This window comes from Chroicocephalus ridibundus, chromosome 3 (assembly GCF_963924245.1).
Source record: "Chroicocephalus ridibundus chromosome 3, bChrRid1.1, whole genome shotgun sequence".
In the NCBI taxonomy this organism is placed as follows: Eukaryota; Metazoa; Chordata; class Aves; order Charadriiformes; family Laridae; genus Chroicocephalus; species Chroicocephalus ridibundus.
Genome location: NC_086286.1, coordinates 103,159,801 through 103,228,337, shown reverse-complemented (window position 1 = coordinate 103,228,337; position 68,537 = coordinate 103,159,801). Strand labels below are relative to the sequence as shown.

General features: G+C 45.9%; 1 protein-coding gene across 2 annotated transcripts; it reads right to left on the bottom strand.

Moving 5' to 3' along the window:
* Nucleotides 1-24,436: 24,436 nt before the first annotated feature.
* On the bottom strand, nt 24,437-65,430 carry ELOVL5 (ELOVL fatty acid elongase 5). Of its 2 annotated transcripts, none has more exons than XM_063330310.1 (8): nt 65,301-65,430; nt 42,511-42,579; nt 39,766-39,953; nt 32,413-32,490; nt 31,600-31,771; nt 29,951-30,075; nt 27,849-27,983; nt 24,437-26,377 (listed from the first exon to the last, which is right to left on the bottom strand). In XM_063330310.1, the coding sequence occupies exons 2-8, from the start codon at nt 42,566-42,568 to the stop codon at nt 26,246-26,248; spliced, it is 888 nt and encodes a 295-aa protein (XP_063186380.1). In that variant the 5' UTR covers nt 42,569-42,579; nt 65,301-65,430; the 3' UTR covers nt 24,437-26,245. The 2 variants fall into 2 exon arrangements, with proteins under 2 accessions (XP_063186380.1, XP_063186381.1); XM_063330311.1 differs by having other exon boundaries at nt 42,511-42,576; nt 65,301-65,380.
* Between the last annotated feature and the right edge of the window lie 3,107 nt (nt 65,431-68,537).

Below are 68,537 nucleotides of genomic sequence, written 5' to 3'. Positions count from 1 at the left end.
TGTCAGACCAGCCTCACTGTAAAAGTCCACCCACACGAGTGGCATGGTATTGCAGGTTGTTCTGAGTCTGCGCCGAACAAACCACTGCCCTCTCAGAAGATGGACCCTGCATTTGAAACAGAATACAGTACAGTTTGCAGCGTATCTAATAACATGGTGCGGCGATTTTCTGGTAATCTGATGACATGCTCCAGTGACTGCCTACGTATCTGCTGCCAGGCTGCAGCACAAAGTGCAGTGGGAGTTTAATAGGTGTCACTGGGTTTCCTTACACCTCGTGCTCCTACCAGCACAGAACGACAAGGCTGTCTTTCGTTTTCTCTGCATTTCACTTGTCCATTTGTCCTGCACAAAGATGAACCCCAACATCTTTTTCTGCATGGGCTGTTACTGAGCTAAAGCCTCTGGACTTGTAGCCCTGACAGCAGCGAGGGAGGGCACTGTGTAGCACGGTCCTGGCCCCGCTGGTTTAGGGACCTTGCTGTCGGCATTGATATGGAAAAGCAGAGACGGAGGACAGAAGGTATGGTCCAGCGTGCGTTGAAAAAAGATGAGTTGTCATTGCCTGTCCTGAAACGTGGGACCTTGACACCAGTTCCCCTCTTGGGGCCACAAGGAGCAGGAAGAAAATGAATGAAGAGTGGCAGCAGACAGGGAACCTGCAAGGGACACCCACAGCCTGTGTTCGGCAGGAACCCCTGCTGACTATGTGGTGCTATTTACACGTCTTAACCTCATGTAAACAATGTACCTGTGGTGCTGTATGGCACTGAGACCAAAATATCTTTACTGCTGCTTTCCTAATTACCTTTCTTCTAACTGCATTTTAGCTAGTTGCTTCTTTGGGGATAGTCTAATTTTGTGGCAAAAAATGCCTTTTTTATTGTTGCTGATACACGAGTGAAAATTGCTTTTAACACACCCCCACGCCCCCACATACCCTTACTGAATAACTTCAAGGCTGCTAAGCAAAAGTCCTTGCAAAACGATAAAGACAGAAAAAGTCAGGATGTTCTTGCCTGTTCCTTACACAGTATGTTCGTGACTCCAATTCACCTTGACAAAGGCAGCAAATTGGACTGGAAAGCGCCGTACGAGGAATTACATCTTCATGCGTGCTGCTGAGATAGCGGTGTCCTAGTGCCTCTAACTGGCAGCAGTTTTCACACCTTCTTCGAAAGCATGCTGCCTGCACCCTGGTCCCCCACAAATTCCCACTACCCCACTCACCCTACTATCACCAGGTGAGTCCTTTCCACATGGATTGGCTACAGTTTAGTCCCCTGGCTTTGCAAGTGATGATTTTCATTCTTAGGGGCTGTTCACTCACTTAATTTTGCTGATCCTCCTCATTTAAAATGTAAAATACTTTAAATATCTAAGTTTTCAACAGGTACAAGCAAGAGATGCTCTTATAAATTCCCTTGCTCATGAAGATGACGTCTTCTAATCTTGCCGCTACTGTGCATATTTGGGGCACACAACATTTCTAATACATATTGTCCCTTAAGGCAGCCAAATCACTGAGATGAATCCCTAGAAGTTTTTGTGCGAGAAAAAGGGAAAAGCAACATCAAGAAAAGGGGCAATACTGCCTACTGGCATTAAGACCTGGTCCTGTAGCTTTTCTGAGGGATATGTGGAAAGTGGTGATTGGGGCTGGGTATCAGGCCTTTAGCGAGTCACCATCCCAGAGGTGGAAACTGCTGCTGTCAACCTACAGCTGGGCTGGATGAGGCTTCTTTTTAAGCCACAAAGCTCATTTATTTGTATATAAAGGACTTGTGCAAAGGGACTTTTCAGCCATGACTATAGCAACTACTACAACATCTATTAGTCACATAACAGTGAAAAAAAAAAAAAAGCAGAAACACTAAACTACTTGGAATGCAAAGTTTAAGTGGTTACTCATTCAGGGAAAGCTGCCTCTTTCACTCCCATTCAGCAAACTCTTCAAAAGGAAAAAAAAAGTTGAACCAGTCATCTTGTTCGGAACAAACACCTTCTTAGGGAAAACAATCAAATAAATGGCTGGACTGGGCATAAACATCTACTGTTAAAATCATACCCACCATGTTATCCAACACGGAGGGAAAACAGAGGACAAGATGGGAAAGGGCTTCCTGCAGGTGCAGGATGCACAATGTGCCCTTGCACATTGCTCTAGTTCATTTTCTGTCCCTGCCTTTGACAACTTACGGAGAAAGTTCACAAGGTAAAATGATTTCCAACCACCTTTGAACCCTTCCTTGGCTAAACAGGCCCAGTAAGTATCTCCAGTTAAAATGCTGTGGGGCAGTCAGATGCTGGTTTCAGTTTTCCTGCTTCCCTTTCTTCCTTGATACCACATCTTTTTTTTAATATGCAAACCAGAGCTTTGGCATAGTCTACAGGCAGCAGAAGAGCTGCCCTGGCTTTCAAGATCTTGAGAAATGATGAGATCTTGACAGACGGCGCAGAGGGCCCCACAGTGCTGCAGATGTTCCAGCATAATTTCAGGAATTGCCATGTCCCTTGAGTGTGCAAAGGGCAAATTCCCATTTGGATCGGGTGGGAACTGGAAGCAGCAATTCCTAAGCACAAGTTTGAAAGGGACATTTATAAGGTGCTCAAGTTGTTCTGGGGGCAAATATTGCCTGCTTGTTCTCGGTATTACTAGCTCCTGTTTCATGTCATGTGCCTTCGTATTTAGCACAGCTACACGAAATTTTAAAAATGTTCCAGAATTGCAAAAGTTGGGAGTAACAAACTTTGACAGTCACCTAAACCCGTCGCTTGGCTGAATTGCTTCTTTCTGCCCTAAGCTGTATGCAGCTTGTGCCCGAATGCCCCATGTTTTTCCAGTTTTGCCTTAGGGTTTATTTTTTTTTGGTTTAGGGGAAAGTGCTGTGTGGTGACCTTAATAAATAAGAAATGGACACCTATGTTATGAAAGATCTCAAAAATTACGTTGGAAAGTAAACCCTACACAGCAAAAATATGCTTCAGACTTTTCAGTAGTAACTGAGTACCCACCTTAAAATGATTTGGAAGTCTCAAGAACAACTCGACGACTATTTTCAGAGCGCTGAAATGAGCTGTGCGTGCTGAGATCATTAACAAGACCAAGAAAAGATGTATTCAGTGCAGTTTCCCATCTATTAGATTACTCTGCCTCTCCGGCAGTCTCCAGGGAGAGCCTCTGGCTTCTTCTTAAGGTCACTGAATCATTTCACTACAATAAATGATCTCGCTAGCTGGAAATGTTGGAGAGGCTCCCCGCACCTCGGCGTTGATGTATCAGTGAGTCACTTTAATCCCTGCGCTCGTGGGTGAGAATGCACCACACCCAACCTGCCTGCTGCCCCATCCATCTTGTTTTCTTTGTCATCCTTCACGTTTTTTTACTTTCCTAACAGCATTAAACCGATAGAGACCTCTGTATTTTACAGTCTGTGGACAGAATGAGAAGAGAGACCAAAAAAAGCAAAACCCCACCAAGCATGATTCAGCCTCCCTGCTCTTGGGAGTCTTTGGCTTTGCCACTTGTAGGCAATTAGAGGAAGGAGTCAGCAATGTTCTCATGGGGCCCTGACACAGCGGGAGGGCAAAGTGTCCTGTGGCAAGAACAAAGCTGTCTTCCGCACCACTTGAAGCTTGGAGACAGCAAGTATTAACAGTCAGGACGTTGAAAAGCATGCCAGTTTAAGAGTAGGTGACACGCATGGTTCGGCACATCCCCTGTAATCAGTAACAGAAGGAATAGTAGGTCCCATCAGCCACGACTCTGTCACGGAGAGCAGCGGCATCTCCAAGCTGCAATCCAGCAGAGCATGGACAAAGAAGGCCAAAGTATTTTTGAGAAATGCCCTTAATTCCCTTGATAGGAGATAGCAGGCTGTTCCCTTGGTGAAACAAATTCCAAAAATATAACCTGCAAGCCCTCGGTAACATTTTCCCTCCTTACCCCCAAGCATGCAAGACATTTCTCTCCCAGCTTTGTTTTCTATTTCATCTTTATAACTTGCCTTTCTTTAAAGCTCATTTCCCTATTTGACTGCATCCTTGTAGAAGACAGGTACAAGTAGGCAGTCGCTAATAGGGTGACGGAGTAGCACTAGTTACAAACCAACCTATTGTCAGTTTTTTGTTCTATGCATTACAGCACACGCGAGCTTTGATGCGGTCCTTGGGAGGCAAAGTGGCTTTGAATGTGTGAGTGTTTCCTCGTAGGAAGCAGAGTACAGAACAAAGAATCAAAGCAGCAAACGGACTAAGTACAACCTGCATCTTTGGTAAAATGTTAAGGCAGCCACACAGAGACAGGAGAGGAGTAAAGGACTTAGGAAGTGAGGGTGAATTTTTCTAACAACAGGTATTAACAAAAACGGAACATATAACATCTCAAAACGAATATGGGGCTGCTTGTCCAAGAAGTTGAGTTTTATTTATTTGTTTACGTACTGTTTAATAAGACAGAAGAAAGCCCTGTTAGTTTAGCTATGACTGTGCAAGAAATGTGGAAGTCTGAGTGATGGAGCCTGACATGAACAAAAGACATAAACAAAACACTTGAAACAGATGGGTACAAAGCATGAGCTATGACCATCACATTTTCTTGATAGCATCTTTCCTGAGCTCCAGAGAAAAGGTTAAGGCTATGCAGTGTCCGGTGGGGAAGATCCAGGGTAGAAACCCCCAAAACCATGGAACACCCATTTAGGCTAGTAAAAATCAAGCTGAGTTTCAGGTATTTTGAAAATGGTAATTTAGCCCTCCTGGACTGTACTCAGATGAAACATTCAGGAAGAGAAGGCCTAGCTCTGGAGGAGAGTTGGTGGTCCTGGATCAGGACAGCCCATGAAGCATTAACTCCAGAGGAAAGAGAAGCAGGAGCCCTTTGGTGACAGCCTGCTGCTCAGCTGGGGTAGTGGAGGGAAGGCAAGGACAAGGTTGTGCTATTTGTCCTATTATTGCAAAACTCTTTTTTTAAAAGTTCAGATTTCAAACTGTTTGCTTTAGGGTGACATTTACTTCCTTCTCTTAATCACTCTTAGAGTTCATCTGTGCAAAGAAGTTCATACGCTACAAACTTGTCACCGTCTTTCCACTGCAGCAACCCCTGTGCAGGCATGCTTGGCTTGGCCTGAGTCCAAGGTGCTTCACTCCACTTTTTCGGAGAAGCAAAGATACCACAGTTGCTTTCCCCCTGTACACAAGATCTCAGATGTCTGTCTCCTCTGGCTCTCCGCACTGCCACAATCACAGAATAATTTGGGTTAGAGGGGCCCTCTGGAGATCACCCAGCTCAAAGCAAGGCTAACGTCGAAGTTACAGCAGGCTGCTCAGGGCCTGACCAGCTGAAATCTGAACATCCCCAAGGATGGAGATCCCACAGCCTCTCTGGGAAGCCTGTACCAGTCTTTCACCGCTCCCACTGTGAAGGATTCTTTCCTTATATTTAATCTGAATTTCCCTTGCTGCAACTTATGCCTTTGTCCTTTCATTGTACCTCTTGATCTTCTGCTGTGCCCCTCCAAGAAGAACCTGCTCTTCTTCCTCTGTATCACCCTCCATGCAGCTGAGGACAGCGATGAGGTGTCCCCTCCTTTGCTCTGAAGCTCCCTGAATCTCAGGGCTCTCTGGTAGACAGAGGACCTGGAAAGACAGATGCTTTGCCAATAGGCATCCTCGAAAAATGAGGACAATTGAAAGATTTCAGCCATCTTAACTACGGACAAACCACTTCAAAATATCTCAAGCTGCCTAAAAGCCCGGTGGAGTCAGTGAAAAAGGTCACCTCCACCAGACATTAGTGGGCTGGGTATCCAGCCGCACTCAATTAGAAGTTAAACATGGGATGCTGCCTTCACTCGTTCAGTTCTTATGCTGCGAAACGCACAGGTAGGATTTGATCCGGCATCTTCAGTTTCAAAGGACAAAACAGTCAAGCCAGAGCGTCCTCTAAGTTTGCATCTTGCAGACCTCTTCATTTGCCCACCAGATTACATTATTTTTAGAATGTGTTCAGTCTCCTTATGACCTGGTTTCTTCACATTATACCATGAATGATTAACGTATAACCTTTCCCTCAACAGCTGGCAAAGTTATTACAGTTCTGCAGCTCAAGCACACTTCTGGTCCAACCATCAAATATATTTGTTATCATTATTTTGAGAGAAAGGTGCTGCACTGAAGCAATTTTTTCTTTCAGCAGCTGACAGGACAAGGCTTGCTTTATAGGTAGATGCTTTAGTACGGCAAACACCAAGCAGGCTCCCGGACTGTGTATCCTCTTTCAATTTATGTTTTAGTACTGCTTGTAGGAGAGTATGTTTGTGTTGTGTTTCTCCGTAGATCACTTTGACAGAAATGGAGACATGCCTTTTTTTCCATAGGGGAAAAAAAACCCCCATGATATTTTCAACAAAATAACTGAAAATATATCAGCTAAAATAAATAGCAAGGAAATGTTGTCTTAGGACCTCAGTGGCACCTGGTGTTCAGGCAATGGGGGTGGTATTCCCTGGGGGAGGGCTCCCAGGCACTTGCCAGACCACTGCAGTGTGTGCATCTGAAGGGACAAAAATGATAGAAAGAAGGGACAGTATTTTGATGCAGGAGCAACACAGAGGGGAGAGAATGAAAACTTGCTCGCAACCACTGGCCATCCTCGCTGGCCTGAGGATGCTCCGGCAGAGCACAGTGCTGAGGATGGGCCCGGGGAGGTCAGCGGAACTGAGGAGAGGAGGAAGACCAGCAACGATCTTCCTTCCTCCCACATTGCCCTCACACTCCACTGTATTTCAGTTTTCCCCTGGGATGGGTCTCAGCTCGTGCTGAGCTCCCGTTGCCCAGGACAGAGGACAGGTGCCAGGAGAGAGATGTTCCCCCACAACCCACCCAAACTGCTCCATCTGAAAGGTGCCAAGGGTTAACATGACCACCAAGAGTTGCAGCACTTGTTTTAACATCAGTATTGGGATGCCATTCATGATACTCTCAACATCAACCTGTTACGTCCTCTATAGATATTTTAAATGATCCTGCTCAGCAAGAGCCATCAAGACTGGAGACAAGAGTTACAAGATGCAGAAGAGCTGTCAGTAAGCAAAACATTACCAGGTAGCCTACTCCAGGAGGTGCTACTAGCAAACAGCAACATCAGTATATGCAGCCGAAGTCCACCCCCAGGCTTCTGTACAGACAAGGGGAGGAGAGGCAGCATGGTTGCCAGCTGACCTGCTAATCCTTTGACCCAGACTAACACCCCAAGAAGCAAAACCGTGCCCAGATGGTGAATGTGGCCATTTGACATAAGGCCAAAGGAAGGAAGGATTAAAGACAGAGAACATGTGTGAGTGCTGCTCAAAGGAAAGCTACCCTTGCATCAAGCCTGAGCTGCAGCTGCTCTGCAGAGAGCAGCATTGGGTTTTGGGTGTTCATTAAGCACCTACTGCTGAGACAGACAGTAAATGCAGGCCATCAGAATACTGATCTGGTGTCGTGTTCGCATCCATACAGAATCTCCTTCACCTTGCTGAATATAAGAGCAATTCAGTTCATATTCTCCAGTTTCTCTTCCCATCCCTCTCTTCTCAAAACTGCCACCAGGGCGTCCTTCTTTCTTGGCCACTAGAGTCTCTCTCCTCACTAGCTTTTTATTCCGGCAGTTTATGTGTCTTCTGCTTCCTCCGAACGTTTCCCACTGTACCGTGTTCCCTCTTTTTTTTTCCTAAATAACCTCCTGCTTTGCTCAACAGAAAGGGCCAACGGTGGTCTTTCCCCAGTGCACCAGCTGTGATCTCTGGACAAACTGCAGGACTTCGATTACCATCAATGCTAATTAACATAACCAAATCCCTCCATCCCTCACCATGCTGAAGCTCACCCTTTCTATACTCTGATAATTCTGTACATTTTCACATTTACTCACAGGGGAGCCAGTCTGATCCACGCAACTCCGGGGCATCAGAGCAGGGAGGATGCTTTGCTCTGTAATACAGAGGAGCTGCTGTCCTACCGCCACCCTGCCTGCTCCTCCTCCAAGGCCAGGATTTTGGGGTTTTGCTCACCCAAAGCACAATAAATACCGTGTACTACTAAATAATTACCAGCCATTTGTATGTGCTGGCCAGCTGGTGATTTGTTACGTTAATAACCATTACAGGTTAAGCTTTAATGTAAAAATACATTCGATTTGAGATTTAGGCTGAGTTTGATGAGCTTGTTCTTTTTTTTCTTCCCTGCCTAAAGCACATTCATTTGCCTCTACATATAAAATGCTCTGAAATAGTACTCGGTATCGGCATACACAGACCCACGTTCTGATAATTTCAATCTAAACAGCTCCTGTTTTTCCCTGAAAGCCAGCGCTCCCAAGGTTATTTGTGTAATCAAGGTCAGATGCATTGTAAAAGCCACTACGTAGGATACGCTTGCTTTTCATCTCTTCTTCCTTTATAACCCCTGTTTCCACACTGGGAAAAGCTCTTGATTACAAAGCCTTTGCAGCGATGAAATAAAGGGCAACTTGCTGGTTTATTCTTGTCTCTGTTATGCAAAATTAATTATACTCTGATCACCCGTACTACTAGGAACTACTGTGCAGATGTTTCTGGTATAAGACAGAAGCTCTGCTTACCTAATACTTGCCTTTCTGCCCAGTCCTCCTCTTTTAAAAAGGGGGTAAATGTGGTCTTTGAAGAACATCAGACAGTGCAATGGCAAGGAAAAAGTCTCTGGCTGTGAAATCTGTGTCTCAATGTAAATATTTACACTCCATCCTTGCTTGCGCTAAACGCTGACACATATTTGTCACCAGCTTTTCATGAAATCTTTCTGGTCGCACCCTGCAGGCAGGCACCAGCCTGTCCCCAGCTGTCACCTCACAGGTGCCACCAGGAGAGGGCATCAGTTTCTAGCGCATCCCCTCGGGTGCACGGCCCCGAGGTACCACACACACACACACACACCCACACCCACACCCACACACACACAGACCCCCCCGCCACCTTCCCCGACCCCGCTTTTGGGTGCCCGGGCTGCCCGATGCTCGCCCTGTTTACCGGCTCTCACAGCCACCCCCTCCGCTGCCCCTCCTCAGCCAGCTGCGGCGGTGTGCTCCCCCCTTCCCCCCCGGCTCCTGCTCAAGCCATGGCCATCAGTGGGAGTTGTGGTGAGTTGCACTGGAACATTGGGGGATGGCTGGCAACATAACCAAAACACTGTCTGCAGTGGGGACCTAGGTATCTTGTTCCCACGCGAATATGACTATAGGTCCATTATCTTGCTCTGTAAATAGTGGACAGCCCGAGAGCCCTTTGAGCTCTCCTGCACGGCAGCGGGCTGCACGACAGGATCTCCTCTTGAGTGGGGACGCTCGCGTAAGGTTCTGCTCCTCGAGGCTGAGAGATTCCTTGCCGCAACAGCTTCTCGGTAAGTGACTAATAGCACGCTAAACTTTGAAATCTTGGCTAAGTGATATAAAGGGCTGATTGCGCATATATAATCCTTTAGACATAAACCGTTGACCAGGTCTGGGACTAGGATTGGATCCAGCCGCACGTAGACTCCTCTCTGAGAAGGAGTTTAGAAAGCCGGTGGGTCCTTTCTGAACCTTGTGACCCAACAGGAGGGTCTCCCTGAGAGCTCGTCTGACCCTGGCCTCTGTGCAGTCAATAATCACGTGTACCTTGCCATTGAATCTCGTAAAACACTGTCACATTCACTACCAACTTTGTTAAATCGCCGTTTTATATTAATAAATATTTCACTACTTCTCTCTTACAAGTGAAGGCAATCACTACACGCGTGACATCGTGGCGTAGTAGTCAGGATGGCAGGCGCTATCACTGATTATTTACGGAGGCATGGAGTGAACCCGAGCCCCAGAGTCTCAGAGGAATGGGCTTGTGATAACTGGCACAATTGGGAAGTCGTTGAAGAGCACCTAAAAGCAATTAGGGGCCACACAAAGCATGGAAAGGACAAGGGAGTTATCTGCAAGATGTTAGGCGCCTGTTTAGAAGCCGCGTACAAAGAGGGGGAGAATAGAAATAGGAGAGAGCAGGACCTAGAGAAGGAAATAGAGAGCAGGAAGGCAACCGAGTCACTGCTGTCTTTAAAAATAGAACAGCTGCAAAAACAATTGCAGGAAGAGAAGGAGAAAAGGCAGAAATTGGGAGAAAAGGTCAAAATGGTGCTTATACAGGCTCCCTGCCCCCCTGACATTGTACGGATTAGGAAACTGATAGTATCCCCTGAAGACTGGGATGGAGACATTTCGGGTGATCCCGATGATAGCAAGTCAGAAGAAGACGTTCCTTCGTTCCGCTACAAATCCTCCTGAAAATGAAGCCAGACACGTTGTTAAAGCAGAAATAATGGCGCGACCTCGGGGTGGTAATCCACGGCACAATACACCAACCAGCCCCTGGGATCCGTTGCAATTGACAAATTTGCAAGAGAGATACAGCAGAAACCCCGGTGAAACTGAAACGGAATACTTGTAGCGAGTATGCTTAAGTGGCGGCGACCAAATCATGTTAAGTCAGGACAAAGCCAGAGGCTACTGGGGTCCGGGAGTTTTCTTAAATTTAGGGCCTGACCCTACAGGTACACCCCATTCCATCACCAGCCGAGTAGCTTATTGGGCGGGAGGAATCAATGCCATGGAGCGGGGTGAGCCCTCCATAATCCCCATTAAATCCCTAAGTGAGTTATCCACAGCCCTCACAAAAGCCGCTTGCATACAAGCCAGGCACGAACGAGGACGCCACGATGTCCCGCTATCTGCTGCAGTAGATTTTGCAGTGTTGAAACCACTGATCAGAGGAGCCCCAGAAATTCTTAAACCCCACCTAGCTGCAAAACGGGACGAGATTAGACGAGATACAGAATTTAATACACAGGGCAATCGTCCTCCCAGGCGAATCCCTACATGGGTAGAATTGATGCGCAGCATTGTGGACTACTGCCGTGAAACGGGCTGGGACGGTGCAACAGTTGGAAAACAAAGCCGGAGATGCCGGGGAGGAGATCACAAAGTAAGACCTGAGAAACAGGGAATAGGAATTAAACCAAAAGGAAATAAAAACTTGCAAACAGCGTCTCGAGAACAGAGGAATAGATTGTGGAGGAAAGCATTAGCACTAGGCATTCCCAGAGCCGCGATTCAAGGTTGGCCTACTGGCATTATCTTGAGTCTGATTGAAGCATTCCAGAAACGAGATAACAGTGGAAACAGAGACCGTATTTCAACTTCTATGAAGAGGGATAATACCTCTCTCCCTCTTAAGGAGGAATGGCAGGACACGAAGTCAAAAAACGAGTGATGTCCGGAAGGCAATTGGGCCTGCCTGCCTGTCCGGAAAGTGGAGGCTTATCAGTGGATAAGTGATGGTGGCCCGTACATATTAATTCCAGTTGGTCCTCGAAGACAATTAGTAAAGTTTTTCATGGATACGGGAGCACAAATTTCGATATTAAGACAACAAGATGCCGAGAAGCTGGGCATGTGATCCGGACGGCAAAGAGTTAGAATTACAGGTGTGAAGGGGGGAAGTGATGTATGTCAAACTGCCAAGGTTAGTTTACGGCTCCTGGGCGAGAAGCGTGTGTCGTCTACTCGCTTTGCAATTAGAGTTCATCATGAAAATATTTTAGGTTTCAATATTTTAAACGGCCGAACCTGGTGCCTGCCGGATGGCAGTGTGTGGTCTTTCGGCTCAAACACTGACCTTCACCCGTGCAGAAACCGGGAAGCCGCGGTGCAGGTGCTCCGCTCAGCCCCCGCACTCCCCGAGTCAAAGATCACTAATGTCCCACAGTATCCGATCTCTGCTGAGGCACGAAAGGGCATTTCTGAAGTCATAGCTGATTTAGAGAAAAGATAAATTATCTCCAGAACCTACTGCCCACATAACTCACCCATCCGGCCGGTTCAGAAACCAGATGGGAGGTGGTGTTTAACAGCCGATTACCACCGTCTAAATGCTAATACAGCCCCGCTAACGGCCGCTGTACCAAACATTGCAACCTTAACAGCTACTTCACAAGACAGCCTGCGATGGTCAATTTACCAGCCATAGGGACTGTGCCTATGACCCTAACTAAACCTCGTGGCCCACGTGCCTGGGAAGCTACCGGTAGCAGCGGTGCAAAACACAGATGGGTTTTTCCTTCTTTTTAACGGGGTAACCTGTTCGGACTCTCCCCAGCGAAACAAGTCTTTGTTTTCTCTTACAGCAGCCTGCAGGATGGCAAATGGAAGCGCTGTGTTCGTGCTAATATTCCAAACCTCAGCAATGCTGCTTCTAAACTGCAGTCGAAGAACCCTAGAGTGACCATGGTCTCAAGCTCGTGTTAAGTATACCGGGAGTATGGGAATACACTCTAGGGAGGGAGATTTAAATCTTTCCACTGTGGTGATGCATGGAAGTGAAGTATACTTAGAAAATGAATGGAGCTGGGATACAGATGGAGCTGATAGAATTCTCCGATTTCAGGGAATGGCAGGGAAAAGAATTCAAATAGGGTGCCGCATGATAAACGGGTCTACCCATGAGAAAGCATCTCAGATTTCAGTGTACACAGTGTATCAAACCCAATAATCAACGGTACGAAATGTCGCGCCTCTGAAAAATTGGACTGTTGGTACAATTTTACCTTAGCACAGCCTGTTTTTGTAGTCTGTCTCTGGGCTTGCCATGGTGCGGGACTATCATTTAAATTCAAAATTGACATTACTGAGCCTCATACGACAACCTCCACACCAATTGTAAAGGATGAGAAAACTCCGTCCCCACAAATTTCTGAAATTGGACCACACGTGATCAAAAATACAGTCCAACAACGAGTGTTATTTAATCCATCATGGTCTCTTAAACGAGTAGAATTACTGATGCAAATTAACATCTCTACTGTCAGACCGGCCTGTTCATCATTCCTGACTACATCCTATGCAGGATGGTTAGCACGGTTACATGGGCAAACACCCAGCTCTCCAAAATGAACAAGGAGAGATGTGACTGGTATCATAGGGACAAGATTAGGAGTCTTAAATAGTATAGACACTGAAGTACTTGCAAATAAACTGAGCACAACAACCAGTGATTTAAACAAATTGGAACACCCATTGCGATCTTCCCTATTAGCACTGGGAACTAATCAATGGCTCTTATCTGATGTATTGCCTCAGTGGGAAAGAATTAATAAGAGGGATCACCAATTGACTGTGGATGCACTTGGTGTAGCCCAAACCAATGTTTCTCTAGCTCTTAGTTGTATCCAAGCTCAGCTGTGGATGCAATCTATGGTAGCAGCAATTGTACGAGAAGGTGAAGAAGGTACCTGACCCACTGAAATTCGAAAAATAATCTGGGATAATGCAACTGAATTTGAAAGGGAATTCCAATCCTGGTGGTATTTAGTCAATTTTACTTATGACTCCATCAACAATAAGGCTACAGCTTTTGTCCTAACAACACGCAATGCTTCAGTGTACACCATATACCCAATCATTGCATTAGGATTAAATCACAATGGAACTATATCCATTAGAACATGGAGTGTGGGCCCAATGGAATGGGAAGAGATGACAGACCGTTGATGTTAATGCATGCGTTGTACGAGAATAACAAGAATTTAACTGTGAGAGTAACACCGTCAAAGCCCAAGATGTTTGTCTTGACACTGAACAGAGTGTTTGCCATTTTGAAATACACCTCGATGAAAATCCTGAAACCGTACTTTTATATATATATATATAGGAAAAGGATGTGTTTGTATGAGAACCCTTTGTAATACTATATTCATAGATAACATTACTGTAGATACAAGTAATCACTCAAATGTTTGTGTTTGTAACTTTACTAAAGTTATAGGATGTGACTTCAACTATTCAGCTCCTGTTATGTCTTATCAATTGCTACAGTCTAATTATACATTGATTCGAGATTTGTTGCCTACCCCTATTGGAATGAATCTTACATTGGTGAAGAAACTACAACATGATGACCTGCGTCAGCTGCTAGAACGAATCTGAAACAATGGACACAAAACTCTAATCACTGTTCAGCATGGTACAGAAGAGATACACTGCGTCTTTGAAAGAATGAAGAAAGATGGAGAACACCATTGGTGGGAAATTCTTGGATGGTCATCACCAGCAACAGGAGTGTTTAATCGTATGCTTCACCCAGTTGTGATCTTGCCGGTTCTAATTTTAATGTGTTTGTTGCTTATAGTTATGTTGTATATAAAGGTTTGGTACTTGACCAAACAAATAACCCAACTTCAACCACCCAAAACATACAAATTAACAAATAGCAGTGCTTTACTGTCTACTTACCGTGGATCTCTAAGCGCACAAACTATCAGTATACTATTTATGGCACAGAGGCAAGAGGTGACCGCACCACCACTCTGTGAAGGTAAGATGAATTGACTATAGTCACGGGGTGGAGTGCGGCGGTGTGCTCTCCCCCTTTCCCCCCCCGGCTCCTGCTCAAGCCATGGCCATCAGTGGGAGTTGTGGTGAGTTGCACTGGAACACTGGGGGATGGCTGGCAACATAACCAAAACACTGTCTGGAGTGGGGACCTAGGTATCTTGTTCCCACGCGAATATGACTATAGGTCCATTATCTTGCTCTGTAAATAGTGGACAGCCCGAGAGCCCTTTGAGCTCTCCTGCACGGCAGCGGGCTGCATGCCAGCATCTCCCCTTGAGTGGGAACGCTCGCTTAAGGTTCTGCTCCTCGAGGTTGAGAGATTCCTTGCCGCAACAGCTTCTCGGTAAGTGACTAATAGCACGCTAAACTTTGAAATCTTGGCTAAGTGATATAAAGGGCTGATTGTGCATATATAATCCTTTAGACATAAACCGTTGACCAGGTCTGGGACTAGGATTGGATCCAGCCGCACGTAGACTCCTCTCTGAGAAGGAGTTTAGAAAGCCGGGGGGTCCTTTCTGAACCTCGTGACCCAACAGGAGGGTCTCCCTGAGAGCTTGTCTGACCCTGGCCTCTGTGCAGTCAATAATCACGTGTACCTTGCCATTGAATCTCGTAAAACACTGTCGCATTCACTACTAACTTTGTTATATCACTGTTTTATATTAATAAATATTTCACCACTACTCTCTTATGAGTGAAGGTAATCACTACATGCACGTGACACCAGCAAAGCTGACATTGGTCCTGGGTTTAACCAGACCTGACTTTTGGAGGAACTTGGTTTGAAATCCCAGTGCTCAGCCACGTCATTCTTCAACCTCCTTAAAATCATCTGTGTAAGAGACAAAACACCTCTACAGATGCTGCTTAGAGCTGCTCTCTACACTTTTGAAGCCAGAAGGCAAAATTTAACATAGTTATGTTTTGGTTTGGGGTTTTTTTGGTTTTGATTGTTTGGGGTTTTTTGGCATTGTTTTGGCAAGGAAGGATGGATGGCTTTCGCTTGGGAGAGGTTTGAGGGAAGGGTTGTTTGGTTGGGTTTGGATTTTTTACTTCTACTTTATAAGGTAAAATCTCACATTGACTATCATTTTTATTAAGTGCCATGGCCAGCTGGAGCCACAGGTAGTTGGCCCCACACTTTTGAGGATTTCAGAAAACCTTGTGTCTCGCTCCTTTTTGACCAAACAAGAGTTAGCTATTAATTAGTCTGATCTTCCTGTGTTGCAAAGGACCTTTAGGTAAACACTGCATATTAAAAACGCGTTGACAAGCCATGCAGAGCATTTACCATCCAATGGCCTGGTCCGGTTTCAGGAGCTCCCACTCATTTCAAAATCGACTTGTACAGCTTTATAACAGCGGGGACGGGCAGGAATTCTTCCCATTTACTGAGCGTGGAAACCAGTCAGAGGTAAAGACGACTTCTTAGCTCTTTATTTAAACTCCTGAGGACAGAAGGGTCTTTTTCATGATGATTTGCAAAAATCTGTACAAACAATTTAAAAAGGAAACAAAGCTGATAATAGTTAGCCAATAATAGTTATGCCATCTGTATGCATGGGAGGTATTTCCTGGTCTTTTCGGCAAACTCATCACTATTCTACTGAGCAAAAGTGCATTTGCAGCAAAGATGTCTCGAGTCGCCAGTAGCTCAGCACACCAAGAGCTGCTCTCACTCTCTCTCCCAACCCTAAGCAAAGCAAATTGATAAATGAACAGAAGACCATTCAGAGAGACAATCCTTTCTAAAGGTACAGAAACGTGTCAGGAACTTAGACCTAGAAAGGCCCTGAAGCACCAAAATCCTATTGATTTTAAAGGAAGCAAGGTACTTAGGTAACCGCATGGGCTACAGATTTTTTTTTTTTTCTTTTGGAAAAGCTCCTATTTCTGCTATGTGAGCTGAGATTCTGATTTCCTACAACAGCTGGTAAAATTGAATTAGTAGCAGTTAGTAAACATTTGGCTTCTAGTGGCAGACAGAACATGCCGCCCGCTGGCTAAATGGGATGAGACACCATATGTCTAATCAACCACACAAATACCACGATACCTTGCTTTGGAATCTGTGGAAGAAATTTCACTTGGTTTCACTTGAAGTACTTTTACCAGGTAATTTATCATCACATAGCATTACCTCTGGTGCTGCTAATCCTAGAGGGAACGCTATGAATATCCACTTAGAGAAGCCTAAGTGCAGTTGTGCCCCAGGGGTTGTGCATTACCCATTACGCCAGCTCAGGAGCAGCAAATGCACAGGTGGAGACAACTCATATAGGATTGCATTTTTATGTCAACAGATTCAGTTCCCTTGAAGATTTTTACCTGTTCCCAAATGAAATGCAACCAGAATGATTTTCCATTTCTGGTGATCGCACAGCTGGACCATTCCTGTTTGAAAAGCCAGGGCTCCAGCTGCCTCTGAAAAGTTTGAGGCAATTCCTCTCATGAGGAAATTTAGGATCTTTCTGCAGACCACAGGCTTCATCCACACGTGGTGCCGCTGTGGTATTACCCTCCTTCAACAAACAGGAGGTTCCTCCACTGCCTTAAAAAACTTTCTAAGAATTATGGGCCAGATTCCTGGGAAAGGTGTTGCTGTAACATGAATTAGACTTGGAAGAAACAAGGTTAAAATAAAAGCAATTGCTTCACTCCAGGAAGCATGTTCTCCCAGACTCCAGGAGCTCCAGCTGTACCACTATGGCCAGTTCCCTTTAGGCTATGCTTTCTGCTGCCATGGTATCTCGTGACCTTTGATAGATCTTCCTTACAATTGAGGAGAAGCTGCTTTCTGCGCAAAATGTTGGATTTGTGAGAAGAAAAAGTGCCCAGGTGGGGTGGGATGACCTTGGCCAGCTGCTAGACGCCCACCTAGCCACTCTCTCCCCCTCCTCAACAGGACTGGGGGGGCGAAATAAGACGAAAATCTTGTGGGTTGAGATAAAGACAGGGAGCTCAGTCACCAATAATCATCACGGACAAAACAGATTTTGGGAAAAAAAATTTTCTACCAATTAAAATAGAGTTGAATGATGAGAAACAAACACAAAAACTAAACCACCTTCCCCTTAACCCTCTTCTTCCAAGACTCAATTAACTCCTTCATTCCTGACCCCTCTACCTCCTCCCTGCTCCAAGTGGTGTGGGGAGGGTTGTGGTCAGTCCATAAGAGCTCCTCTCTGCCGTTCCTTCCTCTGCATGCTCCAGCGTGGATCCCTCCCGTGGGCTGCAGTCCCTCAGGATAAATTTGCTCCAGCGTGGGGTCTCCACAAGCTGCAGTTCCTTCAGGGCATGTCCACATGCTCCACCATGTGGTCCTCCATAGGCTGCAGTGCGGACATCTGCTCTGGTGTGGTCCTCTCCACAGGCTGCAGGGGAATCTGCTCCGGTGCCTGGAGCACCATCTCCCCTCCTTCTTCGCTCACCTTGGTGTCTGCAGGGTTGTTTCTCACACTTTTGTTCTCACTCCTCTCTCTGCTGGTCAGTGTTTTGCCCTTTCTTAAATATACCTTCACAGAGGAACCAACAGCTGCGTTTTTCCAGAACACAGAGCGGGACACCAAGGAGCCCGATCCCCATGTCCTACAAGCTTTAGTAGTGGCCAGTGCCCCGTCTTCAAGCAATCCCCCAGACCGCCACGCTGCTCTTGTGGGAAAACTGCTCCAGAGCTGTATTCCACTAACAAAGGCACTCTTCCAATTTGTAGCCTGTTTACTCTTGGCTAGCTTATACCCATCTGTTTTGTGTCAACACAATTAAAATAGCTCATTTTCCTTCATGCTGTCTACTGTCATGATGTCTGTGTAGGCTGCGATTACATTCCTTCTCAACCTTGGTCGTGCTGCACTCCGATTTTGCAAGACTTCTCCATTTCTCTGACCATCCCAGTAACTCTTCTGCACGGCTGATCTTTTATAATCAGTTTTCTTGAGAGCAGGTGACCACAGTGGGGGGAAACAAACATGTATTCATCAAAAGGGAGTCCCACCAGAGCCTCAGCCTCACCCTCCCGCTCTAGCAGGTTCCTCTTTCTACTAAAAACAGACCGATTAGCAAATAAGATTTTTTTTTCCCCTCTTTTTATATTGTAGCAGCTCTAAGTTGTTGAACAGATGATTCTCAGATATCTCTCCTTCTCTCCTCTTCAGTCATTTCCAACTAAAACTTCCATGGAAACAGCTGAAATTCTGTTACTGGTCCCCAAGGGCGATTTACACTAATCCTGTCTCTCTTACTCCAACCATCAAGGTCGTCTGGCTGTTGCTGTAGGATATGTAATCTTCCTTGGCACAGACAGTGCTTCCTAATATTGTCATCTGCAAACATCACTGCACATATTCCTACTTTTTATACCAAGGTCATTACTAAAACATTATTAATGGGCTCTGTTCAAGCTGAAAGCACTGAGACAAGCCATCTTCCCATCAGTTTGACCCTTGCTTCTCCATAGATCCTGTTGCTGGTCACCACACCCTCCAGTTCAGATAAACCTTTCTGAGATTAAAAGAAGTACCTATTCCAGATGGACGGAAGATGTATTTCGTTTGTCTACACAGTATTTTTTTATGAAACAACAATATGGGTAAGTGAGGTGGGATCACTTCCAGAAAAGCTGTTACATTTTCTCCCGTTTTCTGTTTACTGCCTTGTACTTAACGATTCTTCCCATTTATTCTGAAACCTTTCATCATACTGAAATCAGACTATCAGGTTACCAGATACCACTTTTTACATTCTTCCTATAGCAAATACAGTATCTACATTATATATCCTTGAAACACAACTTTCCTCCTTCTCCACATTCCAGATTGACTGACTTAAAACAAAACACACTTACTTTCCTTTTTTTTTTTTAATGGACGTTTGTTTTTCATTTCCCCCTTCTGTTTGAGATGATTTTAGCACCCTTGACTTCAAATATAATGCCTCTGCTACCTCTGCTACTGCCATGTCAGGGGAGCCCCTGGGAACTCTAGCTTCCCCTGCTCATCCAGATTTGCTCTACTGAAATGGAGAAACATCTGGATCTTATTTTGTATATGCCTCTATTTGGACCAAATGGATCAAAAGTTGAAAATTTAATTCAAGTTTGCTTTTTAAACCAGTTCTTGCAACATCCTGATGATTACAACTAATCACCTTTGTTGGTTCGGTAATTCTTGGCAAGAGGATGGCAGTGGCAACGCAAGTTAACCTTCTGGACCAACGCGACTCTCAGCAGCGTTGCTCTAACGTGAGATCTCTAGCCATATTTTAGTCACTCCCCGCACTGCTTCCAGGGGATTCCCAGCAGAACCCACACTGTCAATTTGGCCTCTGATTGTATTTATACTTTTCTTCAGCATCTAGCTTACTTTTACATCTCTTTTTTGAATAAGGCATGCCTTTTTAGAACAAATATTCCAGTCTCATACATCACACGCCCAAATATTCCAGTCTCATACATCACACACGCATGTTTCTATCAACTTATGCCTCAAGGGAGCTACCAAATATCAAAGGTAGAAGCAACCCCCAGAACAGCTCTCCATCAGGTTTGGGGCTTTGGGGGTTTCTTTGGTGGCAGAAGTCCTATCAGAAGCTCCAGCACTTACTAAATATCTGTCTTGCATTAAGTAAAATACACAATCCACCACAAAGAATTCCAGGGTTTCCAGAATTGTTCTGTGCTTTTCCACTACCTTCTGCCACCTCAGGAATCCCAGTGCCTGAGTGACCCCAGCCCCAGGGGTGGCTTGTGCATCCATGACACAGCACTCAGGCTCTTCACACCAGGATGACCGCAGGAAAGGCCACGTTCTGGGTATTAGAGCTCACCTATCCCATTCACAGTTTAATGAAAGTATTCACTTCCCTCTCCATCAATCCATGGGAAGGGATTTGATCAGCTCATGAGCTGAGTGACATCTTAACCCAACAGTCCGGAGCTCGGCCACCCGCTCTTTGCAAACAGGTACTGAAATGTTCCATTCTCCTCAGCCAACTTTACATGAAACCTCTCCATCCCGTTGGCAGAGGACTCCCCTTTCAGAGGACTCTTTCATAATCCCAAGCACCAGCCACAGTTATATCTATTAGGAAAACTGCAGGTGATCGGGGAATTGAGGCAACCCAAAGGTTGCTACTTGCCCCAGGTCGGTAACGCGTTGGAAGCTGAGCAGGTAGGCAGAACCAAGGCTCCTGTCTCAGTCCATCGGTCTGGTTGTCACTTGTGGTAGAATGATGTCTGATCTAACCCCAACAGCTCTCAGATACTTCTCAGTTGCTGCCGAGACTGTAGGAGAGCATCCAGGAGCCACAATCTCCTACCTGCAGGTGTGAACACTACTGATAGAATCATAGAATCATAGAATTGCTGAGGTTGGAAGGGACCTTTAAGATCATCGAGTCCAACCTTTAACCTACCCTGACAAAAGCCACTTCTAAACCATGTCCCTAAGGGCCCCATCTACCCTTTTTTTAAACACCTCCAGGGATGGTGAATCCACCACCTCCCTGGGCAGCCTATTCCAATGTTTAATAACCCTTTCAGTGAAAAAATGTTTCCTAATATCCAATCTAAACCTCCCCTGACGTAACTTGAACCCGTTTCCTCTTGTCCTATCACTTGTCACCAGGGAGAAGAGGTCAGCCCCCATCTCTCTACAACCTCCTTTCAGGTAGTCGTAGAGGGTGATAAGGTCTCCCCTCAGCCTCCTCTTCTCCAGGCTAAACAACCCCAGCTCCCTCAGTCGTTCCTCATAAGGTTTGTCCTCCAGGCCCCTCACCAGCTTTGTAGCCCTTCTCTGGACACGCTCCAACACCTCAATGTCCCTCTTGTAGCGAGGGGCCCAAAACTGAACGCAGTACTCGAGGTGGGGCCTCACCAGTGCCGAGTACAGGGGATGATCACTTCCCTAGTCCGGCTCACCACACTATTCCTGATACAGGCTAGGATGCTGTTGGCCTTCTTGGCCACCTGGGCACACTGCTGGCTCATGTTAAGCTGGCCGTCCACCAACACCCCCAGGTCCTTTTCTGCTGGGCTGCTTTTGAGCCACTCCGCCCCAATCCTGTAGCGCTGCATGGGGTTGTTGTGACCCAAGTGCAGGACCCGGCACTTGGCCTTGTTGAACCTCATACCATTGGTCTCAGCCCATCGGTCCAGCCTGTCCAGATCCCTCTGCAGAGCCAACCTACCCTCAAGCAGATCAACACACCCACCCAGTTTAGTGTCATCTGTGAACTTACTGAGGGTGCATTCGATCCCTTCATCCAGATCATTGATAAAGATATTAAAGAGAACCGGCCCCAGCACCGAGCCCTGGGGGACACCACTTGTGACCGGACACCAACTGGATTTAACTCCATTTACCACCACTCTCTGGGCACGGACATCCAGCCAGTTTTTCACCCAGCGAAGAGTACACCTGTCCAGGCCATGAGCAGCCAGTTTCTCCAGGAGAATGCTGTGGGAAACAGTGTCAAAAGCTTTGCAAAAATCCAAGTAGATAACATCCACAGCTTTTCCCTCATCCACTAAGTGGGTCACCTTATCATAGAAGGATATTAGGTTTGATAGGCATGACCTGCCCTTCGCAAACCCATGCTGACTGGGCCTGATCACCCTGTTCTCCTGCATGTGCCGTGTAATGGCACTGAGGAGGATCTGTTCCATGACCTTCCCAGGCACCGAGGTCAGACTGACTGGCCTGTAGTTCCCCGGATCCGCCTTCCGGCCCTTCTTGTGGATGGGTGTCACATTTGCTAACCTCCAGTCAGCTGGGACCTCCCCGGTTGTCCAGGACTGCTCATAAATGATACCAAGTGGCCTGGTGAGTGCTTCTGCCAGCTCTTTCAACACCCTTGGGTGAATCCCATCCGGCCCCATAGATTTGTGCACCTCCAGGTGCTGAAGCAGGTCCCTCACCGTTTCCCTTTGGATTAGAGGGGCTTCATTCTGCTCCCCATCCCTGTCTTCTAGCTCAGGGGTCTGGGTGCTCAGGGAACAACTGGTCCTACTGCTGAAGACTGAGGCAAAGACTGCATTAAGTACCTCAGCCTTTTCCTCATCCTTGGTCACTATGTTACCGGCCCCATCTACTAGAGGACAGAGATTATCCTTAGTCCTCTTTTTATTGCTAATATATTTATAGAAACTTTTTTTGTTGTCCTTGACAACAGAAGCCAGGTTTAGCTCTAGCTGGGCTTTGGCCCTCCTGATTTTTTCCCTACATAGCTTCACTACCTCTTTGTAGTCCTCTTGAGTGGCCTGCCCTTCCTTCCAAAGGCCATAAATCCTCTTTTTTTCCCTAAGTTGCAACACTAGCTCCCTGTTTAGCCAGGCCGGTCTTTTTCCCCGACGGCTTGTCTTCCGGCACATGGGGACAGCCTGCTCCTGCGCCTTTAAGACTTCCTTCTTGAAAGACATCCAGGCTTCCTGGGCTCCTTTGCCCTGGAGGAGTGCCTCCCAGGGGACTTTGTCAACCAGGCTCCTGAAAAGCCCAAAGTCTGCCCTCCGGAAGTCCAAGGTAGCAGTTGTGCTGACCCCTCTCCTTGCTTCTTGTAGAATCGAAAACTCTATCATTTCATGGTCACTGTTCCCGAGACAGCCTCCAACCTTCACATCCCCCACAAGAACTTCCCTGTTCACAAACAACAGATCCAGCAGGGCACCTTCCCTAGTTGGCTCTCTCACCAGCTGTGTCAGGAAGTTATCCCCAGTACATTCCAGGAACCTTCTAGACTGTTCCCTCCCTGCTGTATTGTATTCCCAGCAGATGTCCGGCAAATTGAAGTCCCCCACGAGGACAAGAGCTCACGATCTTGAGACTTCTCCCAGCCGTTTATAGAATATTTCATCTGCGTCCTCATCCTGGTTGGGCAGTCTATAACAGACTCCTACTACGATATCCGCCATGTTAGCCCTGCCCCTGATTCTTACCCATAAACACTCAACCCCATTATCACCATCATTTAGTTCAAAGCATTCATAACACTCCTTAACATACAGGGCCACACCCCTGCCTCTCCTTGCTTGCCTATCCTACATGCTACACATCTTCCCAAAATGACATCTCCTGCCAGTTTTAGACAGCCACTGCGTCTACATGGTGGCAAACGATGATAAAGCCATCACATTTTGGCACCATGTGCCCCTGACCTTGAAGGCTAGGTGTGGAGCACAGCAGACCAGTCTCCACTGGCTCACTAGGGAAGGCCAGGTTGGTGCTGTGGCTTCTGCCTTCCAGGTAGTCCCTGTAGATTTGTCTTATTGTCTGAAGAACTGCACCTTACTGGGCACCGCTTAGAAAAACACTTAATTTCAAAGCTGAATTTGCAAGTGCAGGAGACGAAACTGTCTCAGCCACCATCCCAGGCATTTGGAGCTCCCTCCCAGAGACCAGCATAGCACGAAACCTCTGAGCCTTTCACAAAAAGTGCAAAACCCGTTTCCCTGGACTACGTTTCTCGCTTTAAGAGCCTGCAAGTGTGAAGACAGACAGCTATGCAAGTGGTTCTGTTTTAACTAAGTCCATCACCAGGTGATCTGGGCTTGTTGCAACACGCTGATTAAACACACAAATCACAGAGGGCTCAGAAATGATCACTGAAGGGCAAGGGGAGCTATAAGGAAATTGCAAAAATGCTTCCATTCTGGAGAGAGGTATTACTCCCATTTTATAGACAGGATATCTGAGGCAGAAAGTCCCTCTCGGCCACGTGAAGTTTTGCTCCTGGCACTCATCGTCTCGGAGCCATTGGGGCTGCTCTGCCTTCAGTGAGTCAGTAATCCCAGCGCGAGGCTTAATCCATCACACAAACAAGCATTTCTACAGCCAGGCAAGGGAACAGCCAAAGGTTTCTGTAAGGAATTTGTTACCAAATCCCTGGTAGGCGAAACCTCTCTGACTACCTGCAGCTGCCCTTCCACCACGACGGCTCCTCCTTGGCCCGACGCAGGATGGGACAACGCATTAAACCTGTACAAACCCACCAGAATTCAGGCAGAGATCATCAAAAGTGTTTTAATGATTAAACTATGTCAAACATTAACAATGTAGGTATATTCAGATGAGCCAAGGGTTTATTTCTAGCACATTTCGACAGCCTATTTTGAACTTTATAGCTGCTGTACTGAGCTATGTAAAGACTCTGCAAACCAGTACCTAGAAATGAAGACACACGCACAGGCTTTGATAATGTAAACATAACAGACACCGTCTCCTTCAAAACACGGAATGAAAACCCACAAGGCTAGTAGGAGAACTTATTAATTCCCTAAGAGATGTGCAAAAATTTTTAAAAAGATTTAATTAAAAAAAAAAGAAAACAAACATGTTTAAACTGGCATTTATATAAATATCAAAAACCCAAATAGTTCAACTTGAGCAATGACCAGCAGAATGTCTTGCACAATTCGATTTTTCAGAGCTTAATGAATAAAATATTCATAAGCCAAACTCCACCACGGCAGATACCAGAATACCAGCAACAGATACTGGCTTGGCAACTGACTCCTCGTATGTGCAAGGCAAGGTTTTACAAGAAGGAGTAACTTTAACAAGCACTCAAACCAAATCCTCAGGTAACAAGCCAAAACATTACCAGTGATACACACAACTCGCGTTACAGAAACAGACATTTCCAGCACATATCATTAACATTTAAAAAACATTAGGTATGACTTAGACTGTTTAATTTTGCTTGTTTGGGAAAAAAAACCCCCAGGTTTGTGTTAGGCACATTTTAAAAATGAACATATGGTACGTGAAGAACAGTACAGATACCAACTTAAATACAGACAATTCCATCAGAAAAGCATCTTTCTGTCTTCATTTTTAAATACATTTTCGGACATGTCACAGACTTGAACAGTAGGTCCTAAAATGTGGATATGGCTATGGTAATAACACTTGAAATTCTGCCAGTTTCCATATTAAAAACCACTCTTCACTTAGCATTTAAGAATTCTCAGAAATAAGAAAAAAAAAAAAGAAAAAAAAAAGAGAAAAGAAAAGATGGGTCCACCCTGTATATACTCTAAACCTTAAAGACAATACTTAAGTCTTACTGGACTGTGTAAGCGCCAATTAATTTTACATTAGTGACATACTTCAAATAAAAAAATAAGATCTATTAAAAAGGTAAAATAACTTTTCCATCTGGTTCGTGACCGTTTAGTCAGTTAAAGCCAAATATACAAAACTAAATGTGCCATTTCCAATTTCACTGCATCGCGTAAGAGATACCTAACATCGTGTATCACATACAGAACAGTAAAATAATCAATGGATTCTTTTAAATGACTTTTTAATAAAAAGTCAGCCAACTGAAAAGTTGAATCATACCCTAATTTTTAAACCAGTAATAAGCTTTGGGCCCTGCTTTTTAATTTAAGGCATGTGTGTTTATCTACTGAAACCAGCATCGTACAAATTTCCTCTACAATCACATGCATGAACTACAGTAAAAAAAATGGAGGTTTAGATTACAGTGTTTTCAAATTGTGAATCATAATTCAGCACCTATCATATATCGGCTAGTAAGGCAACAGCAGTGTCGGATACTACGATAATACTCCCTTCCACAGTCTATAGCGGGGTCAGTGACAGCCCAGAATTATTTTTAAACTTTAACCTACTTTTATGTTCTGTATACAGTTTCTAGGGTGTTTGCACTGGTTAAGTCCTACATAAGTCACACTATTCTAGGCAGGAATAGTTACAGTAGCTGTTAGAGTATTAGTGCACAACTCTTATTGTGCTTACAATCAGATGATTTTGTTGTTGGGGTTATCAAAACGGTTTTTCAGTTTGGTCTTCAATCCTTCCTTTGTTTCCTTTGTTTCACATTGTTCTCAAGGGAAGAAAAGCTGTTTGTGTACCCGTTCGCAGTGGCCGTGGAGCCGTTCTGATACTCTTTCCTCCTCGAGGATGCCTTCTTGTTGTAAGTCTAGAATATAAGGGAAGACACACGGTTTTGCTTAACTAGATATAAATAACCGCTTCCTCACAGTAACTCGAGAAACTCAAAAGTAAATTTGCATCCATCACTTTTACAGACCTCGTGCTGGTGGCAGAGTCTAACAAGCTCCACCGTTTTTTTGCGTATGAGGATATAATATGCCTTTCATTCACCACAGCAAGAGAATTAGTTCACGGGCAAAGACAAAGACTTGGTAGTGTGCCGGTAGCATCGGTAGTGTTACGTTAACAGTTAATTAGAAACACGGGAAGTGATTTTTTGAGCAGACTACGGCAGAAGAATATACTCAAAATGACAAGTGAGGAAGCAGGTTTGATGCACTGCAGGTGACCGTCTCGAACAAAACCAAAAGAAGAAGTGGGTAACCAAGAACAGTGAGGGAAGGTCAGAGACAAATGTGAGATGAATTTGCACTGGCCAACGAGGGAAATGAAAACTAAGAGGATCAGGGAGGCTCGCGACACCAAAAAAAATCAGACAGTGAAAAAATATACACATTAGTCTTTGTCAAAAGGGCTCGGTTGCCTGACAAGGGTACGTTTCCCAAAATATGCGTGTGTGAAAGAAAGTTAAACATTTAAAAGCTAAAATATGAGTCAAATTGATGAAGAAAGTGAAGTAATCTTTGGAATATACTATCACGTTTAATTAGCATGTTCATATCCAGCAAGCGACACGAACCACGGGACTGATTTTAAGAAGTACCGGAAGATCAGACAGGGAAGCCTGCTATGTTGCCCTCCATGAACCACTCTTACCAGACCCAAAATGATCAAGTTTTTCAAGAAACATTTAAAATATATAATGGAGTTTGCATGTTTGGGGGCAGTAGGCTGTGTTGGTTTGATTTTCTGGAGATGGGTCCATCTTCGCATACATCCTGATTATGAACTACTCAGAACAACACATACCAAGCCTGGATCTGTTCAGGCATGACATCAATTTTGTAGAAACACAACTCAAAACGCTGATTTTTCCATTCGGAAATACAAACAAATGCCTGCAAAGGTGAGCCAACACCAGATTTCTGTATGGGAAGTTTCCCTGGATATAGAACAAGCATTTCCCCTTAAAAAGCAATAACAAACAATTCCTTCGGGTGCTTCACAGCTTCACAGGCCGATGGTTTATTTCAGGCTGGAAAGCTGTTTCTTACATAAAGCTCTTCCTCTCCCTTATCTGCAGTTAAAACTGCATTAGTGATACGCCTTCTTGTGCCACCCTGCTTACTGAAATTACTAATCGTTCTGAATTACGGACACAAAGCATCAGAAGATTCGAAATTGGAGGGCAGACCAGCAAGTATAGTACTTTAAGAACGTACGCACGTTACTGGAAGACAGCAAAAGGATATTTCAAGCATATCTTTCTGTAAACAGCTTTCCAATGAGGTACAGCCAGCAGAAGGCTACAAAGAGTCGATGAATATTACTTTTACCTGAATATAGAAATTTGTGAAGAGGATAATCAAAGAAATCATATAAGAAATCTGGAAATACAGCCACCCCTGAGGAAATGCACATGGCCAAACAACACCACAGCTGGTCTGGAAGATTGTCAGGACAAACTGAGTCTGGGGAGAGAAAGAAAGAGACAAATGGAGCACATTAATGCAAGGAGGGAAAAAAGCCATTATTGACCAAAATCTCAGTAGTTATTTCCAAAACAAGTCAAAAATACCCTATGCATTTGACAAGTTTATCTTCTCTGTCTTACTAACAGCATAAACCGGAGTTAGCATGCATTCATTCGGGTTGTGGCATTCTGTTGTTTAGGTGTTGTTATTTGATTAGTATTGTTCCATTTTAGCGTGCTAGAGTAACTTATGTAGGCTTGATTCGTAAATACAGTAAGGAACAAAGACCACCTTCTCCCCAGTGAGAGCTCATTGGGGTTTGGCTCTACCATCCCAACAGAGTAGATCTGTATCTCACTGCAAAAGATTTGGGGCCACTGGGTCTACACGCAGATCCTGTGATCCTCTCCCAGATGGGGACTGCCTGACATTTGGCTCCAGTGTAAGGTTTTTTTGGGGTAAAGGCTGCAGGGAAGCCGGGGAGACAGGGAGGAGGACCGGGGCTTAATTATCTTCAATTACTTCTTCTGGAAAAAACAGAGTTTGGGCTTAAGTGCTGCAGAGGGCCTTAGGCAAAATTCATCCTTACATGAAGGCTACCAGATTAGGGAATGTTTATTTAAAAAGGGAAAGACTGTTGTGTTCTGCTCTGCTATTTTGCTGCCCTAACAGCTATGCGTGCAGAGCAGGCAGGGATGGGAAAAGCAGCTGTGACAATAGCCAGGGGAGCAGCCGAAACACCGAGACACTTGCACCCCGTAGTACTCAAACAACCAGGACGAAGAACAGAGCCTAAATCTGGAAGGAAAAAAAACCACCCAAACCACAAAGTAACCTCCCCCCCAAAAAACCCCAATGATTCCCACTGCTACGATACTTAGCCTTCCTTCAGGAAGGAAGAGTGCTAAAAAAATAAGAGATTTTGAGAATCAACAGTCTGAATTGCTGGCAGCAAATGTTATTAATCATCACCAGCAAATGTTATTAAATATATCCACAGCTCTGAAGGAGTGCTAAGGGGGGTGGGGGGAAGATAACAAAAAAGTCTATCTCTAGGCTTCAGTTTCCCCACCTACAAACTGGGGAAGGCAGAAAATCCGTGCACATTTCCTTGTGGCACCCTGACATGTTATACACATTAAATCATAGAATCATAGAATGTGCTGGGTTGGAAGGGACCTTTAAAGGTCACCTAGTCCAACCCCCCTGCAGTAAGCAGGGACATCTTTCACTAGGTCAGATTAAAACCTGGTTCTCGTGCAGTATCACTACAGCATGTGCCACATTGCTTAATTTTGTTGCTCTTTTCACCTCCAGTACACAGCGTTCTGGCTTCATCGCTGTACACACAGGAAACAATACAAATGGGATGCAAGGAGTCCAACACAGAATTACAAGAGAAAAAAAATATGCCCATTTAAAGTGCAGAAGGAGACCAGAAATATTGAACAGTTTTTAATAAACCATTTGCAACTGCATGCAAAAGTGAGACAGAAAAGCCATTGTCCTGCAGGACTAGAATGAAGGGCCTTGTTAGCTGTGGACTGGGTTGCACTTGGTTTCTGGTCTGTCATCTGAACATCGGCCTGAGCAACCGAGTACAGAGAAGAATGCGTTAGCTCAAGCAGGCTTGGGAGACAAGCTTCTCCCTCCTCCCTGACTAGTGAGTCCAAGAAGACCCAGTGCTGCGACTCCCAAATACATCTGGCCACAAAACACGGGGAGGTAGAGAGAGATCCCACTGATCTCAGCACCGATCGGTGTACACCATCAGCCCCCAGCTCCCCATCGCCCCGAAAACAGAGCAAACGGAGGCGCGGGAGCTGGATTTCTAAGGTGATTTAGGCACTAGCCTTCACTCTCCCTTCTTTTACCCCCACCAAAATTTTCTAACTCAGTAAAGACAAGAGGACCCCATCGCCAACAGAAGAGCCTGCTGAAGCGCTGAAGAGCTGATCACTCACCAGCTGCCCCTGAGTGATGTACTTCTTCCACCACAGATAAGGACGCATCGCTGGAACAGCAGACAGTCCGTAGTAGGAGTACATGAGGACGTGGATAAAGCTGTTCAGTGTGGCACCAAAGTAAGCTAAAAAAAGGGCAAAGGAAGAAGAAAATACACTGCATTACCAGGAACATGCCGTTTCATGGAATCTACAAAAACAACAAGTTCAAAATGTTACTATTTAAAATATGATTTTTCTTAGAAGAAAGGCAGAAGATTTTACCCCTACCCCCTGATTTTTTTCCTGCTCACCCACCAGAGTGGCTGAGCTGCTGTGCAGCTGTGCAGTTTATACCAGCATTCTGGTTTTGTTTCCTCGATTTATTCTTTTTCACATCTACATTCCGGCTCCTCAAGGGAACTGAGGGAGCTGATAGAAAGGAGGCACATAAACATGCCCAGCAGTCGATAGCTTCACCCATCTAATTTTAAGCTTATTTCAATTCCTTCCAGGCAGGAGCCTATTTTGTCATTTATAACCAAAAGCAACAGATATCTTCAGAAACTGCAAGTTAGCTGTTTTATTTGTCCTTGTTTACAGCACCTTTAGTCACTAAAGAAACTTTTAGCTTAACACCAAACTGCATAGTACTGTGATGACCAAGCAGAACATAAAGCTTGGAAAGGAAGAAGAGAAAACACATTACTAGAAATAGCACAAAAGTATTTTCAAGACCACACAAACACAAGCTAGAGTCCAAGTATCTGCACTTTTGACTGCTGTATAAACAGGGATTGACTTCCCCGGAGGAGAATGTGGTTCCAGATGCACACTTTTTAGAAGTTCAGCATTACTCACTGTTGTGCTGACAACACGAAACAAATATATGAGTTTCTATGTTGTTTGGCTCAGAAGGCAGACTCCTGAGCAACCCAGCCTCTCGGTCTGCGCTGCCAGTGGTTCACATCCACTGGATCTGAGAAGGTTTCTCTTGGATGAGTGTTCCACAAAGCCAGTATCTATAAGGTGGACATCTGAACCACAGCTAAGCCACGCTAATGCAGTTAGGAAATTAGATGCCGGCTAACAGCAGTGAAATTAAAGCATCAAAGCAAGACAGCCAGAGGTTAGCAGGATTTAGACAAGAGAGATGCGGAAATCTTTCACTTAAGATGTATTCTGTCAAGTTCATCAGTGCTCAGGGGACAAGATTTTAATTGAAATAATTTGTTATAGCTACTGGTATAATGAGATTAGATTAAGAAAGTAACATCTCAAGTGAACTTGACAGATACAAGGACAAGAGTCACTGTTAGCCCTCTTGCAGCTGAAGCAAGCTTCTGGTCCTGACTTGGAAAAGAGTATTGTTTCGTTAGAGGGCCTGCAACCACCACAAAAATGAGAAAACAAGGTTCCTCAGACCTGGACTAGTGAAGCTGATAAATGTCACACTGCCAGGCAAATTCTGCAAACTACATCAGCATGCCTTTTCTAGAGGCTCTGCAGGCAGCCTAATACGCACAACTATCTGCAATAGTTGCAGTTCAGCTTACTGTGGGACACAACAAATCCTGCCGCCGAAGGTACCAGAGACGTTTGGTTTAACCAAAAGAAAACCAAAACAAGGCCCTTGTCACAAGCGTTCCCCACCGTAACCCAGTACTTACAGTGACCACAAGGCACCCAGTTCATAACAAACCACCAAATGTTCAGCATCGTTGCATGGTGGTAGACGTGCAGAACAGTGATCTGATGATTATTTTTCCGCAAAATGAAAAAGAAGGTATCCATGAACTCAATGAGTTTGGAGAAATAGTACCACCAGAGGACACGTATGATCTAGAAAGGAGGAAACAAGTTTCAGAAGCATTGCACGTTGTGGGGGCTTTCAACCCTTTCACTAGCTACGTAATTAAAATCCAGATTCTGTCCTGCACTACTTGGGTTGAAGACACTGCTGAGATCTTCTCTAATGCTTCAGCCTCAGGTGTCTCCGTAGGAGATCAAGGCACGAACCCACAGCTACAGCTGAAAACAGGATGACAAAGACTGTTTTATGAGGCTCTTGCTGTGCACCTGGGGTGTCCTGGGAGAAACAAGAAAATATCTGACCAGAGCTGGTCCTGCAGTGCTCTCTGGAAAAGAGATGTCTGAACAGTGACCAGAAGAAATCATCACCACGCCTCAGAAAGAGAAGGGGAGTCACCACACACACTGGTTGGACACTGAAGACCAAGTCCTTGTTTTTTGACATGGGAACACTTGAAAATTTACAGATAATCACTCACCATAATACCAACCACGAATATATCGTAGATTGACTATTATGTTTGACAATGCCTTGTCTGTTGTATTGTAAAAGGAGGAAAAAAGCATATAGTTTTGAACAAAATCCACATAATCAATACCATTCTGCTCTCCTCTTACATACACGCAGACAACTTGAAACATTATTAGCCGTTAAGTCTTGATTACGTTACCTTCATATCAGCTTCTCCTCCACTGTGCGTATCCTGACAGAAGAAATTGTATCCTCCTTCCCATACTCCCGTCACCAGCTGAGAAGATCAAAGAACAAGGTGTCATTTGGGGAGACGGCAGCACCCTGTGGCACATGCCAACCTCGGCGATGGCTCTGCTGAGACAGCTGGTCTCCAGGGATTCACGGGCACCCGAATCTGGCATGAGGTTCAATTCAAGCTCCAAGCAGGGACTGAATCATAGCGGAGGGAGAACTAACAAATTCTTCCAATTGGGGTGTATCAGGATAAAAACAGGAGGGAGCACCTTATCCCCACTTATCCCACACAGCCTGTGCATTTTCCACAGTCATATTGCAGACAGGTTCTTAAGAAATGTCTTTCCGTCTTGGCTGATGACCTCATTGTTGGAGAAAGTGAACGACCAAAGTAAAATAAATATATTTTTCTTCTGATTATTTTTGGAAAGAAAAAATTATATTTTTCAAGAAATTTTATACACAGAGATATGACTACAATTTTTTCAACCATGTAACAGAGCAAATCTTCAGCTTTGTTATCCTTAACAGCTAGCAACTGATGTTTTACCACATTGTGATTTTTTCAAGACCTTTTTAAATAATTCACTCCTCCTGAGTACATTACATCCTTCCCAGTACAAGTGACTTCCTCTGCAGGATATGCTGTTGCCTGCCTGACTTCCTGGCATAACAAATAACACCTCCAACACGACGGAATTACCCTTAAGAGTAACAACCAGCTATTAGTCACGAGAGGATGATGGGGGGGGGGCTGGCTGAAACCTGTGGAGAAGCAAGAGGCAAGCTGGATGTCCACATCCCACCCTTTCACGGGTGGGAGATGGAGGGGCAGGTTGAGGGTGGGATGGGAGGAGGGAGCGGGTGCAAGGACAGGAGCAAGGCCCTCTTCAATATCCCCACAGGAGGGATCACTGCATGTTGTTTATAAAGATGTTTTTCCTCTTGGGAATAGCATGAGGAGAGGAGTAACAAATTTAGACAATTCCCAAGTGAAACAAAGAATTGTTAGGTACCCCAAAAAAACATTTTAAAGGCAGAAACAGATACCGTGCACAAGAAAGTTCATAGAATCATAGGGTTGGAAGGGACCTCTGGAGATCATCTAGTCCAACCCCCCTGCCAGAGCAGGGTCACCTACAGCAGGTTGCACAGGAACGTGTCCAGGTGGGTTTGGAATGTCCCCAGAGTTGGAGACTCCACCACCTCTCTGGGCAGCCTGTGCCAGGGCTCTGCCACCCTCAAAGGAAAGAAGTTGCTCCTCATGTTTAGGTGGAACTTCCTATGCTCAAGTTTGTGCCCATTACCTCTTGTCCTGTCCCCGGGCACCACTGAAAAGAGCCTGGTCCCATCCTCCTGACAGCCACCCTTTAAGTATTTATAAGTGTTGATAAGATCCCCCCTCAGCCATCTTTCTTCCAGACTGAAGAGACTCAAATCCCTCAGACTTTCTTCATAAGAGAGGTGTTCCAGTCCCCAATCATCTTGGTAGCTCTCTGCTGCACCCTCTCCAGCAGTCCCCTGTCCTTCTTGAACCGGGGAGCCCAGAACTGGATACAGTAAAAGTTGTCCGGTTTTGGCCTTATCTATGCTCGTGCAGGATGAAAAAAAAAAAAAAGCTTTGCAAAGCCATGGTGGAAAGCTCTTTGGACCATAAGTCATTTTAAATGATTGCTTGATTAAAAGACTACAATAACTGGTACGATTAAATGCTGCTCAGAACTGTGAACAGGAAGCTAGTTCTAAAAGGTGCAACGAAGATTATCACTTAAATGATCTACCTTTTCCTAATGTTATTTCTTTCATGCCTCATTTTCCTCCTAAATTAGCTTTTAAAACAGCTAGTCAGCCTAGGTCATTATTTTTGACCTTCTGAGATAGAATTATTGCTACTATTTTGGGGGGGGGGAAGACATGTAGTTATATCACAACATATAGACCTGGAATTATCTTGTGTATTAGAGATAAATCAAACTGCCCTCAGGGCACGGAGGGAAAGCCTGCACGGCTTGGCGAGCGCTCGCCAGTCCCTCAGACAGAAGACCACATTGTGCTGCCATCGTTTTGTCGTTAAGAGCTTACAGATGTTTTCAGGCAGTTCTCAAAGTTCAAGGAAGCATTAGGAATTTGAGGGATAATCACAATGTTTATATTGTGATTAATCCAAATAGCATCCATCACTAAGGCTGTGGTCCATAAACTTCTCCCAAGTAAAGGCTGGCGTAACGAAACCCCCCAAAGAGCCTTCCCTGCAAGAGATACAGGTTCACTACCTAAAGCGTAACACAACCAAAGGTGTCTGGATGGGTCCCACCTCTCTGAAGGGCAAAGGCATCCGCGTGGCTATAGGGAGCTTCAGCTAAACCCGAGTACTCCCTTCTTTCTTGAAGAGCACATAATAATATGCTAGGAGCTGTAATACTCGCACAGCCACAGGGGTTTAAAAAAAGCAAAGCAACACTTGTAGGAAGTGTTAACATATTTTATTGCATAAATAGTTAGTGTAGTTACAAAAATAAAAAATGCATAAAAATAAAAAAATAAACAAAAAGAAAAAAGCCTCCCTTTCCAGGAGGAACCAAATGGTGAAAAGCTGCTGTCGCTGCCCACGAACTGCTGCTGCTGCCCACAAACCTTGCTTGGTGCGACACACAACACGCACCTTTCCCAAGTTAGCCAGATGCTCTCAGACTACACCAGCACAATACTTTCCAGCTCTGGAGAGGCTTCAGAAACAAAACCCTGGTCCCAAGGCTCTGATCAGCAGGGACCAGGCGCACAGCAGCGGGGACATGCCACCTAGAAAGCAATAAACGGAGGTGTCATGAATTGCCATCTCGCGCATTTAAGTCAATGCTCATGCCTGTTGTGGTCCGCTTCCAGGATGGCCAGAGTTTCTAACCCCTCATTACGGCAGGTCTCGACTCGCCCGGCGCTCCTCATCCTCCCAGCGATGGGCTGGTGGGTACTCAGCCACCCCAGCCTTGGGACAACCTCTCCCTGCCCACCGCCCCCGGGAAGTCCTTCATCTTCAGGTTGGCAGGAGCCCAGGCTGGCTAATGGCTAATCTTCTCTCAAGAAATGAGCCTGTCTCCAAAAGGCTGACTATAATAATTTTCACCAGAGTACGCAATTTTTAAATGACACAAAGAGAGACAGCTCCTTCGTAAGCCAATTAAAATGGTACTCAAAGTCAATGTTAAGTCCTTCAGCTCCGGGGAAAACCCTGCGGCTCAAAGTTGCCTTTGCGTCAAGCAACTCTTAACTTCCATCCCCTGCACTGAAACTTTCTTTTCTTATGTCACTTTCATTTTGTAATTCTTTGAAATGCCGTAGCATGCGCTTCTTTTATAAACTCTGCTACCAAAATAAACCAGCACGCTAACACCAGTCTGACTGGGCTGTAGGAGAGGTGTTTACGGGGAGGATTTGGGTTTCTCATTGATAAAACCAAAGTCTGAGACTTGCTGGAGAGGGGCAGATAAGGGACGCAGCTGTCAAGGAGCGAGGGGTTTACGCGCTTCGAAACAGAGACAGATCAGAGTGAAAAGAAGCAGAGGTTCACTTGTCTGATCAAAGAAAGCAAATGCCTGCAGAGATACGAAATTTCATCTTTACATGAATGCAGTCACCTCAGGAGAGCGATAAGGGCTTCGGGCCTGTAGACAAAGCAAGGGGAGAGGACAGAGCAGCCTGTCAGCGAGCTGCCACCCGCTGTGGCACCTCCCCACCGAGTCCCCTCCTTCCCCAAACAAGGCATGGCTCTTGGGATGCTTCTCCTGCAGCATACACACCACCTCCCTTATCTGGAATATCTGAGACTTCCCTAAGGCCAATTCAGTAGGGAATGAATTTTTCAGATGAAGAAAAAAGACAGTAAAGAGATCACTTAAAAGTGAGCCTTCATCACTGACTTCATTTCTCAAATATAAGTCTGCGTGGTCCAGATCGCTTGGCTAGTTTTGCTAACAAACACCCCCAAAATAAAATAGGTCTGCGTGCCGTATAGCTGGGTACCTGGCGCTCTCCCTGCTTTGCCAAATTACCCAGCTGAGACCGGAGCAGAGTGGCACGGGCCCCATCACAGCGTCGCACGACAACTTGACTCGTGATGCCAGCACCGAGCAGTGGCACCAAGCCCGAGAAGCAGGGAGAAGCCACCCCTTGCTGCCCCTGCCCAAGACAGGAGTGCTATTTCCCCTCAAAGTCCAAACACTGTAGATTTATAGAGGATCACAGAATGGTTTAGGTTGGCAAGGACCTTAAAGATCATCTAGTTCCAACCCCCCCTGCCATGGGCAGGGACACCTCCCACTAGACCAGGCTGCTCAAAGCCCCATCCAGCCTGGCCTTGAACACTTCCAGGGATAAACAGGAGCAAAGCCTTGCTGTTTGCCCCTAATGAGCATCCTCTCTTCCTGAAGTATGGGAGTGACAGGTCAGCCTGGAGAAACCTCTCCCGCTCCCCTAGGTCTGCCTTGCCTTTTATATTGTTTGTGACAAGCACAGTCCGCTACTCTCTTCTGCAAGTACCAGAACCCAGTGCAGTCATTAAATGCCCCAATAAATAATTTACAGTAAGTACACAGAGAAACTACTATCTTAGGAATTCCAAATAAGAGGTGTAAGATATCTAGCAATTTTAAAATCAATTATGTATTACATCAGTAGACCAAATGGTGCAAGTACACAATAATTAGAATTATACAAATCCTACAATGCAAAATTTTTTTCCCCGCGTTATTGCATACAAACATTCAGATGTAAAGGTCAGAAAACCAAGCAGGTCACCTGTCTCATCCTAGCTGGGAGGATGCCTCACTTAAACATCTTGTTTTGGTCATTTAAGTACTATTTAAACTGAGCTGTGGTGCTATGAATCATGACCTGAACCACCACAGCTATTACACGGGAAAAACTCCAAAGCAGGGTTTCAGGTGTATTGTACACAAGCTATTAAAGCAGCTTATTTTTAGACAGTTACTAAACAAGCTTGTAAGTGACGATGTTTTATGACTTTCCTCAAACTAGGACTGAGAAAAAGTTCAATCCAGCTGAAACCCAAAGTGACAACAAGGACGAAAACAGGGAGTTACATCTCTTTTTTGAAGGCTGCTGTGCAGCATTTTATCTGAAAAGCGAGTACGTGTACTATGAAGTGCTACTGATGTATGGCTAATCCTTCAAAGCCAAATTTCCACAGCTGACATGGATCCGAGCCTGCTTTTTAGCACTACAGCTAGAGGAGGACGTACCTGGAGGTGCGGGAAGCTGATTTTTCCCCCCGTCCCTTCGTCTCTCTCTCCCTGCAAACATGGAGCAGCAGGGCGTCATGTCAGCCCAGCTCTCTGCCTGGCAGCATTTTTATGGGATTTTTGCTGCATTTTTTATGGGATTTTTGGAGCATTTTATGGGATTTTTGCAGCGTTGTTGCTGCAGCATCGCTTGCCCTCACGTCTAGCTTGTAAGTGCTGTCAAACACATTGCGTCGCAGCTATCGTGAGTTTAAGAGTCTTCATAACGCTGTAGCTTCGTGTATTCCCATTTATAAAGAGAAGGTATATTTACAGCAGTACCAATGAACACTTCCACACAGGTAACTCAACATTAACAGCAATATTCACTTTGATGTAAAGTGTTTCACTATATAGGAAGGAGGAGCTCTAATATTCACTGTATTTTAGTTGTCTCATTCCTTCACAACATAGAAGTTATTCAGCTGGTTACAAGTATGAGGACTTCTTCAGGATACAGTAAATAGTCCTTTCTTGGTAACCACTTCATTTTTAGCAAGAAAAAGACACTTATAAGACCAACAGTTCAGATCTTTTCTGTTGTTTAAATATATCAGCAGGTTTTGTAACATGGCAGAATGTTCCCATAATTTTCTTTTGGAAACTATGAATATTATTCCAAGTATTCAAGGAAAAAAGACTGCTATCCTGAGAGTTTTATTCCACACATAGTACAACTGAAGAAAAGTCTGCACTTGTAAACCCTCAGTAACATAACTGCAGGTTAAAACAATAGATTATTATATAATTATAAATAATTTCTGCATAAAATAATGCAGATGTTGCACATGAAGTCCACAGCAACACTACTTTTAGATAAATTAAACAGATCAACACACAAATTTTTCTGGATTATAACATCCTGACAGGGAGGTTAGAAATGTAAGCACATCAAGAATACACGTTGTTCCAAGTATGTACTGAAACCAAAACTGCTCCCCCCAAAAAATTAAGCGTCGAAGTTCTTAATAAACCAACTCATTTTTGACTGGACAATTCACTACACAAGAGAAATAACTTTAAATTTAAATCACTTCCTATCTAAACACTCACCTTGTAAAACACTATAGAATTAACTACAAAATTAAAGGAAATTTATGGCTTGCATAGACTTCTAAGCAAATGCCAAAAAAAAAAGAAAAGAAAAGAGATTAATAGTTGTAGCTCTAGCTTGTAATCACAAGTTGAAAATTATATCTCTCTTTACTGAAAGGAGAAACACTTTTTAAAAGTAAGCCAGACTATTCTGTACATTAAAGCCACACACTTCATCATTTTCTGACCACACTCTTATTTACACTTCCGCAGTCCTTCATTTTAACTTCAAGAAAAAAACCATAGAATTCTGAGTAAAAGCAGCTAAAGTACTCTCTGGGAAGCGGAAAACTTTGTACTGCCTAAATCTTTGTTTTGTTAGGAAAGAAAATAAGTCCACAGAAAAGTCCAATACAGTTTGAAATATATTTGTATGATCAGATCTTAACTTCCAAGAAACAGATGAATCACAGCAGCGTTGATTCAATTGTTTCAGCAAGAGGACATAAGAGAAGCTATTGCAAGCTTACAGAAACAGATGTGAAGAGTGAGTGCATGATTAAACACATTTAAATAAAACATGTTTTGCACTCCAAAATCAAGCCGTACAATCTTTGTACAATCCACCAGCAGAATCACATTGAGCGTGACTTCTAGGCAAGGCGGAGTCACCGGAGGAGTAACAAGGTTCACACTGAAAGATCAGGTCTTCCCTTGCCCTGATCGAGGGAAGAGCGTTTGAAGCATCCCTAACCAAGGTCAGCACAGGCGTTTAAGGCAAGGTTTCGCTCGTACCATCCTTAGAGGTAACATGACAACTATGGTTTTCTCCCCTGAAAAGCGACATTGAAGAAACGGCTGCAGCATTTCTGCAGATGTTTCCCCAGGTCTGGGAGGGACTCTCCTCAGAGACCATTTTCAACATAAGCCAGTATGATTAAAAGAGATACTGCAAAATAACCCCAACCCATCCCCTCTTCTCCTACCTCATAGAACATATAGAGAGAAAGCAGCGTAAGTCCAAGGTTGTAGACCACTAGAATACCCCTGCACGAGAACGGCTGCTTGTTCTGCATGTACTTTGGTCCTAGCCATACGATTAGCAAGTACAAGACTGAGAAGATAAAGGTAGGTGTATAGTTCTCCAGAAGAAGCCATCCTTTTACTCTGGGATCTGAAACAAACAAAAACATACAAACACTTAGATTTTTGTAAGGGGAAGAGTTCAATGCATCCAGAAAAAGCGGTACCCAAAATGCTTCTAGTGCCAGAATACCGGAGAAAGACGAAGGAAGAACAGCAAGCCCTTCTATTAAAGGCCACACTGCTAATTACAAACAACCTTTGCAAAACCCAAGGTTTTAGTTATACAGTCGTTAAAGAGAGCAGAAATAATTCTCTTCCTAAGGCAAAAATATTCTTAAATCATTATGGCCATATTTTTTTAATACTTACTACCATTCAGAATCATCATCTATCTTGAATACCACATATGAGCTTAAATTATAAAGAAAATCTTTAACGACCCTCTCCCCCTTATTGTCTCAAACCAACCTTTCCGGATAGTACACACCGTAAAATCTTTAACGACCCTCTCCCCCTTATTGTCTCAAACCAACCTTTCCGGATAGTACACACCGTATCTCCTCATGCAGACAGCAAAGCTAAGAGCGAAGCAGATACCACTGTGCTTATCGGTGGATGATCCTGGTAATTATTTCCTAATCAATAGTCACCCAATTAGGCTTACATATGTGCTACTCAAAAGGATTGAATTTTGGAGTCCTCGTATGGGCAATGAGACACAGAGTGGTCAGGTCAGTCTGACTAACCAGTCCGGTTCGCAACACGTCAAAAAACACATAAACCACCCCGAATGAGAGGATTTCAGGGGAACAGTTGGGACAAGTGCACGATCCTTCTGAACCACAACTGTGTTGTCCATCCCCAGCAACAGCACGGTACTTCACCTGGACTATTGCTGGCATTCACAGCCCTGACTTAATTTCAAAGGAGCCATATGTGGATCCTGAGTGTAAGAAATGAGGCCTTAAAACGTAGGTTGGGAAGCAGTTAAGAAAGCTGGGGAATTGTTTGGATTTGCCACCTATATGCTTCATTATTTTTGAGACACGTCAAATACAGACCATATGCCAGCACATGTAATATGTTGTATCAGAACATCCAGGCTCATTTAAATGGGCTTAGTACCAAGAGCCGGGCAACAAGGGCACTGAGCTCCTAAAAGCCAACAGAAAGCACACTTTGAAGTATCAGCAGCTTCTTCCACCTCCTGCGGACTTTGTCTTGCAAGGACGCAGCACCACCAGTGGAGTTTCACCGGGACAAAAAAAAAAGAGGTAGAAAAGACGCTACAGAAGCCACCAGAGGAAGAAAGCGCATGCCACCGAGCAGCATTGCTACGCACGCTCCATGTGGGATGCTGACCAAGAGCTGGCAATGTGCGCTTGCTGCCCAGAAAGCCAACTGCATCCTGGTCCGCATCAAAAGAACTGTGGCCAGCAGATCCAGAGAGGTGATTCTGCCCCTCTGCTCTGCTCTGGTGAGACCCCACCTGGAGTACTGTGTCCAGCTCTGGAGCCCTCAGCACAAGAAGGACATGGACCTGTTGGAGCAGATCCAGAGGAGAGCCACAAAGATGATCAAAAGGCTGGAGCACCTCTGCTAAGAGGACAGGCTGAGAGAGTTGGGGTTGTTCAGCCTGGAGAAGGCTCTGAGGAGACCTTATAGCAGCCTTACAGTACCTAAAGGGGGCCTACAGGAAGGATGGGGAGGGACTCTTTATCAGGAAGTGGAGCAATAGGACAAGGGGTAACAGTTTTAAACTGAAAGAGGGAAGATTTAGATTAGATATTAGGAAGAAATTCTTTACTGTGAGGGTGGTGAGACACTGGAACAGGTTGCCCAGAGAAGCTGTGGATGCCTCATCCCTGGAAGTGTTCAAGGCCAGGCTGGATGGGGCTTTGAGCAGCCTGGTCTAGCGGGAGGTGTCCCTGCCCATGGCAGGGGGCTGGAACGAGATGATCTTTAAGGTCCCTTCAAACCCAAACCATTCTATGATTTAATCCCCCCTGGTCAGGATCAGGTGGAACAGGGCCATCCCTACCCTAGCTGGAAGTCCTCACCAGGAGGCCACCGCCTGTCCCAGTCCCACTGCCTCTCCCTTCCTCACGCTGACCAGGATTGCTGTTCTCCACCTGTAGACTTTTTCCCAGTGAAAAACCTACCAAAACCATTGTTTCTTCAAAAAGAATGGTTTCAAAGAAGCAATGGTTCCCAAAAACTACAAATATTTCAGTGAAAAATTCCTTAGCAGCTCTAGTTATAAGGGCAAGAGTATTTTTATGAAATCAAATGCAAATTTTAAAAAGATATTTTAAAATAAAAGCTATTAAAAAAAAAAGCAGCAAAGATCTGAGTGAGATAAGTTGTTCACTAAGACTAGCAACACGAGGTTAACTGATGGCAAGAAGAATAGCACGTATGACTGTCAGAGCTGAAAAATTAGCATCTCTTCAGGTCAGAAGATCAGAAGCATTGAACAGACTTTTTTGTTTATTGCCAAATCGTATATGGTGGTATTTTGCAGATACTAAAGAAAGTAGACACCTGTCAACGTCAGGATGTTAGAAGGAAGCTGTTTCTTATGCTCTAGTATCGGTACTTTAATATCAGTTTTATTTATGTATTTAACTTTTTACAAATCTTACCTCTGGGTCCAAGCCAAACATCAAGGTAGCTATTGATTGTTTTATCCAGAAGTTCCATTCTACAGCCTACTGAAATGGAAAGAAGAGGAGAAAGTTAGTTATTTAGCTCACGAAAATAGTTTAGTGATCTGAATACATCTGTTAGGGTTAACGAAGAAAATATTAATATGCAAAAATTGCAGCAGACATACTGGAAATTACCAGCATATATAAAGTACGTAAAGCTTATTCTAGTCTCAGAGAGCCACTGGTATAAGAGCAGGATTTCCCACTGAAGTATTTAATCATAGATCTAGATACACAGAAGCTTAAAATAATGAGTTCAGGTTAACCTGAGGTTCTTCTAATTCTGCATTTTGTAAGTGCAAACAGAGGACGTCATCTTGCAAGATCCCTCTGCAAGGAGGCGGAGGAGGAAGAGGAAGACTGGACCTTGAGAAAGCCATCAACATTGAAATTCTCAAAGAAATACTACGAAGCTCTTTTAACAAACAGCTGGCAACACTAGCTGGGGAGGAGGAGGGAGGGACAAAAAAGCGAAAACTGGCTCTGCTGTCACTTTCGCAGGTAGGTGACTGATTACAGCTCTGATTAAAAGCCCATAAACCCAAGAGATCAACAGCCACCAAATGACAGAGAGGGCTGCAGACACAAGAGAGGAAACACTGACGTTTGTGGCATGAGTATCTCCAGCTCCGGAAACTGCTTACTGGTAAGACAGGGGACCAGATAAAACTCATCCAACCTCAGTAGAGCGATTCAAATATCTGTCAGCTCCGCACACGGCCAGTATCTATCTATTGGTAGCACCTGGTATATACACTGCGGTACGTAAGTCGCCGTACCTCCCTAAGGTTGAAGCAGGAAAGAAGTAGCAACACTTTGCATGAGCAGGGACAACCGTACACGAAGCTGTTCTCAAGAGAAGAGGAAGTCATTTTCTTCTTGATTAAGAAAATAACAACCAACCGACCAACCAAAAAAAAAAAAAAATCCTTCCAGTTTCCTCTTTTCTATCCAAAACTGCACTGAACTTTCACTAAAATAATTATATCCATTTTTAATAGCATAGTTTTTACTTCTTGGTGTTACTCCTCTCCCCCGAAGCACTAATGTTAACAGCCATTTTTAGTTATGGGGAAATAATGTAAGCAACACATAAGCTGTCAACATACCCACACCACAAACCCGAACAATCACACAAGTTTACATATAGTTGCTAACAACAAAAAAGTTCATCTCTGTTTTTTTCAGTGGTAGCTAAAGAAACATCTCTCTTCCACCTGTGAAAACCCTCCCTTGAGGGGATTTCTGATTTACGCAAGTAACACGAATAGTGGGACCTCTGGTTTTAGTCAGCTGGGACTGACACCTCCATTTCTTTCGAGTCCACCAAGAAAAGCCAAGCAGGATACAAGCGATGTCCTCTCCCTGGTCCAAAGCGGGACCGGGAGCTGCCTGGCCCCTGCAGGGGCTTCGACTTCCCATGGGACCAAGAAAATACAACGGGCTTGGATACGTGCATTTCCATGTTGAGGGCTTCTATAGAAGTCCATATCTCTTCCACCCTGGGGCTCCAGGCCAGAGACTGATGCCCTCCCCGAGGATTCCTGGCTGCATCCCCAACCCATCGTTTCCCGCAGGGCTCTCGGGGACACGGGCAGAAGACGGCTTTACCCTCCGCCTGCATCAAGCCTTTGTACCGCTTTGAACTACACAAAGGCACAGAAACTTCCCTGGAATCTGGTCACTAGGCACAAAAAAAAAAGAGCTTGTCTAAAATAACTAGGAGTGTTAAAAGTCTTTCGCAGTCCTGATTCATACGGGTTTTATTTTCCGACTGAAGAAGCCCAGCCCAATAAGTACACACTTCACAAGAAGGTGCGTTTTGGGGATTAAGTCACCCCACCAGCTATGACACATAAAACCGTTGAGTGCTCGCGTGAACAGCCACAGCACTGGCACGCTGGTGTCCTAGGAATAAGGAAATCTAACAGAGAAGCCTATGCCGTGCTACCAGAACCATCAACATCAATCAGGAAGACTGTGAGAAACGAGTAGATAATTTCCAAGGAGAAGAAAGAAAGTTATCCGGAGCAAGCTCTTCTTTTTTTTTTTAATCTGTCAGCTATTAAATATTTCCAGGAAAAGCACTCCCCAGTGGATAATTCATTTTGTTGCTTGAAATCCCCACTTACTCAATTTGTCTGTCGCTCCTTTGATCCAGCACCGATTGATTTAGTTACGCAGCACTGCATCATCCAACAACCCAGCATCTGCGCCTGACCTCGACTCCCCTTTTTGCAGAGGAAGGCTTCAGATGGGAGAGTTTGTTTCAAAAACAAAGGTTTGTATACAAAAAAATCTACCAAAAAAGCTCAATTCATAACTGACTTGCTATATACTGCTGTTTGCTGGACACTGAAAATGCAGATATGTAAATGAAACAACTAAGAAAGTAGAAACAAACTTTGCTACAGCAAAGACAGCAAGAAATGAAACGCCATGTTCAACCCTTCCATAAAACTGGAAGAAAAACCTCATTCCCCAGGAGGAGGAGGCTTTCTGCAGAGGTCTCAGCTCTTTTGGGTTGCTACCCCAAAGCAGCTTTTTGTGCCAGTGTTATCAGACAGCAGATTGTAAAAGGCACAGCGAAGGAAGAACTACTCCCGGTGTCGATTTCCAGAATCGTCAGAAAAAGAAATTGTTTCAAAAGGAACTCATTTGTGTAACAGAAAAACAGAGGGAAACAATCTGCTTTTGTTCCAGAGGGGGTCATGTGAAAACGCATCAAGTCCCCTGCCAACAGCCACACAACATTAAATACTGCTTCAACGGCAGCAACTACAAGGGTTCTTTTTTAATTTGAATAGTTTCCCAATTCAGAGGAACATCGACTCCCAGAAAAATTAAACCAGTGGCCATTTGAAACACTGCAATGGGCATGTTTCCTAATACTGAAAGTAAGCAAATTCTGCAGCTGACCACATACACGAGCAGAGCACTAGCAACGCTCCTTTACCTAGAAGATATCCCACAGCAAGGCACACTATTCATGGAATCATAGAATGGTTTGGGTTGGAAGGGACCTTTAAAGGTCATCTAGTGCAACCCCCCTGCAGTGAGCAGGGACACCTTCAACTAGATCAGGTTGCTCAGAGCCCCGTCCAACCTGACCTTCAATGTTTCCAGGGATGGGGCATCTCCCACCTCTCCGGGCAAGCTCTTCCAGTGTTTCACCACTCTCACTATAAAACATTTCTTCCTTATATCTTGTCTAAATCTACCCTCTTTTAGTTTAAAACCATTGCCCCTTGTCTTTTTACAACAGGCCCTGCTAAAATGTTTGTTTCCATCTTTCCTGTATGCCCCCTTTTAATCTTGGCCCTTGGAAGGCCACAATAAGGTCTCCTCCAGGCTGAACAACCCCAGCTCTCTCAGCCTGTCTTTGTAGGAGAGGTGCTCCAGCCCTCTGATCATTTTTGGACCTCTTCTGGACCCACTCCATCAGGTCCATGTCTTTCCTGTGCTGAGGGCTCCAGAGCTGGACACAGTACTCCAGGTGGGGTCTCACCAGAGCAGAGTAGAGGGGCAGAATCACCTCTCTGGATCTGCTGGCCACGCTTCTTTTGATGCAGCCCAGGATGCAGTTGGCCTTCTGGGCTATGAGCACACATCGTTGGCTCATGTCCAGCTTTTCATCCACCAGTACCCCCAAGTCCTTCTCAGCAGGGCTGCTCTCAGTGCCTTCACCCCCCAGCTTGTATTGAGATCAGGGGTTGCCCCAACCCAGGAGGGTCCGACTGACCCAGGACCCTGCACCTGGCCTTCTTGAACCTCATAAGGTTGACAGAGGCCCACTTCTTGACCCTGTCCAGGTCCCTCTGGATGGCATCCCATCCCTCAGGCGTGTCAACCACGCCACTCAGCTTGGTGTCTTCCACAAATTTGCTGAGGGTGCACTCAATCCCACTGTCTTTATCACTGATTTTAATGTTGTTTTTTAAGTTTCTTCTTGGAGTAACTTCAGGTTCCAGGCACAAGGATAAGGTAAGAAAATATAAAGATTTGCCCCCTGTCCCATGCCACCCTTTTTAAGCAAACCAAACAGCAGCAACAAAACATATCGGGCTGAAAGCTCAAAGCACTGGGAGCCTACTCCCTCACTGCAGGATCCCCCAGCTTGAGAACTCCCTGAAACAACAGATCCCAGTTTTCACATTTGAGTCGCTGAACTTGAGTTCCAAAAAAATCCCCAAAATAGGCATCTAAATAATCGTGCTGGCTTCTGAGAGCAACACGCTGTCAGGCCTGGCTGCTCAGCCTTCTTGGAAAACAGCCACTTTGCCCATTCTTAAATTAGGACTTCAAAGCCTAATTTTAGGCACTCGATTTTGGAAATCTTGAATTGTGTTTTCTCGTTAAAGTGATGTTTCCCAGTCCCTGCCACTGCAGAGGTGACTCCTCTTTTCCCCCCTCCAGAAGTACAAACTACCCCTCCTCCAAAAACACAGCGATCACGCTGTGCTTGCTTTCGTAAATGTCCTGGAATTGAAAATGTTCAGCTGCTGAGAACTGGAAGACGGCACCAATAATCAAAGCTGTCAACCATTTTCTGTCCATTTTCCAAAGCTGCCCAGTTTCTCCTTTCTATTCCCAAAGCCTTAACTGCCCCTTGCCTGTATTCCCTTTGCCTTTCAGCTTGCTGCCAACCCCAGATTCCCTTTTTTTTTTTTTTCCCTTTTTGAATAGCCTCTTAGGTCCCAAGCATGTTTAACATCAGCGATAAAAAGGAATTTAGAATAAATTATAGTCCATTATTGATCTGAAAGCGCAACTACATTTATTTCATGGGAAACCAGCTGAAGTGTGAGCGCTGTGGATTTTGCACTTTAGTTTTGTCAAAATGCAAGAAACCATTTTTAAACTTTATTTTGCAACTCTATCTCTAGCAAAGCGATGCAGCTATTTGGCCCACCTTGAGTCAGTGGCAGACCCTCCGACCTGCTGCTGGCTCCCCGGGACCCACAGGGCTCGGCTTTCACCCTCACCACCAGCACCAGCATAAGGAAGTTTAGAAATAAATGATTTGTATAAAACTCGGGGAAGAGTGAAAAATGCAGGACGAAGGAGAGGAACTAGTCTCAAACAGTTTAACCTCAGCAGTATTTCAAAACACTTGAAAACGCAGGGGGTTAAGGAAGACTTTGGCCAGTTAACTAGAGGGATGATTTCATGTCCTTACTTTTCCCATCATTCTACCCCCTCAAATCCTTGAGTAATGACTGCCTTCATACACAAACACAATCGTGGTATTTAAAGTGTTTTACAGAACCAGTACAAGAAAGGATGCTGCAAAACGGAATAACTAATTGTGCTCAATACCCAATTCCTCATTAAACCAGGATCTAATCATCTTCAGATAGATGACTTAAGACAAATCGTAGGTCCTCGCAGTTTGAGTCGCATTTTCAGCGGATCTAAACCAGCTTGAATTAGGATCTGAGCATCCTAGGATGAGAACATTCACATGTGTTTCATCCCCTCACAGGCAACAGCTTTTGCTGCACCACAGGGTAACTTCAGCCAGAGGGAAAACACCAAGAGTGGCAGCCAAGCAGGAAGACCAAGTTGGGAGCAACCACACAAACGCACCCCTGGAAACACTAAGAATCGCAGGAAAATGGTACACCACCGCCTCTCCATCCCAGAAGGATGCATCCAGCTACAAATAAGGATCTCTCGTGCTGCAAAGCCCCCCTTAGGAGCAGATCTGGCATCCCTCAGTGCTACAATAAAATGCTTTTTTGCAATAGGATGCATTTTCCTGGAATAAAATGTTGGAGGGGGTACCCTGTGCCCAGTCACTGTGCCCATGCCCCAGCAGCGTGATACTGGAAACCTCCTGGCCCCTGCCAGCTTATAGCGCAGTGCTGTTAAGAGTTATAAAGTGCAAATTGCAAAAGTATTCATGGAAATAAAATGGGGAGGAAGAGAAGGCAAAGCACGCAGGTTTATTCAACTGCTGTGTTTGTAATAGCACGCAACTATAAAACATGCAAGGACACTGCACAGACAACTCCTGGCTAGGGGTTAAAGAACTGGGTTTGTGTTTTGGTTTTTTTGTTGTTTGTTTTTTTTTTTTTTTTAATGGGAAAGAAACAGAAGAGAGGATCTGTAGCAAACTAGGTTAGATGGAAACAGGGAGAATATGTACCAGGCACAAGAGCTACAAGTTGACTTTTTCAGTTAGGAAAGCCAAAGCACAGCATTTGCCATACTGCTTTGCTCCAAAGCCCTCCTCCGCAAGCGATGTGTGAGTGTTTATTACAACTACTGTTTTAAACTGAAGCTCCCTTTTTTTTCCAAAAGCTGCGCCAGTATTGCAATTGGGAAAGCGCTGCTAGCTGTACCTCACAATGGCAAACTAGCCAGAAGAAGCCTGGGAAATTAAAGAGAGAACCCTGAGGACATGAAGAAGTCAAAAGCTAAGTGCAGAAGGCCATAAGGACTTCAGTTTTCATTGCGAGTCTCCCTTCTCTCATTCAAGTACCACCTGCAAGAAAGTCTGAAAAACTCCTCCCCTTTAATAAAGGGACTCCTCCAATCCCTGTGCACTTCACTCAAACCAACTTTTTACCTCCACGAGAGAAAAACAAAGGTACGGTCCCCAAAGCCTATTTTAATGAGCCTTCTTGGTCAAAGGCTGCATTTTCTAACAATAGAACCGATAAGACCACAGCCAACAGGTCCAAAGGGCTGAAGCCCAGTCTTGCGTGACCACTACCAGCAGCAGAGTTCAAGAGAACTGTGTAGCTTCAAGACAGTAAGCTTCAATTTACTTTTTTTATTATTTTTTTTAATGCCCACATCTCCTAATTGCATATTAAAATTTAAAAAGCAAGAAGTAGTAAAAAAAAAAAGTTACAAGCAGGGCCGTCCTCCCACGTGAACCCTGGTTTCCTCCAACACCCCGCAGCAGCGGCACCAAGTCCGAGCACCGAGAGAGCATCCCACACCAGCCAAAATGCTGCTGCACCCAGCTCCGAACCCAGGGCACATCTCAAGAATAAAGCCGAAAGTGCAGGACAGGCCCATTAATTCTTGGTTATCTTCTTTGCATTTATTAGCTTGACATACGAAAGCTTGCTATCTGACCCATAAAAGCACCTGCAATTCTCCTGCCCGTGTGAAACCCCGTACAAAGCAAGAAATCGCTGTGCGCACTCATCCAGTAAACAAGGTTTAGCTGTAAAAAGGTTATCTGGGGTTCACATGCTGACTAGATACAGCGCTCCAATAAAAAGCTGAGAAATTAGAGGAAGAAAGCCGAGGGTGAGAGTCAGGAAGGTAATGCTATGCCGTGCAACACTGGCTAGAAGAGGGATAAGAGCGCACACAAAACCTGGACTGAGATGCCCTGCTAAGATGCATAGCTGCAACCCCTGTGCTGAGATGGGTAAACGATACCTTTTGGAGGACCACTTGTGTTTGGGAAAAGAGATCGCACTGAAAATGCACACAAACAAGTCACCCTTAGGCAAGTTACAGTATGTTAAGTATTTATTTGTGTGCTTACTTCTATTTCCAGTGAGCACAGGGCACTACCTGAAGTGCTACGGGAGCAGCAAAGTTCCCTGGTGGGCCCCGACACATAAAAAATTACATTTAATACACTGAATTAGTTATATTCCTCAATAAAAATGAAGTGAATTTCTATACTTTTTACCTACAGGAAAAAAAGACGCATACTGATGCCGTAAATGCACACCACAGCTTGCCTTGCTGCTGTTTCTTCATGCAGCCAGCCATGCTACAAGAAGTCAATCTTAAAACTTTTCTATTTTCCTGCTGTACCCCCATGAGACAGGAGTTAAACCTGTAGGGCTGCAGCTGCACCGATACTTGGTGCCTCCGTTTTGAGATGCTAAACATCACGCCAGACAGTACAGCCACACGTAGTGAACAGCACTAACAAAAAAAAGTCAGGCAACTACAATGACAGCTAGCTTTAAATAGAAGAAAGTAACAAAAATGTTCCTTTTCCCACCATTTTGAGAATTAAGAGAAAAGAAGAAAAAAACGTAACCTCGGGTACAACTGTTATGCCGTGGCATCGTGCTGCTCAGGACGAAACCCTGCTGCTCGGTGCTCTGTTACACCCCCCGCCTTCCGAACAGTACAAAAATAATAGGATCATCATTCAGAAAAGCAACCGCCTTTGAAGATCTAATCTCCTTTCCAAAGGATAAAGGAGTTAACGCTACGTAAGGCAAGATTTTGACCTTGTTTTCTTCCTGCCCAGGACTGGCAAGCAGTACTGGGAGCAAGGACTACATGTCCTCGTAACGGGGCAGAAGATGCTGAGACAGGAGATTTTTTTTTACAGACGCATCAGTCGGATCGTTCCCCGCCATTTCCCTTCTTGTACAACGCTTAGCACATCTGTGAACGAAGCGCTGCCATACCCACGCAGCCAGCTGATGGCATTTCTGTTACAGAAGCTCAGGGGCTGAAAAGTCTGGTGGGTCCCGAGGAGCTGAAGGTCCTTGCCTGCACCAGACCTGTGCCCACCCAACTGCTGCCGAGAATCAGCAGGTTTCCAAAGCACCAAATCATTGGTGTAACAAGGGCCACCAAAAAAAAAAGATGACCGACTCCTGGAGTAGTTAGAAAAGAAAGCATTTCTACCTGTACATTTCCTTGGTTTGATGTTGTCAGTGCTTTCCTAAATATCACCTCATCAGAAGACCCCGCTCCAGGATGCAAGTACTGCAGATTCTTGTATTTTATTCTTTGTTTTAAGAGCAGAAAGAACGACAAACAAACCAACCAATTAAAAGGAAATATTGTAGTGATAAAGCCTGGTGCGATCTTATCACTGACTCTTTCTGTGAGCTTTAAATAGACTACTGGAGAAAGAAAACCCCACACTCTCCACACATCTGGCAACTGCCGAGATGTTTTCTACAAACTCATAATATAAAAAAATTCAGGCACTTGCAGAAGCCAGGTAGGGAATTCCAGCAAAGTCAGTCCGCTCTTTTCTTTCAATAAAAGGCAACAAATTCCTGATGCCATGGAAATCCCACCGCCTTTAAAACCTGTTCCAGCAAAGAACATAGCTAGATTGAATCCTCAGCTTCAGTGCCGAGGTGCAGAAGGTTTTACTGCATTTGCTTCATACTTTCAAAAGCATCAGAGTAAAGGCAGGGTCAGTACTGTTAATTCGGTATAATACACCTGTTTCAGATACAGGGACAAACAAATACCCGCTTAGGCAGCAGCAGAAGTGTCCTCCCTGCCCTGCAGCCACCCTGTCCTCCTCAGGACGGCGGTCCCCTGGAGAAGAGGGTACCAGATACGCCTCCTCTGCCTCGCCGCTTGTGCAAAGTCTCCCTCAAACAACACCTTCAGCAACTTACTTGTTCCTAAAGATGAGAAGCTCCCTCCACGCAGGCATTTTTCCTGCTCACACCTGTTACAGCTCGCGCCCACCGGTAACCCTCAGGCTGACAGCCACCGCATCGCCTTACCCTCACTCCAGCGTCTCCATTCAGCCAGGTCCATAGCTATAAGACAATACCAGGGTGGGTGGGGTGACCAGAAGCAACCAAGAACAGCTTTTGATGCTGCTGCAAGGGGTGCTTTCATTCCTTCCCTACCCTCCGTCCTGCCTGGGTGAAGGAAGCAGGAGGAGATTGAGGTAGTCCCCGAAAAGCACCAAAGCAAGAAGATCAGCTTTCAGCCAGGTCCACACCAGCACCAGATTTACTACAGGAGAAGAACCAGCACAAGGTAGGTACGTGGGGGTGACCAAGAGGTCTAACCTGACTGAAGCTGAGCAAAGCCATCGTATTGCACCTGGCAAGAAATCAAGGCCATAGCAAAAAGAAAGGTAAATAAAACAGATAGGCAAAAAGAAAGATGCAGAGTTTTTAAAGAGGAATTCTAAGACGCTAGTAAGAGAAGGCCAAAATAAAAGGCATTGCACAGGCATCATTTTACATACAGGAATGGTTCTAGTGAAAAGTGCAAGAATTGCAGGAAAAAGGTCATACAAGATATGTTAATGTCATGCAGATTTAACTTAAATATATTCTTAAATATAATCCTAACAGCATGAACTGACAGGTAATTGCACAGTAAAAAGCAAACAACAAAAAGCCACCTGAAATACAAGAGAGACAGATTTTAAGATGCATTGCTATGTTTGTGTCTTGAGAACTGCAGGGCTAAGGATGGTCTCAAGGCAGGTCAGATGTGAGAGAGCAGGACTCAAAGGGGAAGGGGAGAACATGAACCATCGAGAGACCCAAGAGAGGGAGACCAACGACAGATTTATCAAAAAAAAAAAAAAAAAAAGGCAACTTGAATGCTTTACTCAATCTAAACACAGCAAAAGTATTCCAATAGAAATAGAGCTAATGAAAAGAAATACACAGGAAAAGCTAAATAGACAGCGAATATGACCAAAACCACTCACTACACACTGCTCAGCCTGCAGCTGAGGATCTTGAAGACAGAGGGGAAGTATCCCTTCTAATTCTCCGCCTTAAGGCATGATATACTCTAAGAAATGACAATCAACAACCTTTGTAGTGATTTGGGACACACCTTGAGTGCAGTAGCCTAAGACAGAATTTCAACGGGAAGTTTGATTTTCTGACAATACCAAACATTTTTTTACCTGATGCCCAAAGCTTATAATTAAATTCATTATATGAGAAAAGCACATTGCTAGATAATTAGAAGGTGACTTACACATGGAAAAGAAAACTTTCTCCTTTACTATGCGGCTTGCAGCAAAGTGAAAACCTAACTTACAGTGTATTTTATAAGTGCTCATGTTTTGCCAGAAGTGAAAGAAGGAAAGAATTAAGCTGTGTTTCATCAGTCCCACTTGTAAAGCAACTCTTTAAACTCTGGGCAAAAGACAAGCTCTTTAGCCTCTATCGTAAAACTCTGTGCGTATCTATTATACGGATGGCAATATATTAAAAGTTGCTCAGCACGTAAACCCAAACCTTTACATTCTGAGTGTACCTGTTTCATATATGTTTTGTACAGACCGTGTAGGATACAGAATGACGCTTCAGGCAAGGAAATTGCTTATTCATGTTGGCAGCTCTCTGAAAGTTTCCCCCTCCGGAATCTCGCCACCACCACCACAGCTCTATTTTTACTGCATGCTAAAAGCAAAACACGCTTTTGTGCAAAGAACTCTTTCGTGAACTAGTTTTTTAAATATCAAAAGACAATTGCAGCGGTTGGAGGCTATTTTTCCACAATGTTTTTATCTCCCTGGAATGCAAGTCCTCCACACAGATGTGTCGTCTCTAAGGTAAACAGCAGCAAAGGGGCTCTTCATTTAAATAGACCCGTTACTCTGGGCCAGGGAACCTAATGCTGGAGTTCATGGCCTCACGCGGGAACTGGTAGGTGGTGGAGGAACAGAGGAAGGGGAAAAAAAATAAATAAACCAGATTTGGTTAACGTCCTGCTCTCACATTAATGCCTGACAGCTTAGGTGGGAATTTGGCAGGGGTCTCGGCAGAGCGATGCTGCTGTAAGGAGGGACATTTGGGAGCCGCCAATGGCTGATTAGGACTCCTTCATCAGTTCAGCCCAAAACCCAGCCCTGCTCCTCTGTTCTGCAAAATAACCCCCCCAGGGCATCGGGTGGATAAGCTTTTAATAGGCAAAGCCTGAAAAATAGAATTCAGAGAGAAATAAGAAAGTGAGAGAAGGAGCAGCAAGGAAAAAAGAAGGGGGGAGAGGGGTGGAAAACCCCTTAACTTCATTGCTAAGCTCCTTCACACCTGCAATTGGAAATCCCTTACTGCCCCTCTCACTGTAGGTTCAAAGATGGTGACCTCCTCCCAAGGCCATACCTCTCTCCTTCGGAGGCAGCACAGTACTAAAGGATGCAAAGCACTCGCTCCAAGACTATCATTTTTCATACACTGTACACAGCGGCTAAAACCTGGCGACATCCCCGTGTTCTCACTAAGTGCGTCCTTCGGGACTCAGATCTGTGTTTTAACAGCTTCCTAAATGTATATTTTAAGGCACAAAGTCAATCCCCCCAAATGCTTCGAAAACTGAACTGATCCCCGCGTTGGTGCATCGTTTGAGCCTGATGGGTTTTGTGAAACCAAGAAGCGTTCAGCCTGCACAACCAGAAATTCGTGATAGCTCTGCAATTGCTCGACTAGAGTTTAAGATCTGAATATCTTATCTAAATGAGCTCTGTACTGAATTCAGAAGGAACGAGGCAATTAAGCAGTAGACTTGAAAAAAATGAGAAAAACCTTTGAAAACAACATTAGCGGTCCCTTCCTGTACCTTAATGCAACCACTTAGCAGATAGAACAAGAAATCAATATAAAGAAGTACCAAAGGATGTTATTTTTGTTCTGCAAGGCATGGCCAGACTCACAGCCTGCTTCTGCTTGCTTCAAAGGCAGATGACGACGATTTTGACAGGGCAGAAGGAAAGGCAGGGAAGTTAGAGGTTTCAGGAACCTGCCAAGGAAGAACGGAGAACCGAGCATGGCCTCAAAGACCTCCAGAGGTTTCAGAATTACCCGGGAACCTGATAAAGGCTGCAAAACGAGGGGATGGAGCTACACCATTTAAGCTCTCATGACAAGTGGTCTCACACCACCGTTGGCTCTAAAAATGGCTTATGCCACGCATGGTTTCTACCTATAAGCAAGCAGAGACAGCAGCAGCAGCTCACACATCAGCAGGGCAATGATCTACACCGAAACATGGTGGCCCTTCTGTGACTACCTGTCATTATTATTATTTTTTCTCCTCATTTTGAACTGAGCAGACAAGGCTTGCCAAATGCAGTACTCCTTACTGACTTGCTCAGCGCCAACTCTCTCCATCTCTACATAATGGGTCCGCAACCCGATATATTGCTGGGGTTCTCTCGCATTTGTGTTTTCCTCTAACCCTTACACTGCGTTTTAACCTCTTGCAGAAGGTGATGGGGACACCCACCCAAAATTTCCCAGCCTATGGTCAAGTACGGTGCCTGGGTCCAGGCAAGCCCAGCCACCTCTGGGGTAGCCAGAGCAAACGAGAGGCTGCAGAGGCGACCGTGGTGTAAGCTGCGCCTTCTGCGTGGCACACAAGTCAGAATTCAATAAAATATGACAAAAATTGCTCAAATCTTTTGCAAGAGGCTTTTCTGTGTAGGCCTGTTAAGGGGACAGAGAAAAAATCTGCAGGCCTGCTGGACTAGCAGCTTATTTTCTGTCACTGTATCAGGTGCGTTAATAAAAAAAAAAAATTCTGAACTGCGTTACAAGCACAGGTATTTTCCCCTTGAATGAGTTTTCATGCACGCAGTAAATCAAGCTCACAAGACTAATGTAAAGCTTAACAACATGCCAAAAGGCTACTGTACACAAGTGAACTGAGGGACAAACATATGATGCAATGGGTAAATGCATGACCCCAGTTTAGGACAAACAGCTGGGAGCTTGCACCAGTTCACAGGGGCTGTGACCAGCGAAGAGCCACTTTGCCATAGAATCATAGAATGTGTTGGGTTGGAAGGGACCTTTAAAGACCATCTAGTCCAACTCCCTGCAGTAAGCAGGGACATCTTCAACTAGATCAGGTTGCTCAGAGCCTCATCAAGCCTGGCCTTGAATGTCTCCAGGGATGGGGCCTCCACCACCTCTCTGGGCAACGTGTTCCAGTGTCTCACCACCCTCATTGTAAAGAACTTCTCCCTAATGTCTAATCTAAACCTGCCCTGCTCTAGTTTAAAACCATTGCCCCTCACCCTATCACCACATGCCCTTGCAAACAGCCCCTCCCCAGCTTTCTTATAGGCCCCCTTCAGGTACTGGAAGGCCGCTATAAGGTCTCCCCAGAACCTTCTCTTCTCCAGGCTGAACAACCCCAACTCTCTCAGCCCGTCTTCATAGGAGAGGTGCTCCAGCCCTCTGATCATCTTCGTGGTCCTCCTCTGGATCTGCTCCAACAGGTCCATGTCCTTCTTGTGCTGAGGGCTCCAGAGCTGATGCAGTACTCCAGGTGGGGTCTCACCAGAGCAGAGCAGAGGGGCAGAATCACCTCTCTGGATCTGCTGGCCACAGTTCTTTTGATGCAGCCCAGGATGCGATTGGCCTTCTGGGCTGCAAGCACACATCGTCGGCTCATGTCCAGCTTTTCATCCACCAGTACCCCCAAGTCCTTTTCCACAGGGCTGCTCTCTATCACATCATCTCCCAGCCTGTATTGATAATGAGGACTGTCCCGACCCAAGTGCAGGACCTTGCACTTGGCCTTGTTGAACTTCACGAGGTTTGCTTGGGGCCCACCTCTCTAGCTCGTCTAGGTCCCTCTGGATGACATCCTGTCCCTCTGGCACATCGATTGCACCACTCAGCTAGGTGTCATCGAGTATTTGCAGTACTTGCCATGCCAGTACTGCAGAAGAACCACCAACCTGGAATCAGACATTCACCATAAGAACCTGCCACCTTGCAGTCCACACAGGCACACACGTAAAAACGCAAGCACAACTAACAATCACTGTGTCCTTCCAAGCCACATCCAGATTCCTGTGCCTCTACCAACATCGTCCTGCAGCTGCCATGTGAGGTCCTGCTCAAAAGCAGGCGAGCAGCCGTGGGAATGAACTGCACACACAGATGCTTTTCGGTAAGCGCACGTGCCGGGCACCCAAACTAGCATGCCACTTGAACTTCCGCACGCAAAAGGGTTTCTCAAATTTCTTTTTCTAAAGGGCAGGGCGATGTTAAACATTAGAGAATGTCATCCTCTTACCTGATTAAAGGTTTAATTATTGTTATTTAAGTCAAAGGTTCTCCCTACTGTTTGGCTAGGAGATGATTCTCAAAATGATGATTCAAAACATCAGCATTTTTAAAGGCCACCTGGGAGCAGGAGATAATCCTTCAGGAAAAGGTTAACAGAAGCTTTCTGATTAAATTACGTGCATAGACAGAGCAAATCTAAGAGCACCTTAATAAAGATTAAGGTATAAAGGTCTATAGGTTCCCAAGTCTTCATCATCTTGAGTGAAACCCAACCTGAGGACACAGGACCAGCTGAAGAACTAGACCTCTTTGTTGACAATTGATAAAGTAGTGGCAAACGTACGAGTAGATTTCTTTTGCTCATGTCTAAGAACTTCAAGACCCGATTTGAGCTTCAAGACGTCTATCTGCATACAGATACTATGGTTTTAACTTAGCAGGGGCAAAGGAGCTCCTCCACCAAGCTGCAGTTTGCTCCAAACCCGCAACCATACAGCATCTAAGGGAAGAAGGCATTTTCCTGTAGTTAGCACTTGCTAGGGACTCCTTAACCAACAAGCACACAGCTGAAACACTGCCTTAATCCAAAACACTTCCCAGCAAGTTTGTAACAGCATCAAGTAAGGGAAGAAAAAAAAAGAAAAAAAAGAGAAAACCAGGCAGCAATGCAAATGCTGCATGCTTATGAATTAATTAGTAAACATATGGCCTAAAACCGTAAGATACTTTGAGGTGTATTCAGTTTAACAAGCTAAACCACATTATTCTGCAAATTAATACTTGTTAGTTTTCGTCTAACACTGGTAACATCCTTCAGAACTGTGACACCAACAGAAAGGTCCATCAGCACGCACGTGCCTTAAAAGCTGGAGTGTTACCTGAAATCAAGACTACGTCCTTTTTGAAATCAAGTCTACATTTTACAGCAGGGAGCCTGAACCTGCGCATTGGAAGAAAGCAATTACCCTCCAGTCACAGCAGCAGTTTTCTCAAGGTCATAGCGGGAGAGGAGCGCTTCCAAGTGATAGCAGAAGAGGAACAGTCACTTTGTTCGAATCGCTGACCCGGTGTCTCACAGACGGTAGGGTTATGTAGGCATCAAAGAGCAGGGCAGAATTTGAAAATGCACGAAAAAAAGGTTTATTCCACATTCGTTGTAGCTTTGCACAAGCAAGCTCTGCCTCCTGTAAACGTTAGTGCAACTCAGCGTATTTAGTCATCGCTCAAAGCATCTCACTTGGCAGGGAAACGTTTGTTACGAAGCTTTGACATGGAGGTCAATTAAATCCAGACAACGTCAACATAAATACAAGTTCATGGAAGGTTTTTATATTTCTACCTGCTCGGTACGCTGTTGGTCATCACCAAACCTATGGTAAATGAAGCACAACCTCTACAGCTAATAATGCTTTAATAAAGGCATGCAAAATGCCCAGATGCAATGGGATGCTGAGACCAACTCTTAATTCGCGGCACTGAGTTCAGCATAAGTAGCATGATTCATTTGTGCCAAGAGAAGTGACAATTACACTTAGCAGCATGCATCTGTAAAATCTCTACACCTGGTAAGGGAATTTATTAGACTGCCATTCTGCTTTCTAAATGCTTGATGCTTTGTGTTTCATATGAGTCAATCATTTCATCAAGGAAATTAAATAATTCTCCAACGCATCGAACACAGCGGGAAAGCATTTACCGACCACATACTTTGGACAAGTTTGCTCTTGTGCTCTTATTTACCCTTTAAGATAATGTGTCCTAAATGCCAAAATACAAATAGAGAAACCGAGGCAATACATTTTAGGAGATTAATTTCATTAATTCATAATTATAGGTTAGGGGCGGACATGCTGGGAAGCAGCTCTGAGGAGAAGGATCTGGGGGTCCTGGTGGACAGTAAATTATCCATGAGCCAACAATGTGCCCTTGTCGCCAGAAAGGCCAATGGCATCCTGGGCTGCATAGGGAAGACTGTGGCCAGTAGGTCGAGGGAGGTCATTCTCCCCCTCTACCCTGCACTGGTGAGGCCACAACTGGAGTACTGCATCCAGTTTTGGGCTCCCCAGTTCAAGAGGGACAGGGAACTGCTGGAGCGAGTCCAGCGTAGGGCAACCAAGATGATTATGGGACTGGAGCACCTCCCTTATGAGGAACGGCTGGAAGAGCTGGGACTCTTTAGCCTGGAGAAGAGAAGGTTGAGGGGGGACCTGATTAATGTTTACAAGTATCTAAAGGGTGGGTTTAAGGAGGACGGAGCCAGGCTCTTTTCAACGGTTCCCAGTGACAGGACGAGGGGCAACAGGCACAAGTTGGAACATAGGAAGTTCCGTTCAAATACACGGAAAAAATTCTTTATGGTGAGGGTGACAGAGCACTGGGACAGGCTGCCCAGGGAGGTTGTGGAGTCCCCTTCTCTGGAGATTTTCAAGACCCGCCTGGATGCAGCCCTGAGGGATGTGCTTTAGGCAATCCTGCTCTAGCAGGGGAGTTGGACTAGATGATCTCTAGAGGTCCCTTCCAACTCTGAAGATTCCGTGATTAAACAGATCTAGGGAGAGCCACTGCGTACACAGTCCACAGCAACTCTGAGTTATCTCCATAGTAAGACTGGAGGCAGCACTTACTTGACTTGTCAACAAAAAAAAAAAAAAAAAAAAAAAAAAATCAATCCAGGTCACTGTTTGCAGTACCTTTATCAAACAGAGATATAACTGCTGTTCTGTTGGATGCAGGCAACAGCCTTTGGTGCCCTCAGGAACCCAGATATAAACCGCTTTTACCAAATCAGCGCTTAGGGACTCCAGGGATGTCAGCCTGAGCAGTGCCCTCTTAACTGTATTGCTGCAATACCGAATTTAAACAGCCTTAGGAAAGGCCATAGCAAAGCAATCTGAACTGGAAATAAGTTTTTAAACAAACTAATTTCTATGTAATTCACTGATTATCCTTTTCATTTCTCCTTGTGCGTGATCTAAGGGAAAAAGCGTTTCCAGTGCTAGCGTGCATAAACCGTCTGCATTGCAGGAATCTTCGGCATTTTTAACACATTTAAGAATCACAAAACAAATCAGCGACTATATTGCATATGACAAAACAGCTAGATATTACAAGGATTATTGTCAGTTTCGTGAGGCGTTTGGATGCACACAGAGCAGTGTGCTCTGACTGGCATGCAGTGAGCATCAATTTCTTAAGTCTATTACATAGTCAAACGGCTTTCAAAAGCATATGTTGCACCCTGGAAGAACATCATTTTGTAAACTGTAAAAATGGGAAAACAAAAGCATAATGGCAAAGAGCTGAGCCCCAAAAGCACTCCTGTGTTTAAACAGTTTTATAGATCTCACTCCTCTACGACTAATTTCAGACATGGCAATGAAAGAAGGTAAAGAAAGAGGATTGAGATTAAAAGGATAAAATGAGCAAGTTGTTCAGTTATGCAGGGGAGGTTATAGGAAACAGCACCATCACCTATACATGCCTTCGTGACTTATATGATGAGCTGCCAAATCTAAGTGGAGCTTTAGTAGCTTTGAACACCAACAGGGTTTGCTGGTGACCCATCTCAAGACAGCAGGCCACTCACGGAAGTAAAAAAAAAAACACCAAGAAATAATAGGTGGAGGTACTTGTGGCTCTGCTCCTCAGCAGTGAAAGAGCATCCCTGCCTCTGTTTGTTCAAAGTTAGAGAACAAACCCTCAATCTCTGGAATAAAAAAAACCAACACGTCACCAAGAGCCCATTTGATCCAAAAGGCTTTTCCAGTCCAAAGGAGCCTCTCCAGCACAACCTGTCCCGGGAGACAACTCTGCGCAGGGGTCATAGAATCACAGAATGGTTTGGGTTGGAAGGTCCAACCCCCCTGCCATGGGCAGGGACACCTCCTGCTAGACCAGGCTGCTCAGAGCCCCATCCAGCCTGGCCTTGAACACTTCCAGGGATGGGGCATCCACAGCTTCTCTGGGCAACCTGTTCCAGTGCCTCACCACCCTCACGGTGAAAAATTTCTTCCCGATACCTAATCTAAATCTACCCTCCTCCAGTTTGAAGCCATTACCCCTCATCCTATCACTACATGCCTTTGTAAAAAGCCCATCTCCAGTTTTCTTGTAGGCCCCCTTCAGATACTGGAATGCTGCTACAGGGTCCCCCCGGTGATGGAGCCTCCTGGGATGGGAGCTCTGACTTCTTGCCCCCCTGGTAGGAGCCCTGGCCAGGCAGTAAGCCAAGCGCTGCCTAAGCCATCTCCTGTGCCAGCAGGAAGGTGACACCCAAAATGCCACTGAGCCCACTCTCCTGCCCGATCACTGCCCTGCACCACCACACCGCTGCCCCACAGGCAGCAGGAGCAAGGATGAACACTCCATCAGTGACCTCCTTTTAGCTCTAGCTCCAAGAGGGACGGAGGGGACAGCAGGACACGCAGGCTTGATGCTATTTTAACATGGGACCGTATGCAATTGCTGTTTCTTTCCCCAAAATTTGTCTCAGGTGGGATGCAGATGGTGTTAACTAGGAGACTCGCTTCGTCACCACGGGGCAAGGATTGCTGAGACCACTAGAAGACAGGCAGAAGACGAGGATTTTAGCCTTGTAAGCACCACCAGCTTGCTCCATATGGGTGGGGTTTTTTCTGAGCTCATACTGAGCTTTTGATGTCGCAATGTTTGCTGCCCCAAAAATGAGGAAGGTAAACGAATGAGGTCAGCTCAGTACTTAAGAGTATTTAACCAATTACAAACTTTCACTTCCAAGGAATATGCTTCCCAAGGGGCAGCTCTGGATGGCTCTCAGCGCCGGGCTTTCCACCTGCAGCTGCCAGACCCGAGCACCAGGTCAGCCTGAAATCCTGCAACATTGTCAGTTCCACTGTCGTGCCGAAAATCAGAATCATCAAACGTATTTCCAAAAATCTGCTCCTAGCAAGTCGCAAAAGAATGAGCACTTACAGGTGCTGCCCAGAGGCCCGATGGATTTACAGTATTATTTCCAATTTACATATTTTTTTTGTTCTGTTCATCTTCTCTAAGTTAATTCCTCTTGTAAAACAACACAAAATTAAGGTCAGCATGGAAAGAAGAGATTAGACCAGAGAATTCAAAATATTTTATTTCAACTCCGGCTGTTCTAAAAGCAAGGAATGCAACAAGAGGAATTCTTGCTGAGAAATGTAAAGACAACATCAACTTACTAAAAATACTGCAATTAGAGACTGGTCCGTCAGCACATAAACTAAGTATCCTTAACGATGCTGTATTTATGTACCAAACATGCACGAGTTCTAGTCAAAGACACTTCATTTGATCAGCTGCTGGGACGTAAGAGATACTAAACCACACAAAGTGCAACTGCTTTTTAAAAAGCAGAGTGAGGCAAACAGACCGGCAGCCAGACTCTTCTCCAGCTTGGAAGACAAAGCTCCGTGGCGTATTAATTTCACTGCTGCTCTCTCTGGTTGCATTTGAACGCTGAAGTACAGGAGACTTAAGTTTTAGATCACTTACGATAAATTCACTTAGCTACTTATGGATAAAAAACACAAAGAAGTCCCTAAGGGCTTCCAGCATGCATTACATATGTAACGTGTACCTTGGTAAGAAATTCAGTGAAATCCAGTAAAAGTCTAGCACGCCTTTTAGCGTCCTTGACCCACGTCAGCTGGCAACAGCGTCTTCAAGGGCAAACCCACCCTTAACTTCAGCAAACTCAGCACGGCGGTGCCTTTCATCTGCTCCTTGGTCGATGCAAAGCTGGAAGGAGATCTCCACCCAGCTGACCCCAGCACCACAAGTTTTCCAGGGAAATCCTCACCCTGTGTGTGCCACTATAGCTCCCCCCCGGGCAGACCACATATCTTGGCTGCTCTGAAAACAGAAGATGTCTAGTGCACCCCAAATACATTAATACTTTTATAAGAAACTCCAGCTTTCGTTGCTAAACAGCATCAGATGATAATCTGTGCCACAGACTTACTCTCCCCAATGCAGCTTCCACTCCCGGTGAGGATACACCAGGATTCATCTCTAGCTACGGAGTTTTCTAACAGCAGGGAAAAACCTCAGGCTGCGACTGCACCGAAGGAACGAGGAGGGCTTAGACTGAAATATCAGGGTTACGTCGCCAAACTCTTCAGCGCTATTCACAAGTTCACATTAAAAATAAGTAAACCCCCTCCCTCTACGCCGGCAGCTTAATTCCGACGCAGCAACACCATGAGCCCGTGCATCTACAAAAACCTCACAGCTGCAAATCCCTCCATCCAGCTGGGGCCACCAGCCATAATTTAAGCCGAACGCTAATGTCAGGCCGGCAGCGGCCAGGTCCCGGCGGAGAGCTGCTCTTGCAGAGATAACCTCTCCCTGGAAGAGATCAAAACTCCAGCAAGAGGCCGTGCCGCTGCCGGAGCCGCCAGCACGCTTGTCTTCCTCCGTTGTCAGCTGCAGGGCGTGTTTCCATTTACACAGAGCGGTTTTGGAGACTTCCTGATCGGAAGCATCCGAACTGCAGCCATGCCCCTGCCTTGTTTTCCCCTCGCCATCGCTAGCGGCCGACCGAGCCCTTTGCTGGTGTTTTTTGCTGAATCCCACAGCACCAGAGGTCACCCCAAAGCACCGGGAATACAAATTAGCCGTACGGGGCACTGCCGAGCAGGCAGAAGAGCCAGCTGCCTGAGGGAGAAACGCCTCTTGTCATCTGCCAGGAGCCCTTCTTGCTTAACAAGCCAAGGTGCTCCTCTTCCTGCCCAGGTCTGCAAAACTGGCCTTTTGTCTGCCAGGTCCAGAGCATGGAAAGCTCTCCGGAGTCGGATCCTCACCTGCTGCATCCTTGGGAAATGGGGGGGGAGGGGAGGGGGGGATGAGGGCAGAGAAGCAGCCAGCGCTGGCAGGGAAGGAGAAAACACTTAAATCGCCCAGGACCATACTCCGCATAACCCGGAGCGCTGCCAGCTTCTAACGCTGCTGATGCCCGAGGGCTTCCAGGAGATGGAGGAGATAAAAGCAAAGCCATAAAGTTTTTCAGAAAGCCCCTGCACAGGCAACTGACATACTGACACATTTCCATCGCGCGGCAGATTCCTACTTATTTCCTAATGCTTGTACTCCACAAACGCTCGGGTTTTACGGCGGGCAGGCATGTTTTAGAAGCCACCGCGCATCTCCACGGCGCTCCTTTCATGGGGCGCCCGCCCCGTCCCGCAGACGGACCCGGGAATCACCCTCCCAGCGGCTCCATTTCGGAGCCAGTAGGGCGGCCGGGGGCGGTGAGCGAGATTACGGGCTCCGGGAAGAAGAAAGAAGAAGAAGAAGAAGAGAGAAGTCTTCCCTGCCCGGCCCGACCGAGCCTCTCGCTGGTCCCGGCCCCGCTCTCCGGGCCCCGCATCCCCGGCGGCGGCGGGGGCTCGGCTCATCCACACCGCGGGGCGGGGGGCAAAACAACGGGTCGGGGGTGTTTTTTGTGTATTTGGAGCCGTAGCAGCAGCGCTCAGCCCTCCCGAACTCCCCGGCGAGGCGGCGCCGCTAAACGCAGCCGGGGGATGGGGGGAGGACTGGAGGGGGGGGGGGGGGGGGGCGCGGGGGGGGTCCCTCCCTTCCTGCCGTGTTATTTCTCCCGCCACGGCGGAAGGCGCCGCCGCCGCGGCGGGGGGATGCAGTAGCCATGGCAATGCGAGATTGCATCATGCTCCCGACCAACCGCACCGGGGAAAAGACGCTCCCGGCGACAACCCCGGCCCTTCCGCCGCCTCGTCCCGTCCCGTCCCGTCCCGTCCCGACCCATCCCCTTCCCTACCCTCTTTCCCCCGGCCCGCCCGACCGCCCCAACGCCGCACTTGTTGCGCGCCCGGCGGAGCGGCGGCCCCCATCCAGTACCGGTACCGGCCGCCCCCCGCCCTTCCGCCGCCGGGCCCCCGCGCCGCATCCCGTCGCCGGGCGGGGAGCCCCGGCGCTGCCCTCCCTCCCGCCCGGGGGACGCGGCCCTACCTGGCGGTGGCAGCGCTGGGGTCGGCGGCGGCAGCGGGCGGGCACCGGCCGGCTCTGTCACGCTGCGGCGGCGCCGCGGGGGCGGGGCCGTGGGCGGGCGCGGGGCGTTGGGGGGGGGGCCTGTCCCGCCCCCCCCCCCCGCTCCTTCCGCGGGCGGCCGTGGGCTGACTGTGACGTAAGAGTGGTGCGGGGGGCTCACGGGTGGCGCGGGGGGGGGCGTTATGATGTCACGGCCGGCGAGGGCCAATCCGGCGGCGGGGGAAGGTTCGGGAGCGCGGGTTGGGGGGGGGGGTCCGGGCCCCGTCCCACGGGTGGAGGGTTAAGGGCTCCGTGGAGGGAGGGGTGCGCGGCGCGGGCGGGGGCGGCCCCAGCGAAAAACAATATGGGATCGTGTAATTAAAGACGTACGATAATGAGCTGAGCCGCAGGCCCACATTAAAGGTCACGGGCAGACGAAGTTGGTCCGTTTGCTGTGTTTGGATTAATGGGCTTTGTGATGTCACAGTGTTTCTGAAGATAAGCTCTGGGGGCAGTAAATACGTAGTATTTTAACTCGGCCATACAACAAAACCCCTGGTTTTGGGGTGTAATTCAGATGCACACACCGAGCCCATCCTCGCGGTGTCGGATGTCCGAGGAAGGACTCTCAAAGCATCCTTCTGGGCTCCTCTCCAGCGGCCGAGACGCCCAGCAGAGGAAGAGAAGTCCCCTCTGTCCGCTCCAGCCGCTTCGTTACCTCCACGAGGTCCTCACGAGGCAGCAGCGAGGGAGCCTTGGCGTTTGTATGGCCAACGGGAAGAAAGCACTTTGCTTCTTTCCCTCTCTCAAGTACTTTCTTGTGCTGGAAGATGACCTTTTAATTTCCTTCCCCCCCTCCCCCCCAAGAGTTTGTTCCATCTCTTTGCTAATTAAATTTAAATGTTACATAAATAAAGATCAGCTTTGTTTTGCAAAGGAGGGGACTCGAGCAGTAATTTGCATGGGTTTTATTCAAGATCGGGTATATGTACTCAACGAGAAGCAATTTTGGAAAGCTGGAGGGAAAAAGGGTCTCCTGGAGCTTCCTCGGTGGCTGTAGAAGGCAGCGTTCAGGTGAAGCCATCAAGGCCAACCATGCCAACGCAACCTCCAGTAGCTTCTCCTGGGTGGTGCCACCCTAGTCCCATGTCCATGGTCATTCAGCTGGAGCAGTGTGTTGCAACCTCCCCTAACCTGGTTGAAGCTCAGTGGGCAAACAGTCCCCAGAGGTGATGCTGGGTTGTAAACGGGCAACGCGATAACAGGGTGTGTTTGCCCAGTCGGGTCAGGAACCATCTTCCTGAAGCTTCAAGGACAGGCTGGATGGGGCTTTGAGCAACGTGGTCTATTGGGAGGTGTCCCTGCCCATGGCAGGGGGTTGGAACTAGGTGATCTTTAAGGTCCCTTCCAGCCCAAACCATTCTGTGATTCTGCTGGGACAAGAAAAAAATCCCTCTCCAAAGTTGACATTGAGGCTATACCATAGTTTTTTATTTAATCTTATTTCTTTATTAGAGTAAGAGGTTAATAGGAATGCTTTTTGGTTTGGTTTGGGTTGGGTTGGGGTTTTTGTCTTCTTTTCTTTTTGTTTTGAAGCCCAAGTCTCCATTTCCCTTTCTCTTTGGAGGTCCAAACCCCTGTATGATTTTTGCGTGTGTGATTTGAGGCTTTGTGGCACTTTGCAATAAGGCATGAGCACTCAACAACTCTCCTTGCCTATGTGGAACTCTCCTTGCCTTTGGAAAAAATCCCAAAAGCCAGCACAAGTCTCCAGCGAGCAGGCCCTTTTGAAGGCCCTTAGCCCAAGTTTGTGTTTGGGATGTTTCCGAGGCATCCCTTCTCATTTGAGGGGAGTCAAGCTTAATTTTGCTCCTAGCAAAATTAATGGAGTAAGGCACAAGTCCCGTTTTTTTCTCACTTAAGCTAAAATGTCCTGAGCTCATTGAAACGTGACCAGCATTATGTATTTTCACATCTGTAAATCTGAACTTGGCTTTTCAACGTGCTTTAAATAAAGTTGCTTCCCAACGGGCGTACACATTTGTTTCCATGGTTTATTGATGAGAGATGATTGCGCCGAGTGTTACTTTTCACAGCCAAAACAGCTTTCTAAATCTGGAAAGTGCTTAAATAATTAAGACTCAATCTGGCGGTTTAAAAATAAAAAGTAAGGACCGTTTGCAACTTCAGATGCAAAAAAGGAGGGAGGGGGGAGTAGGGAGTGTAGGCAGAGGGTGGTGGCTGGGAAGCGAGTAACACCCCGTGCAGGAGAGGGATGCTGCCTGTACCCGGGCTGTGTCCCCCCACCTGTGCCGTGCCCACAGACAGGGGACCTGGGAGGTGTCCCAGGGAAGTTATGGATGCCCCATCCCCGAAAGCGCTCAAGACTAGGCTGGATGGGGCTTTGAGCAGCCTGGTCTAGTGGGAGGTGTCCCTGCCTATGTCAGGGGGTTGGGAACTAGATGATCTTTAAGGTCCCTTCCAACCCAAACCATTTGATGATTCTATGACCGTGCCACAAGCCCACCAGAGCCTGGCACGCACCTGCGCTGGCTCCCTCTGCCCCCGAGCTTGCTCTTCTCTCTTGGTGGTGGGGTTTTAATGAGGCTCTGTGTCCCCGGGGTGTCGGGTAGTTGGCACTGGGGAGGGGGGACACAGCTGGTGATGGGGGGAAGGATGAAGCTGGGGGGAGGGACTTTGGCTTTGCCAGCCTGGCTGCAGCGTGGGACTCCCTGCCCGCCTGCTGAGCTGACGTTTCTTCCCTCTCCTGGCCTCTCCGAAGTGCTCCTGCTGTTATCAGTCAGGGAACAAGAGCAAGGTCACAGCGTGGGAAATGTAATTTCAGAATTACCCATTTGGGAGAACTAAGCAAACAGTGCTAAACATTTTGGCGCTAAACATTTGCCTTTCATGAGGGGTAGGGGCTGGCCAGTGTCGTTGTCGTTCTGCCAGCCGCCTCTCAGATGTACCGAGTCCCGGTGTTGTACCTGTCCTCTTGGAGCGTCTGCAAGTTTGTCAGGAGTGAAGACATTGCCATTGACCTCTCCACCGAGCACTGATGAAATTGCTGCTGGTATATTTGCTCAGGATGGGCTTCAGAGACCTCGTTATCAGAGTGGGATCGATGAGGCTGGAGTTCAGAGAAGGGCCAATTAAACATTATTAAGGGGTTAGATGGAAAGATTGCTAGGACAGGCTTAAAATAAGTTATACCTTGCA

Coding starts and splice junctions, on each gene's coding strand:
- ELOVL5 (XM_063330310.1), bottom strand. CDS start 42,568: ATGGAACTTCTGGATAAAACAATCAATAGCTACCTTGATGTTTGGCTT. Junction 31,772..32,412: donor GAGGAGAAGCTGATATGAAG/GTAACGTAATCA, acceptor CCTCCTTTCTAG/ATCATACGTGTCCTCTGGTG. Junction 26,378..27,848: donor TCACAAATTTCTATATTCAG/GTAAAAGTAATA, acceptor CTTATATTCTAG/ACTTACAACAAGAAGGCATC.